The 72,089-nt window shown below is 41.4% G+C and overlaps 1 protein-coding gene across 2 annotated transcripts; it reads left to right on the plus strand.

Annotated features, from left to right (window-relative positions):
* Positions 1-3,612: 3,612 nt before the first annotated feature.
* LOC124615846 (ribonuclease H2 subunit A) lies at positions 3,613-59,131 on the plus strand. 2 transcript variants are annotated; one of them, XM_047144011.1, is made up of 6 exons: positions 3,613-3,916; positions 26,162-26,360; positions 39,378-39,504; positions 39,601-39,787; positions 40,270-40,393; positions 55,875-58,960. In XM_047144011.1, the coding sequence occupies exons 1-6, from the start codon at positions 3,745-3,747 to the stop codon at positions 56,005-56,007; spliced, it is 942 nt and encodes a 313-aa protein (XP_046999967.1). In that variant the 5' UTR covers positions 3,613-3,744; the 3' UTR covers positions 56,008-58,960. The 2 variants fall into 2 exon arrangements, with proteins under 2 accessions (XP_046999967.1, XP_046999958.1); XM_047144002.1 differs by lacking the exon at positions 55,875-58,960 and adding an exon at positions 58,974-59,131 and having other exon boundaries at positions 3,615-3,916.
* Positions 59,132-72,089: the final 12,958 nt, after the last annotated feature.

Consider the following 72,089-nt stretch of genomic DNA (forward strand, 5'->3'; position numbering starts at 1 on the left):
AGTAAAAACTCATTACTACAATTAAGTATTCATTTTCTTTGTACTACTAAAATTAAAAGGAGGTATTGAGGCAGAAACGTTGCTAATGTAGATTGGTGTACCTACACACCATGATCGGATACATAAGATAAATGCAAGCCTACTAAAATTAAAGACAAGCATCAAAGATTAATTGAAAAAGATGAAAGCTAGCTTTACTTACCTGAAGTGATGATGGGTCTATCGCGATTGAGTATGCAGCACATATACATGCGAAGGGCCATAACTTTACATCAGATAGTATTGTGAGTTTGCAGTAAAATGAAATATGGAACGTATTGGCTACATCTGGCACTCGTTTTGCTCAGCGCAACAAATGCGTCTGCTTATGCAGTCCTTACTACCGTTAACTGTTGGTTGCACATCAGAAAAGGAAACTCCATGTTTTTCAACATGGTACAAGGGCTTTTCAAAATAATTCTATCATAGTGATTTTTTCAAACAAGAATATAGACAAAACTCTAACGATAGTTGAATCAATGGATGTATGTCTATTATAATTGGATATGATACACAAGAGGCTTGATGGAATGCTCTTTTGGGGGTTTTACATGAAATTAAAGTTAAATTTTTCTTTCATATGAGCAGCTACATGGGCCAAAAATTAGCACCCTGTAGCCCACATATGGCCTGCAGGTTGGCCACCCCTGCTGTAAATATGGACATCCAGACTTTATTTCTACGATATATATATATTTTTTAATTCTTTATCCTGAACTGCGCCAAAGATCAAGCAACCCACACTAGACAAAATTTTTACCCAAGTTCTGTCACATATGTTTGGTCTCTGCTAAAGATCTACTAGCTATAAACAGAAAACCAGTGACCATCTGAGTATAGTCACTTACTGTGACTATTGAAACAATCATACTAACTGCAATCTACTGACTCCAACTTACTGAATATAACTCCAAACAAGTAGCAGCAACTGTAACCTAGAGAGATTCTTATAGCACTGCTGTCATAATTGACCAATAAGAAGAAAAACATGAGACTGAAGATTTGGGGAAATCAGGGGAGCAAAGAGGGAGAATTGTGGAAGGGGAGAAGGCAGAATAGTTTCAAACACACAGAAAGATGGGAAGAAAGAGAGCAGCTAAAGTATATACACAAAACTCTGAGAGAAAGACATAACATGTGGGGGGTTAGGGCTGAGTTTGAGAAGGGAGAGGTGTGATAAGGTGGTAAACTGGGTGGGAAGGGGTTGGTGGTTTGGGATAGTGGGGGTGGTAGGGAGCATTGGGAAACTGATATAAATAGGAACAAAAATGTTTTATAACAGCTAAATTCTTACAGCTGATAAGGAGCAGTAACCATGATAATTAGTTGCTACATGATTATACCAACATTCTGCGAACTATTGACAATAACAAACTAATTGTAGCTTATGGAGTGTAACCTACTGCTCATAACTGCAACAGAATGATCGTGGCACTCATTGTGTCTTACTAAGTAATTACATTCTACCCATGAAGGTTGACAGGTTCCTCTAACTAATTATGTATAATTGAGGAACTGACTGTATATCACCAACTGATAATAAAACACTTCAGCTGCAGTAGACCAAATTATGGAAAAAATGGTGAGAGGGAAAAAGGTGAAGGAGGATGTTTAAAGGTTTCACTACAGTAAAATTGTGCCCAAACTTCTCTTCCTCTATACCTACTTTCCGACACTTAATATTACTAGTGACAGAACTGTCTCCCACTTACTCAGGTTACAGTTTCCAGCACCATGATGTGCTTTGCACTTTGTTTTCGCTGACAAAATCTCTGCTAGCATTTTACTGACCTCACTACAGCAGTCTGGAAGTTAGTTCCCATATTTCCCATCCACAGCGCCGCTTTTCGTTGGTATTAACTTATTTTATATATCATTAGGTTTTTTATATTACTCATTATGCTGATTATATGCACTTACATTTTTCGTTCATGCTTTATGACAACTATAGTAGTGTAAGGTTCTGTTTTATTGTACTTTTATCCCCATTCTGTGACCAACCTATAAGATATGCATTTCATTATCTGATTCGCTCTCATTCTCGCATGATGTTTACAATTGTTGTTTGGCTTCTTTATACCATTTTTGTACAGGCACAGTAATAGGATGCTGACATTCGCAAATGATGAGACAGTCATAAATATATACCATTTTTTATCTTTAAATTTTTAATTTTTACTCCTTAATTTTAATATTGTCGTCTAACTTCTAATTATTTGTGGTATATCTTTCTGCACAGCCTCCTGAAGGAGGGCACTAAGTGCCTGAAGTTGGTTAAGGAAATACAAATTCGTTTATGCAGCTATTGGTTACTGATTATTTCTGTATATAATTACAGTTGCTAAAGATGGATAAAATGCTATAATACCATGTTTTTAGTGCCCTTGCACCAAATTTAACTCCAAAACACAGCACAAAATACCTTTAATATTTCATCTGATTCAACTGATGTGGAGTGCAAGAGAGAAAATGAAACTTCATGTCAGATTAAAACTGTGTGCTGAACCGAGACTCGAAATCGGGACCTTCACCTTTCAGAGGCAAGTGCTCTGCTAATTGAGCTACCCAAGCACAACTCACATCCTTCCTCACAGCTTTACTTCCACCAGTGCCTCATCTGCTTTGTGGTGCATTATACACCCTGCCCCTCTGTAACCCATTAAAGTAAGTGACTGATTTCGTACTGGGGTACATTAATTAAATCATGTACTGTCTGTTCATTCATGTATACCATTTTTTATCTTTAAATAAATAAAACAAATACAGTAGCGAATATATGCCAGAAATATAGCTGTCGTAAAAACAAATGTAGGCTGCACGAGGAAAAAATCTTAAACCCCATGCGTAGAAAGATGAAACCACTGTATTTTAGGTGTCCTATTTAAAACAAGGAATCCAGATGTGCAACAACCTACCTCAATGGTAAGGAATAGCCCCCACACTTGCATTATGCAATGAAAATTGGGAAGGACTACTGCTGAACATTAGAATTATTTTTTTGTATGCCAGATCTGTTAATTTTTATAACTTCACACATAGGGAAGACTGCTGTACCATGCATCACTTTTCATTAAATTTGTACAAATAGTATATACCGTGTATTATTGTTTTAACAAGGAAGAGGCCACATGCCTAGTATCGATGTATATTACCATAAAATATTTGCTACTTTCACATACCGACAAAAACAGTAATGCCATTCGGCAAGAAGAGTTATCTCGTGAATACGATGAAAAAGTAGTGGAAGGAAGCCAACTGCGTAAGTAAGTAGATCCAGGTTCAATTTTCATCTGTGCATGCGCCAATTGTGATGATGTGCGGTTCTGGGTGTTTACACACTGATCTTTATGTTCGTAAGTCAACGTGCGCCAACAATACGTGCCCGTATAAACCCCACTTAATTCTACGCATACACACACGGGTAATTCAAGTCCCGCACTTGTGTGCTATGTTATGAAAGGGTATTAATGAAATAACTTTTCTTAAAGAAGGTTTATGAGTATATTTTAAATCCGCATTAAGTTAAGTGTTAAGTTTAGGTGACTACAGTTTAGGTAGAGATCGCTGATGTTATGAATGCGTCAGAGACTACTATACTATAGCGCGCGAAAATTGAGTAGCTGGTAGAGTGTGTGCTCGTGTCATTTACTTTTAGAGTTTTAGGTTAGAGTCGTAGCTACTAGTGATTGAACTGTTTATCCAGTTATGATGAATGAAGAAGAGTTTCAGGAAATAACGTGTGCTGAAGATTTTGGGCAATCATTTTTGAACTCTGACAACAGCGAGAATTTGACCTTGTGTTCAAATGTTCCTGCTTTGTGCACAGAAGAACCATGTATTCTCGGCGTTGATGAAGCTGGCAGAGGACCTGTTCTTGGTACTTGCCCTTCCTTTGATTTACTTACTTAATATAAAGATTGGTGTGTGTGTGTGTGTGTGTGTGTGTGTGTGTGTGTGTGTGTGTCGCAATTTTGAGATTTGGGGGTATGGTGTGAAATCTGAACAAGCATCAATTTAATCAAGTAAAGTAAATGTATACCATGAAGTAAAAAGTAATGCCATAAAGTAAATTTGTACCATAACTGCAAAGAATGATGTTAAAATAGATGGAGTGTCATGTCCAATGCATATATTAGCAGTGGTAGTGCCATTCTTAGTAATAGGACACACGAAACAAATAAGAAGCTTAAAATAGTCAAAGCTATGAACAGCTTAGTGCAAGCGTCTGTCACTGAAACAAAAATGTACTGTGAAATTGCGTCCAAAATGTATGATAAATTAGAAATGGTATGAATTTTCAGGCACTGGAAATATTGCTAGTTTGATTGGATTGCCTGGTGGGCAATCGTTTATGTAACCCATCCATAAACAAACAGGATGAGTTTACGTGCCTTCTTACCTACTAATGTGAAATATTTCTGTTGCCTGATGTGGGATGGAAACAAGTTCACGTCTCAATATGATTCTTGACCTAAGCATAGGTTTTAGTAAGATCCCACAGAAAAATATACATGAACTACTTGCAACAGTCCCCAAAGTCTGTTGTTTACACCAGGATCCTTCAGATGATTGCTATGAACAAAAAGGTACAAAAATGTTTATTTTGTCCCTGTTTTGAAGCATTGTGAGCAGCTCCTGTCAAACAGCTTCTGTCAGGTGCAGGTTTGAATAAGGTTTGTGGATAGTTGATGCTATTGACAAGATGTGACATACATCTCAACAGGAAAAGGAAGGAGAAATTGCCTGGGCGGATGGTGGAATTGTTAAAGGGTGACACTGTCACATAATAATCGTATGTCTTTAGTCATTGATGGGAGGGCAGTACTTTTTTTACTTTTTTTTTTTTTTTTTTTTCTTTTTTTTTTTTTTTTTCTTTTTTTTTTTTTTTTTTTTTTCTTTTAAGGGGGTGGCGGGTAAACACAGATTTAAAGCCACCAGTATGAAAAGGAGTTTACTACAATAAATATGTGTCAGAATATTAGAGGATGAAGAAATAAAATCTGCAAACTTTTTATTTCTTCAGGTGATCTGCAGCCTGCAAATTGTGTAGATGTAATGTTTTTCAGAACGTCATCTGACAACACGAATATCAGTGCTGAAAATGGATGTATGTAACTTAGCAACCAGTTATTGCAGGTAAAGTAAGGAAGGTGGTGTTGCCACCTACATAAGAATACACACACACACACACACACACACACACTTCTGCAGCATAAGCTTCAAAATGATCACTTTCCAAGTTGATTTTCATAGAAAGTCATAATGGTTTCGAATTAAATATGATGATTCATTATTAAACTTCTTGACTTTCAGGCACAATGAGGTAATATTAAGTGGAGATTTTAATTTAAATTTGTTAGGGTATGGCTGTTCTAGATCTGTGCTAAAAGTCCCTTGCCATTTGATATAATCTGGCTCACTTGTACCATCAGGAACAAGTGTTATGGAAATCAGCAATGTGCTAATGACCACAGTGTTATGAATGTATTGAAAGTGCCAAGTCATAGTGTAATTTCCATAATTAATGGCCTCTCAGGCCATGATGATCAACAGCTGGCGGTCAGTATCAGAGTGCACGATATGAATAAAAATACTTGGGGTACTAGAAGGGCAATAAATGGAAATGGAATTGAGGACTTCAGCTTGAAAAATATACAAAACACACCTGCTGTAAATAACAGATGCAAGCCACTGCATTCTGTACCATAGTCAGAGGCTATTTTGAAAGCTGTTTGCTTGTGAAATTAACTGGTGGGAGCAGATAGAATCCATGGGATCAGAATATTGTAAATAACTGAAAGAAGGTTCTCCTTGGCATCAGGGACACAAGACAATGGCAGTGTTAAATCACATTTCTAACTATGCTGAAAAATTCTAAAGGGACATTGTCAAAGACATGACAGTGACTGTCGGCTGTGACAGGACACACTACTGCAACAAGGCTGCCTGGTCCTACATGCGCAGTTTGAGTTTGGGCTGTGACATGGCTGTTGTGACCGCAGCCACAGCACTGCACCAGTGAACAGCACCATGGTGGAAGCTGTGTGACAGAGGAATTCTGCGTAGTAGTGTGGCATGTCTAGCCAAAGAAAACTGCAATGACACACTCACAGGAAGTAATACTCTGAGCCAGTCTCTCACCAGTGTCTATGTGATTTAAAGAGTCATATGTTAAAGGGCATTTTGTTCCAGGACTGCCGTTATATCCAAAAATCCAGTAGTTGTACCACAATTTTTTTCTGTTGAAGGAATTGGTGAATAAATAGGTGGAAGTTGGTTGACAAATGTGAACAGTACTTCTTCCACAACTCTCCCCTGTGGGTCCGGGGGTTAGACTAGACCTGTCGTAAAATGCAAATAAAAGGAGTCTCTCGTGTTTTGCCTTTGTGATGGTACCCTGTAGGGTTTGACCTACAGTTTTCAAAATTTTCCCGAAGAGCGAGCCAGTTGGGCAAAGGCGCCTTACATGGTGCATCGTGTCCATCATGCACTGAGACCTATTGCATCCTTCATCAACATGGAAATGCACTTCTGCTCATTCTCTAATTGTTGGGCGAGGTCACCTCCTGAGTGCGTATTTTTCCATCAACTGTGCAGTATTGTTTTCTATGCTGACGATGATAATGCACTTGTTTGCTTGGTTGCACCTAATACCCAGCATGGTAGCCAGTCCGTTGTGGTGGGGCCACTATGTACCCTGTTCGTTGTAGCCCCCTGATGACACAGGGATCATTCTGCTGATGCCTGCGCCGTTAACTCGCCACGTATGCCAGCGGGTAGACACCCATCCCCCTGGGGCATCGGGGCTCCCGGCAATTGCCACCCTGCCAGGTGGCCTTTGCTGCAGCTGGGTGGCACCCGTGGGGAGGGCCCCTGGTCAAAGTAGGTGGCATCAGGTTGGATGACACACTATGAAGCATTGTACATTATCTCTTGCTGGTGGTCAAACACCAGCAGTCTCTAAGTGTTCACGGGCTCAATTCAATGCACAGAAGTACAATCCAAAATCATTTCCCTCCCTGGCCACACCATGGGAAGAATGTCAGGCTAAGGATGGCAGTGTGTCTTAATTGCCCTGGTACCTTGTATGTTAGAGAGCTGATGGGGAATCTTTCATGGTGATGAAGCCTCAGTTTTCTGTTGAACATTTAGAGGACATGTTTGGGGAGGTGGAGGGCTAATCCAAAATGAGATCCGAGTCAGTCTTGATCAAAACAGCATCCTCTGCCCAGTCATGAGCATTACTCACTGGTGAAAAGCTGGGGATGTTTCTGTAACCATCATGCCCCATAAGAGCTTAAATATGGTCCAGAGTATCACTTTTCATAGGGACCTTCTTTTGTAGTCTGACGCTAATTTAGAACGTCGAGGTGTACATTTCGTGTGGCATGTCCATCGGGGTTTGAGGGATAATCAGGTTGCCATAGGTACCTTCATCTTGGCCTTCAAGGGTGATACATTACCCGAGAAGGTCAAGGTGATGATCTATCGCTGTGATGTAAAACCCTATATCCCTCCCCCAATGTGGTGCCTTAAATGATGGAAGTTCGGTCATATGTCTTCCTGCTGTACTTCCAACGTGACATGTTGATTGCAGACGCCCATCTCATCCCAATACTCCATGTGCCCTGCCTCCCATCTGTGTCAACTGTGGAGAGCAGCATTCGCCTTGCTCACCAGACTCCAGGATTCTCCAGAAAGAAAGGAAAATCATGGGGTTACAAGACCCTGGACCGAGTGACTTACACTGATGATAAGAAGAAATTTGAACGCCTACATCCTGTACGCATGGCATTGTCTTACGCTGGCGCTACAACAGTTCTAGACCTATCAGCTCTGCCAACCCCAGTCACCTCTCAGAGCCAGAAGACTACACCTGCCCCCTAGATGGTGGGGGGCACTTCCCTCCCTGTTGCTGCTGCACCACCTACTTCAGGAGCAACACCCTGTGCCCCCCCCCCCCCCCCCAAACCATCAGGGATGTCCGTCCGCACTTCTAAGCCAGGGAAGTGTACAACTTCTTCAGCTGCTCTCACTAGGAAGGGGTCCCTTGGGTCACTCCCTTCCCAGGGTTCTGCTAGTGGGAAAGATGACACCCACCAGTCTCTGAAGAGCCCAAAAGCTTCTGGTCGCAGGGCTTCACACTCATCCTCAGTCCTGGAGACCGAATCAGTGAAGTTCTCCCAGCCAGGGAAACCCAAGGAACAGCGAGAGAAATCCAAAAAGAAGGTCCCCAAGACCAAAGGAATTGCGGTGGTACCAACACCACCGCTACCTCCAAGCTTTGCGTCTGTGTATGAGGCGGAGATCCTGGCGGCCACTGAGGACCTAGATCTTGCTGGACCCTCAGACAAAATGGATCTAGACTGCTCAAGAAAAAATTCGGTGGCAGGAGGTGACCCTGAGGCGTAAATTGCCTCATTGAATATTCCATGCCTTGCAAGTCTCATGACGACGTCATCCTCCAGTGGAATTACGGCAGTTTTTTCCACTGCCTGGCTGAACTACAGCAACTGTTAAACTTTACACCTGCTATCTGCATTGCCCTCCAGGAAACCTGATTCCCAGTAATGTGGACCCCTGCCCTCCGTGGCTGTAAGGGATACTACAGGAACCGTAGTGACTGTAATCGAGTGTCAGGTGGAGTTTGTGTTTATGTCCTAATCTCAGTCTGTAGTGAACCTGTGCCCCTTCAAACCCCTCTTGAAGTTGTGGCTGTCAGAATAAGGATGACGCAGGAAATAACTGTCTGCAGTGTATATCTTCCTCCAGATGGTGTAGTATCCCTGAATGTATTAACTGCACTGATTGATCAACTCCCTAAATCTTTCCTACTTTTGGGTGATTTTAACACCCATAACCCCTTGTGGGGAGGCACCGTGCTAACTGGCCGAGGCAGAGATGTTGAAATTTTACTGTCAGAACTAGACCTCTGCCTCTTAAATACTGGGGCCACCACATTGAAATATGTGGCTGAGGTAGTTACTCGGCCATTGATTTATCAATCTGCAGCCCAGGACTTCTCCCATCTATCTACTGAAGAGCACATGACGACCTGCGTGGTAGTGACCTCTTCCCCATCTTCCTGTCACTGCCCCAGCATCAAGCCCATGGACGCCTGCCCAGATGGGCTTCAAACAAGGCGGACTGGGAAAATTTCACCTCTGCTGTCACCATTGAATCTCCCCCACACTGGCACATTGATGTGATGGTTGATCAGAATCGTTTCTGTGGCAGAAGACACGATCTCCCGCTCTTTAGGGTGCCCCGGCGAAAGACAGTCCCTTGGTGGTCGCTGGAAGTTGCTGAGGCAATCAAGGAGTGTCGGCAAGATCTACAGCGGCATAAGTGGCACCTTGCCCTGGAGCACCTCATAGCCTTTAAATAGATCCATGCTAGCATTCACTAACTTGTCAAAAGAGGCAGGAGTGTTGGGAGAATATGTCTCGACCATTGGGTGCCATATGTCACTTTCCCAAGTCTGGGCAAATTTCAAATGTGTTTTCAGGTACCAGACGCCAACAGGTGTTCCTGGTGTTATCATAAATGGCGTGTTATCTTCGGACACAAACGCAATTGCTGAGCACTATGCTCGAGCCTCTGCATCACCCCCAGCCTTTCGCACTCTCAAACAGCGGATGGAAGGGAAAGTCCTCTCATTCACTACACACCACACTGAATCCTACAATGCCTCATTTACAGAGTGGGAGCTCCTAAGTGCCCTTGAACATTGCCCCGACACAGCTCCTGGACCATATCGTATCCACAGTCAGATGCTTAAATATTTCTCGTCTGACTACAAGCGACATCTCTTTGTGATCTTCAGTCAGATCTGGTGCAATGGTATCTTTACATCGCAATGGCAGGAGAGCACCATCATTCTGGTGCTCAAACCCGTTAAAAACCCACTTGATGTGGATAGCTATCGGCCCATCAGCCTCACCAATGTTCTTTGTAAGCTGCTAAAACTTAAGATGTGTTGATGGTTGGGTTGGGTCCTGGAGTCACATGGCCTACTGGCTCCATGTCAGGGTGGCTTCCACCTGGATGGCTCTACCACTGATAATCTTGTGTTCCTCGAGTCTGCCATCCAAACAGCCTTTTCCAACACCTGATCGCTGTTTTTTTTTTATTTTTTTTTTTTTTTTATTTACAAAAACCGTATGACATGACCTGGCGACATCATATCCTTGCCACATTATACGAATGGGGTCTCCAAGGCCCACTCCAGATTTTTATCCAGTATTTCCTGAGGCTTCATACTTTCTGTGTCCAAGTTGGTGCCTTCCATGGTTCCCCCCATATCCTGGAGAATGGGGTCATGCAGGCTCTGTATTGAGTCTCTCTCTATTTTTAGTGGCCATTAATGGTCTAGCAGCAGCCGTCCGTCTCACCTTCTCTGTATGCAGACAACTTCTGCATTTCGTACTGCTCCACCAGGACTGGTGTTAATGAGCAGTGCCTACAGGGAGCCGTCCACAAGGCACAGTCATGGATTCTAGCCCTTGGTTTCCAGTTTTCGGCCACAGAGTCGTGTGTTATGCACCTCTGTCAGCGTCGTACCATTGATCCGAAACCTGAACTTTATTCTAATTACAATCCACTCACTGTAGTGGAGACACATTGATTCTTAGGACTGGTTTTCGACGCCTGATTGACTTGGCTTCCTCACCTTTGTCAGCTTAAGCGGAAGTGCTGGCAGCACCTCAATACCCTCTGCTTCCTGAGCAACACCAACTGAGGTTCAGATCTCTCTATGCTGCTGCAGCTCTACAGAGCCCTTGTTCAATCCCACCTGGCATATAGGAGTCTGGTTTGTGGTTCGGCGGCACCCTCAGCGTTGCATTTACTTGACCCAGTGCACCACTGTGGCATTCGCCTAGCGACAGGAGCTTTTAGGACGAGTGCGGTGACCAGCATCCTTGTGGAAGTCGGAGTGTCTCCATTGCAGGTTAGGTGTGCACAGTTGCTGGCCAGTTACGTAGCACACATTCGTAGCTCTCCTGAGCATCCGAATCACCGTCTCCATTTCCTACCCACGGCGGCTCATCTCCCGCATCGGCAGCCTAGGTCAGGGCTTCTAATTGCAGTTCGTGTCCGATCCCTTCTTTCTGAACTGGAGCCCTTGCCTTTACCACCTATACACCTCCACGGTGTACATCTAGGCCACAGCTTCACCTGGACCTTTCACATAGCCCTAAGGAGTAGGTTAACCTCACAGCTCTCCACTGCCACTTCCTCTTGATTCTTGACAAGTACCCAGACCACAAAGTGGTTTACATCGATGTCTCGATGGCTGATGCTCATGTCAGCTTCTGGTATGTCCATGGAGGACATATTGAACAGCATTCCTTGCCTGATGGCTGCAGTATTTTCACTGCCAAGCTGGTGGCTATATCTCGTGCACTTGAGCACATCCGTTCATGCCCTGGGGAGATGTTTCTTCTGTGTGCTGACTCCTTGAGCAGCTTACAAGCTCTTGAGTAGTGCTATCCTCATCATCCTTTGATAGCGACCATCCAGGAGTCCATGCATGCCCTGTAACAGTCCGGTCGTTCAGTATCTTCTTCTTCCATGTTTTGAGGAGCCACAACTGTCATCCTCTTCTGCTTGTAGTAAACATCTAAATAAGTAGCTCCAAGTCAGATCCAATTAGACCATGCTTCTCTCTATTCATTGCCAGCTGTTTCTAGGGCTGTACCTTGGAAAACAGTGTAGTTGCAAACAGGTGGGGGTCACAATGCCATATACCCAGCGACAAAAATCGAGCAGGTGCAGCCTCAGTTGTAGGCAACAGCTGCACCTTGGACAATGCAGCTCAAGTAAAGTAATCAGAGCATTAAAAAAATAGACTCACCCAGCCACAAAATAAAAACTGTTTGGAACATAGTAAAAAGTGAGACTGGAAAATCAAAAGAAGAAAATGAAACAATTTTTTTTAAAGGTAGAGAATTAAATGATCAAAGTTAACAGTAAAATTGCAGAAACCTTTAATAACTCGCTTTTCTATAAGTAGTAGGCAATTTATGTTTGAACACTTTAACAGACGGCCTACAGTCCTAAGAAAAGCCTTTCAAAACAAGTTTGATAAAATTCAGCTTCATCCAGCATCTCCAAAAGGAGTTTTTGGTGTTCTCGCTCCTGAAAATAAATGTTAAGATGGTTATGATGAAATCTCTAACAAGATAATGAAATGTTGTGCAGCTGAGCTTAGTAATGTACTGACTTGCATAATGAATGTCTTTAATGCAGTACTTACCCAGAGAGACACAAAGGCCATTGTCAAGTCACTTAACAAAAAAAGAAAAAAAAGAGACAAAGCATTAGTAAAGAATTACTGACCCACGTAATTACTGCCAGAATTTTCAAAAATTTAATGTACTGTAGACCTTTGCTTGTTTACTACAGGGAAACATACAGTTGGATTTCAAAAAGAACAGGCTGTATTTACCGTGACAGATGATGTACCAGAATCAGTAAATCAGAAATTGTTACCACTGGGAATATTTTCAGACTTGACTAAGGCTTTTGGTTGTGTGAATAATGATCCCAATGCAAAAGTTAAAATATTAGACTCAGCAGGTTCCTGGTTCTTATGTTATTGGGATGACAGAAAGCAGCACATATGAGTTTGATGTCGATCACGTAACAAGAGACATTCAGAATTTGAAGCAATCGGACACGGTATACCACAGTGTTAGATTTTGAGTCTTCTGGTATTTTCTTGTATGTGTAAATGATCTTCCACTTGCAGTTTCAGAAGATGCAAATCTTTTATATTTTTATTCTAAAACATCAACAGATGGTTCAAGGCAAATTGATTATCATTGAATTTTGACAAGACACAGTAGGCCCTACCTAAAGTTCAGTATTTTTCACAGAAACCCACAAACTATAAAAATAAGCTTCTCAAACAGTGAAATATAAGAAGTAGAAAGTGTAAGGTTATTGGGATTACAAATAGATAATGCCTCCATTGCAAAACCCTCTGAATTAATGAAGTGCCGTGGCTTGGGTACATTTGCAGTAAGTGTGATTACTGCTATAGATGATTCAGAAATGAAGACTATTTCATTCTGCATATTTCCTTTCATTAATGAGTTGCGGAATCATTATCTGGGTAAATTCAAGTTACAGGAATATTATTTTCAGAATACAGAAGTGTTTTACAAGTATTATATCCAGTGTTAAATCAAGAATATCCTGCAGAGACCTCTTTAAAACAAACATATATTTTGACAAGTACTTCACAAAACATGTATTTATTAATGCCCTTTATCATTACGAATATGTCTCTTTTTCACAAAACAAATAGTGTAAAGCATGGGTACAACACTAGGACAAAAAGAACCTCTATGAAGGCGTCAAAGGGTTTAACATTAGTACAAAAAGGAGTCCGATACATAGGTGTGGACAACTCTTTCTTCTCCATTGAAGAAAATCTTCACAAAACACTTTAACTATAATATTTTAAGTTATATATGATTAGAATTAGCCCTGTAATACAGGAATGTTATGACATCTCATTACTTTTTACTTAAGTGTGCATCTTTGATATCTTTCCACATCCCAGAGACCACTCTCCTTGGAATATGACTAACATAATGTAAGAGCCATACTCTGAGCAGGGGTGTCTTCCGTATGCCATGTCTAAGAAGAAAGTAAATGTCAGTCACATTCCTCTGATGAGAATGGTGGTAACACTAAACAATTCATACACAATTAAAGGTATCTCTCACCACACATTGTGGCTGTCAAAATTAAATTTGGAAGTGAAAGATCTAGGGTCTTCTATTTGTATGCCCAGTAATTCCCAAGATAATGAGCAGTGCACAGGAACAATAGGGGATATGGTGTTTTATTCCAGATGGACATACCAGCTTCGTGACTGGCTTGTAGGTGCCCCAGCTTTGCCTTGTGGAGGGCATGGAGGGGTGTGATTAAGAGTCTTATTGGAGTACTTGAAATCAGTCTACTAGAGTCGCTGCAAGTGATTTTAGGTGCATTACAACAAGGGATCTTGCCTCACATTGGTCCAATACGGACTATCTGGAGAATATCCAGACGTTTACCAGTAAAGGGATTTGCAATAAAGTCCATTCAAAGCACTGATGGCGATATGTGATTAGTACTGCCCTTCTCCCTTGATATCTTGATTGTGGTGACAATGATTTGTAGTGAGACCATGGTCTAGCTTAGTTTGGTTGTGAGTTGGTAATGCCAGTAAATGTGAATTCAAAATAAAATTTGTTGCAACAGTCAGATACCTAAGCTTCCTCAATGTTAACACTTTATTTGTTATAAAAATGTAAATTCAGGATACTGTGTTAGATAACAAATTTCTGATTGTTTTTTCGTATTGTCTTCATGTATTGCAAAATAAACTACGAAAAATTCAAGATGGGAGGGGGAAGAACTATGTAATTCTTACGAACACTGGCAGCTAGGAAACTGGCTGAGTGATCTGGACAAGTCTGACCTAAGAGTCAATGGGTCTGCAAAATCTTTCCAAACATTCAGGAAAGGTTAAAGCTGCACCACCTCTCATTTGTGCACATCTTTATAGTAATATGGTTTAGCTATGGGTCTTAAAATTATCTCGTGCACTTCAGTGCATACAGGGCTGGAAAGTAGTCCGATGCGCACTGGGTGTATGCTGATGGTACCTTGGATTATACTTAGTGCAAACTGGAAAAATTCATCTGGATTATATTTCTCAGGTGAAGATTTTGAAGCATGAGTTTCACAGTTCAGTGAAGATGCAACAATGCCAAAAAGGAAACCTGGGGTGCATAAACCAACAACAATAACATAAGAAACAGCAAAAGGAACAAAACTTGCATGTTCTGATCACAGCTGCCCCAACAGAATGTGAAAAATTTAGTTTACGACATGTTTGGGAAAAGAACCTTCTGAAGATCAGACACAGCAGGGTACCTTACCACTTACAATATCTTCAAGGAGAGTTTCATTTCGCTTATTTCAGGAAGTTGTCAAAGTTACAAATTGGGAACATTGTTTCTTAAGTTATTTCAGTAAACAATTTTTTGAAAAAGCTGCAGTCTGTACTGACATTTCCTCAGTGTGCACATCTACTGTATGCAAGTGCAGTCTATTAATGGAAGGAACTGATGTGTGTGATCAGCAGATGAAGCCAAATTGTACACACACAAAAACTATGAAGTGGACACTGATGTTAAATTTACATCTTCTGTACATGGCATGTTTAGGAATCTTTGTAAAGCAAATAAAGTTCTGTTACAACCCACTAAGCTCAGTGGTTGTAGTATGTTAGAACAACCGAGAGGTATGGTTTGGGAGAGAGGGATGACTCATGCCAAAGCATGCACAGATACACAGGCAAGTGTCACTGACATTATTACATGAATTACCCTCTGTCGTGCACAACATGGTGGCTTGTCGATGGATGTATGTACACATTTTAATGTTTGGAGTAAGTTTGTTGTTGATTTTTAAATGAAAATTGTTTCAAATCTTTTATATATTCCACTTCCTTTAAAAGTATCTATGGAACAAACATTAATGTATCTTATTTTGCAAACATCTGTTGCCTTTTTCATTTTTGACATTCTACTTCCTTGGGGATCTGATCACTGTGGATCTATGATGTTTGGTACAAAATGTGTATCTATCTATTCAGTCATAGCATGTGTTCACCTGCTGATTGGACGTGGCTCTTACTGTCCACATCTTTTCAGAATCTAGGGTCAACGAGGAGCAGTAGAGAATGCAGAGGGATTGGTTCCCCAGATTTCATAGTAAATTCCCTGTCCAATATACATCAGATGACACAAGAATATATATAAATATCATAACATCACATTACAATAGTTTCACCTTTGTTTACATCACCCACATTACCATGGCCATCTCCTGGGGCCATTGTTATGGTCTGCTGAGGTGTCAACAGCCACAGTTGGTGTAGCAGATAGCATCTGATTGTTCACCTTAATGGTAAACAGTGGATTGCAGTGTAGTATATTTAATATTTTATTTCAGTTTTGAAACTAGCTACCAAATTAGAACTGACAGGCAGACTGGGCTTGAAATCAGAACCTTTGCCCAGGAAAACACTGTACCAACGGAGCTATCCAAGCAAGACTAAGAAGTTGCTCTCACAGCTTTACCTACATCTACATCTACATCTACATTGATACTCCGCAAGCCACCCAACGGTGTGTGGCGGAGGGCACTTTACGTGCCACTGTCATTACCTCCCTTTCCTGTTCCAGTCGCGTATGGTTCGCGGGAAGAACGACTGTCTGAAAGCCTCCGTGCGTGCTCTAATCTCTCTAATTTTACATTCGTGATCTCCTCGGGAAGTATAAGTAGGGGGAAGCAATATATTCGATACCTCATCCAGAAACGCACCCTCTCGAAACCTGGCGAGCAAGCTACACCGCGATGCAGAGCGCCTCTCTTGCAGAGTCTGCCACTTGAGTTTATTAAACATCTCCGTAACGCTATCACGGTTACCAAATAACCCAGTGACGAAACGCGCCGCTCTTCTTTGGATCTTCTCTATCTCCTCCGTCAACCCGACCTGGTACGGATCCCACACTGATGAGCAATACTCAAGTATAGGTCGAACGAGTGTTTTGTAAGCCACCTCCTTTGTTGATGGACTACATTTTCTAAGCACTCTCCCAATGAATCTCAACCTGGTACCCGCCTTACCAACAATTAGTTTTATATGATCATTCCACTTCAAATCGTTCCGTACGCATACTCCCAGATATTTTACAGAAGTAACTGCTACCAGTGTTTGTTCCGCTATCATATAATCATACAATAAAGGATCCTTCTTTCTATGTATTCGCAATACATTACATTTGTCTATGTTAAGGGTCAGTTGCCACTCCCTGCACTAAGTGCCTATCCGCTGCAGATCTTCCTGTATTTCGCTACAATTTTCTAATGCAGCAACCTCTCTGTATACTACAGCATCATCCGCGAAAAGTCGCATGGAACTTCCGACACTATCTACTAAGTCATTTATATATATTGTGAAAAGCAATGGTCCCATAACACTCCCCTGTGGCACGCCAGAGGTTACTTTAACGTCTGTAGACGTCTCTCCATTGATAACAACATGCTGTGTTCTGTTTGCTAAAAACTCTTCAATCCAGCCACACAGCTGGTCTGATATTCCGTAGGCTCTTACTTTGTTTATCAGGTGACAGTGCGGAACTGTATCGAACGCCTTCCGGAAGTCAAGAAAAATAGCATCTACCTGGGAGCCTGTATCTAATATTTTCTGGGTCTCATGAACAAATAAGGCGAGTTGGGTCTCACACGATCGCTGTTTCCGGAATCCATGTTGATTCCTACATAGTAGATTCTGGGTTTCCAGAAATGACATGATACGCGAGCAAAAAACATGTTCTAAAATTCTACAAGAGATCGACGTAAGAGATATAGGTCTATAGTTTTGCGCATCTGCTCGACGACCCTTCTTGAAGACTGGGACTATCTGTGCTCTTTTCCAACCTCTGCCATTACCTCTCATATTTTCCAAACTTTACAACTAATCTACCAGAACTTCTGTGAAATTTATAAAGTAAGAGGGGCACTGATGAAAGTTTAGCTGTGAAGGCAGATCATGTGTTGTGCCTGGAGAGCTTGCTCAGTAGAGCATGTTGTTGTTGTTGTTGTTGTTGTTGTTGTTGTTGTTGTGGTCTTCAGTCCTGAGACTGGTTTGATGCAGCTCTCCATGCTGCTCTATCCTGTGCAAGCTGCTTCATCTCCCAGTACCTACTGCAACCTACATCCATCTGAATCTGCTTAGTGTATTCATCTCTTGGTCTCCCCCTACGATTTTTACCCTCCACACTGTCCTCCAATACTAAATTGGTGATCCCTTGATGCCTCAGAACATGTCCTACCAACCGATCCCTTCCTCTGGTCAAGTTGTGCCACAAACTTCTCTTCTCCCCCATCCTATTCAATACTTCCTCATTAGTTATGTGATCTACCCATCTAATCTTCAGCATTCTTCTGTAGCACCACATTTCGAAAGCTTCTATTCTCTTCTTGTCCAAACTATTTACCGTCCATGTTTCACTTCCATACATGGCTACACTCCATACAAATACTTTCAGAAATGACTTCCTGACACTTAAATCTATACTCGATGTCAACAAATTTCTCTTCTTCAGAAACACTTTCCTTGCCATTGCCAGTCTACATTTTATATCCTCTCTACTTCGACCATCATCAGTTATTTTGCTCCCCAAATAGCGTAACACCTTTACTACTTTAAGTACTTGGGGGCTGTGTTTGGGTAGTGAAGTGATATTTCCAGTTGAGGTTCCGGGTGAATGAGAGGAGATCTTTAACCAGGGCAGCGTGGTTGAATTTAGGTGTGGGGCTAAAGGTTAAGCCTTTTGATAGAACAGATGTGTCTGGAGGAGAGAGGGATCTGGATGAGAGGTTTAGGACTGAATTGGGACTGGTGATATGTGGCATTTGACTGTGGTTATAGTTGAGATTTGGTCTGTGTGGGGTATGTGCTGGGATAGGGAGATTGAGTAGGGTGGCTAGGCTAGGTTTGTTGGCTATGAGGGGGGGTTTGTTGAAGGTTCTGTTGTGGTTGGTGTTTGTGAGGGATAGGGAGAGGGACCCCACTTCTTAGGTGTTGCACTAGCACTGTGGATAGTTTTTTCAGGTGGTGTGTGGCATGGAACTCAAGTTCGCAGCTGGCTTCTTGGATGATGTTCCTCAGTGTGTTCTCCAAGCAAGGGTTTGAGAGGTGGAGGACTTTGAAGAGAGATAGGAGCTGTTGGGAGTGGTGGTTACTTGAAGTAGTGTAGAGATTCAGGACAAGTTGGGTAAGGGCTAAGGATTGAAGGTTCTGGAAGTCCAGGAGAGACTGGTGGAAGGAGGAATTGCACCCGGAGATGGGAACTTTTAAGGTAAGCCCTTTAGGGGTAATTCCAAAGGTTAAGCAGGACTGGAGGAAAAGTTTGTGGGATTGCAGTTTGGCTACGGTGAATGCATGTTTCCGGAATGAATGTAAATAATGTGGTATAGGATTAGGGTACATAGTGGGTAACTGGTGGGTAGGGAAATTAAATAACTAAAGTTGAAATAGTAATCATAAGAAGGAGTAAAACACGGAGGGAAGGACGAGAAGGAAAGAAATTGTGTTGGTAATGTTCAATACCAAAGGAAGACCACTAAATAAGAAAAATACGGAAAAAGTTGACCAGACCAAGCAAGTATGTCCAGATCAGGGGAAAAAGAACACACGTAGCTCAAAAACAGAGATAGCGAGTGGCGAAAAAAGATCGCGCGTGCCGCAAAAAAGATCGCGGGTGGGGCAGAAATGTCCCAAAAAAATTTTCTTGTGGCAGAGAAAGATAGTCAATGGCACAAAAATATCGCCAGCAACAAGAAATCGACGGAAATGGATGATACTGGTAGGTGTGGAAGAGATTGTTGGCAGTGATTGTTGGCTGGGAAACAGCCAATAACGAACGTTAAAACTATGGAATGTTGAATAACTAAATCAATAAATAAAAAAGAGAAGAGGACTATAAACGGAACAAGATAATAGGAGGAAGATGAAACTAGCACAGTTGGTGACGAAAATATTTATTTATGTATATATAAAACACTGAAGAAGAGAAAATGTTAAGATGACAGACGTAAGTGATAGCTAACAAAAGGGACAAAACAATGAAGGATGTGGACCATATAGGTGATCTAAATGATTAATGGAAAATCTCATATAAGATGTGAAACAAATACTAACAAAGAGATAGAGGGGCTGGCCAGTACTTACCTCAGCTCAGTACAGCCGATAGATACACATAAAACAGAACTGAAAATTTACATTCCTAGCTTTCGGAACTTTGTTCCTTCATCAGGGAGGAGAGAGGGGAAAAAAGGGAAGAAGGGAAAGTGGATTCAGTTACTCACAACCCAGGTTATGAAGCAACAGGGAAAGGTAAACAGGAAGGGTAGCAAGGATGGAGGCATGGTTGTCAGAGGGAAGCCAAAGATATTCTACTGGAAGTACTGTGCCAGCTTCAAACCAAAGAGGATGCATACAGAAGTAAAGAGGTATGTAGTATAAAGATAAACACAACTATGTAGGATGAAAAGATGCGTGAATGGCTAAAGAGGAAAGGGAAAGAGGAGAAGACTGAAGAGTGAATGGGAGTGAGGTTGTTTAACGTAGGTTCAGTCCAGGGGGATGGCGGGATGAAAGGATGTGTTGGAGTGCAAGTTCCCATCTCCGCAGTTCAGAGGGACTGGTGTTGGGTGGGAGAAGCCAAATGGCACATACAGTGTAGCAGGTTCCTAGGTCCCTAGAATTATGCTGGAGGGCATGCTCCGCTACTGGGTATTGGGCATCTCCTAGGCGGACAGTTCGTCTGTGTCCGTTCATGCGCTCAGCCAGTTTGGTTGTTGTCATGCCGATGTAAAAGGCTGTGCAGTGCAGGCATGTCAGTTGATAAATGACATGTGTAGTTTCACACGTAGCCCTGCCTTGAATTGTGTATGTTTTACCAGTAGCGGGGCTGGAGTAGGTGGTTGTGGGGGGATGCATGGGGCAGGTTTTGCAGCGGGGTTGGTTACAGGGGTAGGAACCGCTGGGTAGAGAAGGTAGTCTGGGAATATTGTTGGGTTTAACAAGGATGTTACGGAGGTTAGGGGGGCGACGAAAGGCAACTCTGGGTGGTGTGGGGAGAATTTTGTCAAGGGATGATCTCATTTCAGGGGTTGACTTGAGAAAGTCATATCCCTGGCGGAGTAATTTGTTGATGTTTTCGAGGCCAGGATAATATTGGGTGACAAGGGGGATGCTTCTGTGTGGTCTGGGGGTAGGAACATTGTTGTTGGACGGGGAGGAATGTATTGCTCGGGAAATCTGTTTGTGGACAAGGTCTGCAGGATAGTTGCGGGAGAGGAAAGCACTGGTCAGGTTATTGGTGTAGTTGTTGAGGGATTCGTCACTGGAGCAGATACGTTTGCCACGAATACCTAGGCTGTAGGGAAGGGAGTGTTTGATATGGAAAGGATGGCAGCTATCAAAGTGAAGGTACTGTTGTTTGTTTGTGGGTTTGATATGGACAGAGGTGTGGATGTGAGCTTCAACAAGATGAAGGTCAACATCCAGGAAGGTGGCTTGGGTTTTGGAGAAGGACCAGGTGAAATTCAGATTCGAAAAGGAGTTGAGGTTATGGAGGAAATTAAGGAGTGTTTCTTCACCATGAGTCCAGACCACAAAGATGTCATCTATAAACCTATACCAGGCCAGGGGAAGCAGCTGTTGGGTCTTCAGGAAAGCCTCCTCCATGCGGCCCATGAAGAGGTTGGCATAGGAGGGAGCCATCCTGGTTCCCATGGCCGTTCCCCTGATTTGTTTGTAGGTCTGGCCTTCAAAAGTGAAGTAATTATGGGTGAGGATGAAGTTGGTAAGTGTGATAAGGAACGAGGTTTTTGGAAGATCTTCGGGTGGGCGTTGGGAGAGGTAGTGCTCAAGGGCAGAGAGACCATGGGTATGTGGGATGTTTGTGTAAAGGGATGTAGCATCTATGGTGACAAGAAAGGTTTCAGGTGGGAGAGGAGTGGGAATGGATTTGAGGCGTTCTAGGAAGTGGTTTGCGTCTTTGATGTAGGATGGGAGTCTGCGGGTGATAGGTTGTAGGTGCTGGTCTACCAGAGCTGAGATACGTTCGGTTGGGGATTTGAAGCCTGCTACAATGGGACAGCCAGGATGGTTCTCTTTGTGGATTTTGGGTAATAGGTAGAAGGTAGGGGTACGTGGCTCAGGTGGAGTGAGTAAGTCTATGGAAGCCGTTGTGAGGCCTTGTGAGGGACCTTGGATTTTTAGGATTTTTTGCAGCTCAGTCTGGATGGAGGGAATGGGATCCTGGGTTGTAGGTTGAGGTGTCAGAGAGTTGACGCTGTCCTTCTGCCACATACTCCACACGGTCAAGTACAACAGTTGTGGAGCCTTTATCCGCCGGGAGGATGACAATAGAGCGGTCTATTTTCAGCTCCTTAATGGCACGGGATTCAGCTGGGGTGATGTTGGGGGTTGTCGGGATGTTCTTCAAGAAGGACTGGGAGGCAACACTGGATGTGAGGAATTCCTGAAATGTCTGCAAGGGATGGTTTTGGGGGAGGGGAGGAGGATCCCTTTGAGAAGGCAGTCGGAACTGTTCTAGACAGGGTTCAACACTACGCTGCCCTGGTTAAAGATCTCCTCTCATTCACCCAGAACCTCAACTGGAAATATCACTTCACTACCCAAACACAGCCCCCAAGTACTAGACCCAGTGTTGAACCCTGTCTAGAACAGTTCTTACTACTTTAAGTGTCTCATTTCCTAATCTAATACCCTCAACATCACCCGACTTAATTCGACTACATTCCATTATCCTCGTTTCGCTTTTGTTGATGTTCATCTTATATCCTCCCTTCAAGGCACCATCCATTCTGTTCAACTGCTCTTCCAAGTCCTTTGCTGTCTCTGACAGAATTACAATGTCATCGGCGAACCTTAAAGTTTTTATTTCTTCTCCATGGATTTTAATACCTACTCCGAATTTTTCTTTTGTTTCCTTTACTGCTTGCTCAATATACAGATTGAATAACATCGGTGAGAGGCTACAACCCTGTCTTACTCCCTTCCCAACCGCTGCTTCCCTTTCATGCCCCTCGACTCTTATAACTGCCATCTGGTTTCTGTACAAACTGTAAATAGCCTTTCGCTCCCTGTATTTTATCCCTGCAACCTTTAGAATTTGAAAGAGAGTATTCCAGTCAACATTGTCAAAAGCTTTCTCTAAGTCTACAAATGCTAGAAACGTAGGTTTGCCTTTCCTTAATCTTTCTTCTAAGATAAGTCGTAAGGTCAGTATTGCCTCACGTTTTCCAGTATTTCTACGGAATCCAAACTGATCTTCCCCGAGATCGGCTTCTACTAATTTTTCCATTCGTCTGTAAAGAATTCGTGTTAGTATTTTGCAGCTGTGGCTTATTAAACTGATTGTTCGGTAATTTTCACATCTGTCAACACCTGCTTTCTTTGGGACTGGAATTATTATATTCTTCTTGAAGTCTGAGGGTATTTCACCTGTTTCATACATCTTGCTCACCAGATGGTAGAGTTTTGTCAGGACTGGCTCTCCCAAGGCCGTCAGTAGTTCCAATGGAATGTTGTCTACTCCGGGGGCCTTGTTTTGACTCAGATCTTTCAGTGCTCTGTCAAACTCTTCACGCAGTATCGTATCTCCCATTTCATCTTCATCTACATCCACTTCCATTTCAATAATATTGTCCTCAAGTACATCGCCCTTGTATAGACCCTACATATACTCCTTCCATCTTTCTGCTTTCCCTTCTTTGCTTAGAACTGGGTTTCCATCTGAGCTCTTGATGTTCATACAAGTGGTTCTCTTATCTCCAAAGGTCTCTTTAATTTTCCTGTAGGCAGTATCTATCTTACCGCTAGTGAGATAAGCCCCTACATCCTTACATTTGTCCTCTAGCCAACCCTGCTTAGCCATTTTGCACCTGTCGATCTCATTTTTGAGACGTTTGTATTCCTTTTTGCCTGCTTCATTTACTGCATTTTTATATTTTCTCCTTTCATCAATTAAATTCAATATTTCTTCTGTTACCCAAGGATTTCTACTAGCCCTCGTCTTTTTATCTACTTGATCCTCTGCTGCCTTCACTACGTCATCCCTCAAAGCTACCCATTCCTCTTCTACTGTATTTCTTTCCCCCATTCTTGTCAATTGTTCCCTTATGCTCTCCCTGAAACTCTGTACAACCTCTGGTTCTTTCAGTTTATCCAGTTCCCAATCTCCTTAAATTCCCACCTTTTTGCAGTTTCTTCAGTTTTAATCTACAGTTCATAACCAATAGACTGTGGTCAGTCCACATCTGCCCCTGGAAATGTCTTACAATTTAAAACCTGGTTCCTAAATCTCTGTCTTACCATTATATAATCTATCTGATACCTTTTAGTATCTCCAGGGTTCTTCCATGTATACAACCTTCTATCATGATTCTTAAACCAAGTGTTAGCTATGATTAAGTTGTGCTCTGTGCAAAATTCTACCAGGCGGCTTCCTCTTTCATTTCTTAGCCCCAATCCATGTTCACCTACTACGTTTCCTTCTCTCCCTTTTCCTACACTCGAATTCCAGTCACCCATGACTATTAAATTTTCGTCTTCCTTCACTATCTGAATAATTTCTTTTATTTCATCATACATTTCTTCAATTTCTTCGTCATCTGCAGAGCTAGTTGGCGTATAAACTTGTACTACTGTAGTAGGTGTGGGCTTCGTATCTATCTTGGCCACAATAATGCGTTCACTATGCTGTTTGTAGTAGCTTACCCGCATTCCTATTTTCCTATTCAATATTATACCTACTCCTGCATTACCCCTATTTGACTTTGTGTTTATAACCCTGTAGTCACCTGACCAGAAGTCTTGTTCCTCCTGCCACCGAACTTCACTAATTCCCGCTATATCTAACTTTAACCTATCCATTTCCCTTTTTAAATTTTCTAACCTACCTGCCCGATTAAGGGATCTGACATTCCATGCTCCAATCCGTAGAACGTGTTTTCTTTCTCCTGATAACGACATCCTCTTGAGTAGTCCCCGCCCGGAGATCCGAATGTGGGACTATTTTACCTCCGGAATATTTTACCCAAGAGGACGCCATCATCATTTAATCATACAGTAAAGCTGCATGCCCTCGGCAAAAATTACGGCCGTAGTTTCCCCTTGCTTTCAGCCGTTCGCAGTACCAGCACAGCAAGGCCGTTTTGGTTATTGTTACAAGGCCAGATCAGTCAATCATCCAGACTGTTGCCCTTGCAACTACTGAAAAGGCTGCTGCCCCTCTTCAGGAACCACACGTTTGTCTGGCCTCTCAACAGATACCCCTCCGTTGTGGTTGTACCTACGGTACGGCTATCTGTATCGTTGAGGCACGCAAGCCTCCCCACCAACGGCAAGGTCCATGGTTCATGGGGGGTCAGTAGAGCATATGCTCACAAAAGGCAATGATTTTGGGCAGCCTTCCAGCACACAGTTCTAATCTACTAGAAAACTTCAAATCAGCTCGCACTCCAACGCAAGTTGAATATTCATTATGGCTTTGTCTATTTAGAACTTCTAGTTTGCTGTAGAAATCACATGGAAATTCCTCCAATTTGGTGAATATATTGGTATATAGACCTAGATCATATGAATAATAGACATAGTTACAGCTGCTGACACTAGAAATGAACCCTTGCTGGTTTGCCAGCAGTCCTGGAGTTTTGTTCAGGACACTCACAGGACCAGTAGACTTGGGGTGAGATCCAACAGCTTATGTTCTACTTTCTTTTCCTTTTCGTAGGTTAGTTGATTTTGTTACCTATTTTGATTTTTAGATTTTGTCATTTCTTGCTATTTCAAGCTTTTGAAGTATTGTAAGTAGTAAAGTGTTTAAAACTATGAAATGGTTTTCATGACGTCAACGTATCAAACATGCTGTGTACAATACGATCTAGTTTGGGCATAAGAGGTAGTGGGTTTAGTAAATGTGGTAATAAGTATATGAAATCTGTTGATTAATAAAGACTTATAACTTTTCCATTATTATTCTGCAACAGACAGTGCCAGTATAGATGTGCAAAGAAAGCTGTGAAGGCTCTTTATCTAAAATCCTTTGTACTTCTTTCTTGCTTTTTAAAGTACTATAAGAATGTGATTTTCAAATCAGACTCTGCTGAAGTGTGGTAGAAACATTTGAAATTATTGAAAAACGTGACGGGTGGCATCATTATTTTAAATAACTGTTGTGTTTAATTATATTGTGAAACCGACAAAAACACAACATTTGACGGAGGAGGTATGGGTTAAGAATGAAACACATTAAACTCAAACCTTAGGTATATTACTGTTTTGTCAAGAATCAGATTGCAATTCTTTCTGTTCCTAGTATAAAGATGTATGATAGTGTTAGCTTTTTACTTGCATAATAATGTTCTGCATACCCACAAACAAGATGTCTTGGTTATGTTGTTATTTCATCTGATACAGCATAACTTCTTGTCTCAAATAACATCATTGCAGGTCCCATGGTATATGGTGTCAGCTATTGCCCAAAGAGCAAACAAGACGTTTTGAATGATCTAGGATGTGCTGACTCCAAAAGTCTTACAGAAGAAAAAAGAGAAGATATTTTTAAAAAAATTTGCAGTGAACGCGATACAATTGGCTGGATCGTTGAAGCTATATCACCAAAAACTATCTGCAATAATATGCTTAAGAGGTAACTTTCCGCTATTCATAGTTCCAACTCCAATGCGCACTGTTATTGATGAATGATTTTGCTGCTCTTGCTGCTGTTCAATTTTTTGTGTATCGTGTGGTAACTCATACAATAAAAAAATTTATACAAGATTGTGTATGGAGACTAACAAGGTGACTTTATGGAATGGCTCTCTCAGATTTTATTAATACTTACATGGTTTGAAGGTCAGTGCCCTCTCACTTTTACTATTATGAATCGCCCAGCCATAAGGCATTCTTTATTTGGTAACTGTCTTTGCTCTTGGCAGGGATCAGATGAAGGAGGGGTTTCTCTTACCACATATTAGTCCTGAGAGACCACTCAACTACTCTGATTTATAGGCCAGCACAACACAAATGCTTTTAGTCTCCTTAAATTATTTCTCAGCTCTGGCACCAATATTGCTTCCAGTGCCTTGGTTTTACCACTCCTACTTATGTTTACAGTTAGGCCAAATTTCTGATTGACGTCACTAACTGCATGTGAACTCTTTCTTGGGTAAGAGTCTGATGACCGGGCTGTTTAATCCCTAAACCGGCAACCAACTACATGCGTGCATTTGAAAGATCAGGGAGTGAGAGTGCACAATAACCAGAAAATAACAAATTCAGTCTTAAACAGGATGCATTCAGATGCTTTTTTCTTGGATGAAATTTTATTACTATCTAAACTGGTCTTTTAAGAGCACCAGATTCTCCTGCTCCATGTCACAAGCTTGATATTTAAGATATTATTTCAACGGCAGGAACCTATGAGAATGGGAAAATGTCCTAGGAAGCCAGTGGCATGGAAATAAGCTATTTTTGCCTTCTTAGGAATGGAAAGTAGCCTATAATTTGTCAAGTAGGGAAACCTCCTGTTTAGCTGCTTCCAGCAGAGTTAGGTTGCCAGGGGTGGAGGTTGCCAGTGATGGAGGATGTCACAGACAGAGTGATAATTTTTTGTCTGTAGTGAAAACAATGAATATAGTATTGGAATTCTCGACACTAACCTATGCATTGGTAGATGTGACACAAAGTACACAACTGTACTCTCAAGAGGTGTAGTTAAAATCCACATCCTGTGAACCTTGCCAGGGTGAGGTAGCTTGCATGCTTCAGTGACATAAACAGATGTACCTTAGGTGGAACCACAACAAGGTATCTTCACAGAAGGTAGACAAACAAATTGTTCCTGAAATGGGGCAATAGTATTTTCAGTAGTTCCAGGGGCAACACCATCAATGATTGACTGACGTGCCCTTCTAAAAATTGTCAACATGGCCATGCTGTGCTAGTATTGCAGACAACTGAAAGCATTGGGAAAACTACAGCCATTGTATTTCGCAAGGGTGTGCATCTCTAATGTGTGAATAAATTATGACATAATTTTGGGTAAAATAATTTGGAGGAAAATTAGCTCCTCATTTAGATCTTTGGACAGGTTCTACCCATGAGGACATTGTCAGGGAAAAGAACTGCAATTCGAAGATTCAGAGAATGGAATGGAATGGGATGGAATGGTAGGCTACAAAATTTAAAATGGGAAATGGAGAGGTTGAAGTTGGAAATGGTGGGAATTATTAAAGTTCAGTGACAAGAACAACTGAACTTCCGGCCGGATGAGAACAGGGCTACAAATACAGAATTGGAGAGGGTAATGCAGGAATAGGTCTAATAATGTCTAAGAAAATAGGAATGCAGGTAATGTTGTATAAACAGCATAGTGAACACATTACCATAGTCAAGATAGTGTGGTGTGACATGTTGTTCATTGAGAATAAAATTTTACCCTTCTTCCTCTCAAGTCAAGGTGTCTGCCTGAAAACATTGTTTACATATTATTTAAGGAGAAAACTTCCCACTGTGCACATATTTGTTTGATATCTGTGTGTGTGCGTGCGTGTATGCATGTGCACGCACGCGCATGCAGATGTGAGCGAAGGGTGGGTACAGGACATGTCCAAAGTGCAATGGTGATTGACCATCTCCAGCTGCTTTGGTGGTGGAGAGGAAGAAGCATTGCCGATAATGACAATGATCAGAAACAGCTAAAGAAAGTTTAATATGTTGACAAAAAAATAGCTAATGTAGAGTAATGAAATTTCGGAAATACATTTGTCTTGGTAGCATATTTAACAGATTAACACTGCAAGAGCACGGGTTAATGTAAATGCTAGAGATAAGCCATTGAAAGTGTGAAGCTGGAGTTGTCATCTAATGATGTCCCATATGTGCTCAATTGGAGACACATTTGGTGATTGAGAAGGTCAGGATAACATGTAGACACTGTAGAGCATGTTGGATTACAACAGTGGTATGTGGGCAAATGTTGTCCTTTTGGAAAACTCCCTGTAATGCTGTTCATGAATGGCAGCACAACAGGTCGAATCAGTAGATTGACATACAGATTTGCAGTAAGGGTGCATGGGATAACCATGAGTAAGCTCCTGCTATCATGAAATCGCAACCCACACCTTAACTCCAGGTGTCTAGCATGCAGGCAGGTTGGTTGCAGGCCCTCAGTTAGCCTCATTCTGACACACACAGCTATCACTGGCACTGAGGCAGAATCAGCTTTCATCTGAAAACACAACAGACCTCCACCCTACCCTCCAGTGATCTAACAACACCACTGAAGTCACAACTCGCAGTGGTTTTGAGGTCAGTGGAATGCATGCTGCAGTGCATCTGGCTCTGGCTTGAAGCTGTCCTTGAAGTAACCAATTTGTAACAGTTCATTACCGCTGTGGTGCCAACAGCTGCTCAAATTGCTACTATAGATGCAGTATGGTGCACCAGAGCCGTATGCTGAATACAATGGTCTTCCCTCTCGGTAGTGCCACTTGGCAATTCGGAGCTTGGTCTTCTTACGACTGTACAGTCTCGTGACCTCCACTGCCAGCAATTGTGTACAGTTCCAAGTCCTTCTGCAATATCACAGAAGGAACATCCAGCTTCTTATAGCCCTGTTACATGACCTTATTCAAACTCGGCGAGATGTAGATAATGGCGTCTGTCACACATTAAAGGCATTCTTAACTAACATCAACTCACCACGCCCTCTCTCAAAGATAACTAATGCTTGCAAACCTGATTTGCATTGTCAGATTAGTGCTACTAGTGCCACTCTTATGCAGCTGGCACAGAATTTGAATAGACATCATATTTCAGACGTAGAAACACGCCTATCAACTTTCATTTATGCCTCACAATTCCTTTTTGGTTTTGCAATTGTATTTTTGCTCTCAGTATAGAAACCTCATTGTGTTCTGAGATTCGGTTCTGTTCTGTTGTAAGACTCTTTGGAGATGTTCTTATTCATGAATTAATAAGAGATCTGTTAACTTAACATTGTAATGGTTACATCAGAGCAGCAAAATACAGAAGAGTTATTTAAATAGTTCTGTCTTTTCATAGCTTGGATAGTTCGAAGCTCTTTTCCAGCCCTTGACCCTCTGCAGACTGTGAATAAGTTGCACAGCAAGCTTTTGTGGCACTGCATAGCAGGTCCACTACATTAAGAAACTTCAAGGCGGCACAGTATAAGCAAATAATTAAGGTAAGAAGTATTAGGGTTAACATCAAGGTGACAGATCGAAAGAGGTAACACATCTTCTTGGCTCAGTCTAGCTACAGAATAGTGATGTTACATTCCATTTTGGTGATCATGAGAGAAGCAAAAAGCAACCTGAGTAAACAGGCAAGAAGATATAGGCGAGTTTTAGTGGTGTCAGATATAATCAAAATATTTCAGGAATAATCCTTTTTATCTGGTAAAAACTGAAGACATTTGGGTTGTTATAAGGAATAAAATACAAGGGTATAGTTGACTGTAGCAACATGGTCAGATGTATACATGCATGTGAATAAAAAGTTTTGGCATGTGACTCAAGAAGCAGTACACAGACAACAAGGAAGAATTCAGAGTGCTAATTTAGAGGCTATGAGTTCAGCAACAGCAGCTTCCAATGATATCTTAGCAGTGGCCAGTCTACAAGACTACATTGCAGCTTTGATTTGCAGTGCAATGGTTGGTCAGCTGGCCACACCACTATTGCATAGCAGCTTATCTCTGTAACAGAACCCGTGCAAAACACATAAGCAGTGCAGTTCAGTTTGCTATGTGCCCGATTAGGTGAGCTGTAAACAGCCACATTCTAACAGTTTTTTTTTATATATAATGTCAGTCACCACACACAAGGTGGAAGAACAATGATCCTTCTGAAAGAGCAAGCAGAATAGCCAAAAGTTAGAGCTAGTTGATTAATACCCTTGGACAAGCATCAGAGAAGGTATGTACAAAAGTAGATAAAATTTCTAAAATAGAAGAAACTAACAAATTTGCCAAAGAAGATACAGTCTAAACAAAATAAACAGAGTAACCTTGTAAGAAATAAAATGAACAGTTTAAAGGGGTACACGATGAAACTAAGATGTTAAATACTCAAATCTCTGGTATGTGAGGTCGGTAAACACGTTAGAACAAAGTTAAGACTTTTTTTTACCAGTTTGGAGGAGCACCTACAGGAACTGATTGAACTGAAAGTACAAAGGATGTCTAATCTGTTAACGCTACACCCAATTCCTTAGGTGATGCTCTAGAAAACAAAATATATTTCTGCATCATAACAGATATATTAGAGTATGAGAGTATCATAAACCCACATATGAATATGTCAATGAGCAACTGATTTTTGATTTCACTAAATGTTTAGAATGAAGACTTACTAGTAATGATATTCATGTGTGTATCAGATTTAAGCTGTGTGGTAATAGGAGTGTAAATGCCAATGAGCATCTAAATGAAGCTTTAAGATATGGACATAGTTCTTAAATAAACTAATATCGGGTGAGAGAAATATGCTTCTTAGAAACTAGATGTTCCTTGCCAAGCATTGCTGTGGCTCAGTATGGTTAAATGGAAAAGAAAGAAAATAGAAAGAACACATTTCTAATATGTCTATCTTCGTCCTCCTCCCCCCTCCCCCTTCCTATGTTCATCTCCACTTGCCCCCTCTCTCTGTCCATTTCCTACTTTCTGCTTTCTATATCCATCTCCTCTTCCCCCTCTCTCTGACCTTGAGCTGTCTTTATTGTTATTGCAAGTTCATATTCTGAAGTAGTACTGTGATCATAAACCAGTAAGCCATAAATACAACTTTCCTACTTCGTAACATTTCACTGTTATATATTTCATATACGTGTTATTAGGGGCATAAGTGTGGACGTTGTGGTCATTGGTACCTTAATATGTACCCACTTCAGTGTGTTACTCACTCCCCTCAGCATCTAACAGTCTTCCCACAATCGTGTCACATAATTGTTTTCTGCGCAGTTGTAACTGCACTACTAACTGGACTACACCTGTCAGTATAGACATCCTTGTGTCCACACTTAAATGCCGGAGTTGCTGCCAGGGGAAAATAAGAATTAATGGCTCACACTTGCCACATGTTTTTGGAGATACTAACCAACCTAAAAACATACTACTGCTAATAGCTATAACTGTTAGTCTGCAAATCAAGTAGATGCTGAAGTAATGTTCAGTACACTGTCCTCAGTCACTAATAAAGATATCTGCACTTCTATTTATACACTGATCATCCAGAGCATAACAACTACCTACCTAATAGCTGGTATGTCCACCTGCTGCTGGCTCTTGACACTCTTCGCCATGTTGGATCTGTCACTGCCCTTTACATTATTACTGATCATTTTCAGACACGTTTATGAATTGTTCTGGTGATCCATCTGCTCTAACCCACCACCATGTACACATTTTCTCTTCTTCTGGACTTTTCTTTATAGGGTGACACTGAAATATGAGATCATGATGACTACTTTGAACTCTTTAAGTTTCACTTCTCCACATTTTAAGTTCTTCGTCTCTCATGACGACAGATCTCCTTAATTACAACTCAAAATAGTCTAAACCTTCAACACAGTATGACACGTGTGAGCCATGAACCATATATCAAAAAGTGATTCATTTATTTTGGGTCCCCATTGACATCGTTGGTGGCCCTCTTACTCCCAGCTGTCCATGACACTGCCAACTCAAGAGTGTCAAAGCATATCTATATCCTTGGGTAGTAAGTGAGTGGTGCTGATGACTTGCTGCTGCTCTTGTTCTTACTGCTCACACACACACACTCTGTACAAACTCAGACTGGGGCACATAGCCTCTGCTCCTTTTATCTACACTACTTGACATATATCAGCAACCACAATCATCTTTAGCTGGTATTGGATATTTGATAAAATACCCTGTTACACTGCAACCTTTCCTGCGTGCACGCAATAATTCGGTTGGCAAGGATATCTCAGCTACTGTAACTGGTCCTTGATATCCAGGATACTGACACAGATGTGAATTATGGCATGGGGATCTTGCTGGCCAGTAGCTCAAAATGACGTATACAGTTCAGAGATACATGCCATCTGTGAATGACCATTGACCTATTGATAAATGGCACCACAGTACTGTCACACAAGGATACCACAGATGACAAATGATGTCTGTTACTATTGTGTCATTGGAGTTTCCTCTGTCACTACAAGCTGTGTCATGAAGTCATACCCGATGGCTCCCCACACCAAGATGCAGGACAGTGCCACTCCAAAACATTAGTAGAATGGGACCTCTCCCTAGGTTTCTGCTATACTTGCCAACAATGGTGATCTGAGATAGAGCAGAGCATGGACTCATTGATGAATGAGGGAATCCATTACTCATTCTTGAATGGCAAGTATAGACGTGAAGGGGTTAAGACGTGCTTGGTGCACAATACTATGATTATCTCTTGTAGTGGTTGAATGAAAGATTGACAAGTATGCCTGCCTTCACATATGTGTGCAACCGAGCATCGGGCCACTGTCACATCAGAATGCCACACCAATCTGGATACTGCCAGCTGACCATAAGGACACCCACAGTGAGCCCGTTTCAGACTCTGAAGTTGCTGATAACGCTGTCTTGGACAAGTAGGCAGCATTTCTGTGCCCTTCAGTGGTCATTCAGCATCTGACACTGTTTGCCGCGTATGCATCATACCAGGCCTGGCAACAACACAAAATGTACTGTAGTAACTGTTCTACCTCTTATAGAGAATTGCAGATCTATTCATTTACTTGCCAATGGTAGCTACCTTTAGGTAGTTACATTGACGTGACCATGTCTTCTGGATGCTTCATTTGTTTTGTCAGGCAGTGTTGATTAGATAATGGTGACAGATTTCGAAACCAGATTTTAAACTGTTTCCAGGGGCAGATATGAACTGACCCTAATTGCTACTGTGTTGTGCTGAACACAGTACAACAAAGAAATACAAAGTGGATAAATAATGATCACACACTTTTACTTTTCCTCTGAGTGGAGGATGTTGGGACTGGAAGCTTGCAATTGGCTCTTAGGATGTTGGTTGGTGAGACAAGCCCCACCTGCAGAGCTAGATTTTTTAGTCCATTTATTGCTTTTGCTACTTCATCTGGAGTATACTTATTTTATATTTGTTGGACTGGGTTTTCTCATTTATGTTTGATTTTATCATATTATCTGCAACACTAGTGAAAAAATTGTTAAACATGTTATCTACTTCTAAGGGATTTGTTACTTTTTCATTTTCTTGTGATAGCATTATATTTTTATGATGCTCTGTTTTCACAAGTTTTTTGTTTTGTGATATTCCAGTTAGTTTTATTTGTTGAATTATATTTGTGCTTCTCATTTACATTTTAACTTCTTATTACTTTTCTTAGTATTTTGAAATATTTTTATAGCATATGTAATTTAGGTGAGGCATTATTTAAGTTGCACATTTTATGCGGTAGTCTCTTCATCTGGCATGAAACCTGTTTTCTGCTTGTGATCCAACTGTTTATTATAGAACTGCACCTAATGATTATAGTTTCTTGTGGAAACATGATTTGAAACTATTAGGTTAAAATATCAATGAAGGTGTTAATTTTTCCTTTTTATCGTTAAGTTTATGAACTTGTGACCATTTTTCTTTGGTTAATTAGGTGTTGAAGTACTCTGCTATCCTGACTGTAGCATTTGACAGCTTTAGAAAGCTATTCTGCGAAGTACCACATAATATAGGACACAGAGAATATTAATAGCTGATTGAATAGTGAAAGCAGTGTGTTGTAGAATACACTCTCATAGAAGCAGAGGTGGGGAAAAATCAGAGTGACTGGCTGGAACTGAGCAACAGCAAACTACATTCAGAGACATAAACAGCCAGTTAGTATTGTACATTCTCCCATCCCCTGAGTTTGCATACAGGGATGGTAGAGAAGCCTAAACTGGGTGTTTTGGATAGAGAACCAATAGTTGGAAACATATATTTCAGGTATTACTAGGTTTTCAGTGAGTAGCACATCTATAGCCCATCAAAAAACTGCTTATATTTCAGAATATCACTTTCACATTGGTGGAATTATTTTGAAAAATAATGTGCGGTTAACTGTGAAATGGCCATGGCTTAGCTTACTGTCATTAACTGATCATTAATGGTTTTCAAACATAAAATATTATTCATTACAGGAACACACACATGTATTTAGTGTTCAGGACAGGATGTAATGCCCATAAAGCTGATTGAATATACAGAGGAAAATTTCAATACGGGAGTCATTGTGAAAGTAAGAAATATATCACCTCAGTTAGAGATTTACTTGAAACTGAGTTCTTCAACCCTCAGAAATCTGCCCAAGGTTCTTGATAAAGGTTTAGCATGTGGGGGACTGTGCCTATTTGTCATCAGCAGTATCATCCAAATTAATGGGTAAGTGAAGGACCTGGTCAGAAATGAGTGACAGAAGTGGGAGCTCCATGTTATAAAATATTTACAAAAAATAGCATTTTTGGCAGGGGCTCAGATGAGTCATGAGCCATTTCTGGTAGGTAGCAGTTGGTACAGCAGACAGAATACAGAGTGGTAATCAGGGTTGTGGGGTCGAGTCGCTGTCTGGAAACATTTTTATTTTCAGTTTTTGTGTTACAATATAAATATAAATGAATAGGCAAAGAAAAATTTGGGATTGCACATAACTTTGCAAGAATGGATTGTAAGTAATTTGTATAAGACTTTGTATTCCTTTAGCTTCATTTTGACTTTCAGGCAACCCTTGACAACTGCATGAGAACAATAGGTTCTCAGTGTAGGTGAAATAGGCCCATTGGCATTGGGGACAATACTAGCTGTGGCCACAGAGCTCATTAGCTTGCTAGCTCTTGACTGAGTAACGTGATAGAATATTGTTTTTTAACAGAAAATTTAGAATAACTATGTAATTGTAAAAATGCCGTATTTATTTTACAATGAAAATCACACCAGCATGTAAATTGCCATCAGACCAACTAGCATAGTAAGGACTGGAGATGAACAATTGGTGAAGGTGGTAAGTGTCAGGTACTTGGAAAGTGTAATAGAGAAAAATGGAAGAAATGAAAAAAAGATCAGTGAATGTAGCAGACATGCAGAAGCATTCCTATGAAGTGTTAAGAGCCTGGTTTTGAATAAAGATGCCCCAGAAAAAAGCAATGGAGTGGTGTTTAGGCATTACTACATCACAGTTCTGACCTGTGCGTCTGAAACATGGGCAATGAAGAAAATAGATGTAAGCAGATTATAGGCATTTGAAATGAAGTTCCTCAGAAGTAGAACAGAAGGAACAAGGAGAGATAGGTTGAGGAATGAAAGGTTAAGGGAATTAGTGAAAGAGGAACCCCTACAGAATGGGATAGAAACATCAAGGTTTAGATGGTATGGGCACTTAAAGAAAATGGAAAAAAGAGGATTCCCAACAAGATACATGAAATGAAGAGGTAAGGAAATGATAAAGAGGAAGACCAAGGGATGCAGGGCTGAAAAGTGTGGAGCAGTTGGATGGGAATGCTTATGTTCCAGAAAGATCCAGCTTGTTCCTGGGAACTGTTAAAGATGATGATGGTGATGATGTGTAAATTGTCAACTGTAAAATAATGTGTTTAATGTTATAGACAAAGATCTCATGTATGCCTTACACTCCCTTTTTGAAATCTGCTTTTAGTCCCAGATTTTCATTTGCCTTCCTGTTTCATGCTTTTTATAAAATATTAATAAATAAAATATACTGAGCGTTAGTTCAACTTGTTTACCATGAAAATAATGTAGAAGTTGGAAAAAGAAAATGTTTTCACTTAAGAACTTGGCCCCACATTCCTCAGTTTACCGTTATGTATTCTTTTGGCTGCAACAACCCCTCCTGTAAACTTTGCCAACATGAACGTCTTGTGTGTTGCCCAACTTGCACTAAAAATGCAATTGTTCCTTAATGCTTGGTCATCTGGAGTCTTGCTTCTGTCACTTTCATTTCTGGCCAAGCCCCACATAAAACATAAAATTTGATGAAATTGATGATTTGAGGATATTCATTAATGAGCACCCACCAACCACTCCATGAAACACACACTTCGAACAGTAACGTGAAATGTGTTGGTGGAGCAGCACTTGATACCCATAGAATGATCACTATATTAAAGCAATGAGGGTAACCTGGATTTCAGTTCTGTCAATGGATTGTAATGTAATGCAGCCAGTGAGACATGCAGTCGTCTGTCACTTTAAACAGTTGTTGTAGACCCTGGACTTGTTATAATGTTTCAGCTGTTCATGTCAATAAAAACTAAACAGGTCTAACATTTCTGACCATTTGTTCCTTATCTCAAGGTATTTGATTTAGGATCCTCTTTTGCAAGTCAAATTTTTACCCAACAGGCATATGTGTATGTGTTGTTATACCCACACATGATTATTTTCTACATTGACAATACTGATTAGTTTGCTACATTTGTAGTGTACTAATATCAGTGGGACACACATTAATACATTGTAGTTTGTATTCTGACAAGAGAAATTCTTGTGCTGTCATAATTTATATGATAGGCTCAAGGATGCAACAGTTTTGTTATGTAAACACTCTTATCGCTTAGCGTTGGCAGCACGCCAGCGGGGACGCGCACACCTGGTATGGCTAGTGTGCCCGGCCGGGATAACGTCCCGCTGGCCACTGCGAAAACTCTGAGTCCTTATCTAAGGTCAAAGTTTTCTCACACTATATAAGCAAGCGCGCTCTCGCGCTATGCTCACTCTGCGTCTCGCTGCTGCACAGGCAACTGCAATGAATACCGCCAACATGCCCTACAGGAGGTATCGTCGTACCCGCACAACAGTCTACAAAACCATAGAAAACATTGAACTTACAACAACATCAGGAGACAAGAAAAATCGCATTGTCGATGGACCTTGTGTATTTCTTGGATGTTCTCTTAATTTTAGCTTGGATATAAATGACACTTTCTCACGTGGAAATGGATGGTTCACTGTTGCCATAGTAAGAGGTGGTAGCGGAGTTCCTAGTGTACTTGGTCTTGCTGCTGCACAGGCAACTGCATGGTGAGTAGTATTAGGGCTCTTCCCCAGACTGACAGTGCATGAATTCAGTGTTATGGTTTTTTTAGGTGGTTAATTCTGTATATCACCTGACATCATTTGTCAAACACGTGTGCGTTTATTAGTATTTTGACCCCCTATATTATTCTTCTGATATGTAATGAATTTGTGCTGTTAGGTGTGTGAGAATGTGAAAGTTAGTGTACCATTTCAGTAACATTTCTGCTTGATAATCTGATATATTTTAAAAGTCTTAGGTAGACTCTTCCTATTTAATTGTTATATACTTAGGAGCCAAAGAAACTGGTACACCTGCTTAATACCAGTAGGGCCCCTGCGAGCAAACAGAAGTGCCGCAACACTGTGGCATGGACTTGACTAATGTCTGAAGTAATGCTGGAGGGAATTGACACCATGAATCCTGCAGGGCTGTCCATAAATCTGTAAGACTAAAAGGGGGTGGAGATCTCTTCTGAACAGTATGTTGCAAGGCATCCCAGATATGCTCAATAATGTTCATTTCTGGGAGTTTGGTGGCCAGCGGAAGTGTTAAAACTCGGAAGAGTGTACCTGGAGCCACTCTGTACAATTCTCGATGTGTAAGGTGCATTGCATTGTCCGGCTGGAATTGCCCAAGTCTGTCGAAATGTACAATGCACGTGAATTAATGCAGGTGATCAGACGGGATACTTACATACATGTCACCTGCCAGAGTCGTATCCAGACATTTCAGGTGTCCCGTATCACTCCAGCTGCACACACCATTACAGAGCCTCAGTCAGCTTGAACAGTGGTTTTGACTTGACAGAGTGGCCCATTCCCTTGTTAGCAGTACAGGAGAGCAGAAGAGCACTTTAACTCTTATTTCATTCTGTAATCACTGCCTTGGCGACTGATGAGTGAAATTGCTGAAGCTCCCAATAATTATTATCTTGACTTAGACTTTGACCAGTGTTCACGGCCCAGAGTCTCACAACCTGCAGCTGGATTAAGCCATCACCCTTTCCAGGCCTTCTTACTACATCTAGTTGTTTCATGTTGCTTGTCTAGCTTTTTCTCTATTGGAGACAATATTTTATCCATTTAATCTGATCAGCATTTCATTTTAATCTCTATTATACGAATTTCCACCTGTAATATTTGCGTTTTTATTTTCTTAGCTATTCAAGGTAATGTAAATAATGACACACAATTAAATCTTGGTTGGTGATACCTAGTGTACAATCTCTTCCCAAAACTGCTTATTTTCTGGTGCTGGGCCAATAAAGTCTCATCTGTAGAACAGTTCAAAAAGGGATATATAGGGAAATTAAGATTATTTCAAAGATCATAAGCCATATTTCAAACAAAGTTCAAGAAAATAAGCTGCAGTGAATGATTCCTCTGCTTCCTCAGAGCAACAAACATACATCAGTTTTATAATGTCCTTTGGTGTTAGGTATTTTCATGTGAAAAGACATTTTAATTTAACATTTGACATTACATATGTTTTCATTATTTAAAATTTATTAGAATTAATGTAGGAGTCCATGTAAAGTCTTTTAATACTGTTTTGATTTTTTTTTAAACAATTCCAGGCAAAAGTATTCTTTAAATCAGATTGCTCAAGATTCAACAGTGCATCTCATAAACAGTGCATGTTCAAAAGGTGTTAGAATTGCAGAAGTGTATGTTGACACAGTTGGAATGCCAGAAAAGTACCAGGTAAGCTTCTTTAAGTTTATGCTCAACCAAATGCTCTCATCAGTTAGAAGTTTGGATTTTGGAAATAATGATTTCTATCCATTTTCTCAATTTCAGGCAAAGCTTTCTGCTATATTTCCTGAACTTAAGATCACTGTGGCAAAGAAGGCTGACGCTACATATCCTATTGTTAGTGCCGCTAGCATATGTGCTAAAGTTTCTAGAGACCGGGCACTTTCAGTATGGAAATTCACAGAAGGGTTGGAACTAACAGCTAAAGAATTTGGAAGTGGATACCCCAATGGTATAAATTGTGTGACATTACCTTTTATTCTAATCACATTAAATGCTTGCATGACCTTGTATGCTGACGGTCAGAGCAGTGCACAGAGATAAGCAATGTGGTTATTTACTAATCACTTGATATTATATATTGCAATTGATCTACTCTCACAAACTTTAGTGAATCAAACAGTGGAAAATCCAGGACGGAATAATGACAATATTGTGAAAAGGATAGTTACTGCTCACCATCATCATGTTTGACAGTCTTTTTGTTGTGCCTATCTGCAAATCAGCACCTCCACTACATGGTAAGCAGCAACTATCCTTCTCATAATATTGCCAGTCTTCAGTGACTTGGTTATTTGGTACAGGATTTGCATTTACCACTCCATTTTAAGCAATTCCAGTTTCTACTAGCTTGCATTCTGAATATTTAATAGTATTTGCAATAGCTCATTAATTGTATACAACTTTGTGTATAAACATTCTTTTTAATTCCAGACCCAGTAACTAAAAAGTTTTTAGTAGAGAACATTGACCCGGTATTTGGATTTCCACAACTTGTTAGATTTAGCTGGTCGACTGCAGATAAAATATTGCAAGAAAATGCTGTGCAAGTTGAGTGGTACGTAAACAAATATTTATTATCATAATACTGTCAAAGCTTTGACTGACAGAAGTCTACTCTGACATATTAGCCATGTAATTCATTCTGTCTCATTCATTGATCACAAGGTGATTTAAATAAACATTTGAGAGATACCATGTTGGCCTCTTCGTGACCAAGGTTATGATTGACGTCTGTGTGTCCTTAAAGTACAGGGTTATTCTAAATGATAGACCCATTTTCAAAACTTCATATTTATTCTACAAATCCAAAGTGAACAAGCTTTATACTGATGAAAAGAGGAAGTTTCAAAGTCTTTTTTCATAATGTTTGAAATAAGTTTAATAAATTGTTATTAATTAGTTTTTAATAGTTATTTAATAATTAGAAATGTGATAAATGTTTAATATGACCACTATTGGCTGCATGCCAAACATCGACACAGTAGCCAAACTAGTCCCATCCATGCGAAAGTGTATCTGCTGTTAGTGAGTGCATGGCAGCAGTGTTCTGTTTCTGCAGATCGTTCAGAGTGGTTGGTAGGGGCAGGGTGTAAACAGCTTCCTTCACATAACTCCATAAGAAATAGTCACAGGGTGAGAGATCAGGGGATGGCCAGAAGTGCAGAGCCAGATCCTCAAGTCTCCTGCGACCGATCCAGCACTGAGAAAGGGAGTCATTCTAAAAGCCTCATACAATACAGTGCCAATGACACTGAGCTCCATCCCATTGAAAAATGAAGCCCTGGGAATCTTCCAGTCTATTGTTCCAATGTGTCCAGATACATGATTCCTGTTACAGTTATTTCCTGAAAGAAAAATTGTCCGTAAACCTTTGTACGGGATACGGCACAGAACACGTTGATCTTTGGTGAGTCTTTGGTATTGCAATGGTGACTGTGGATTTTCCAAACCCCATATCCGAACATTGTGTCTGTTGACTTTACCACTAAGGTGGAATATTAGTTCTACACTAAAAATTACACGCTATAGAAATGCGTCATCCTCCACCTTTGCTAGCACATAACAACAAAATGCGAGACGCTTCCCTTTGTCATTGGGATTGAGAGCCTGAACAAGTTGTAATCAGTAGGCCTTGTACAGCAAACACAGTCTCAGAGATTTTCATACAGTTGGTTGGGGTATTCAAAGTTCTCGACTGGCTCGATTAGTAGACTTACTGGGACTGCGCACAAAACATTCTCGAATCTGTCAGACATCATCCTCTGACACACGCGGTCAGCCTGTGCTTTTTCCCTTGCGCACACTCCCAGTCTGTTTAAATTACTTAAACCAACAGCTAATGCTTTTGCAACCTGGTGGTTGAATACCAAAATTAGTACGAAATGCCCCCTACACTGCAGTTTGCAACTCACTTTTCGTGAACTCAAGAACAAAGGAAACCTTGTGCTCCATCGTCACCATCTCACTCGCAACTGACAGTGAAACAGAATGACAGCCCTACTGCCGCGCAAACTCTACCGGCCACTTTTGAAGCCATCACCACCCATCTTCTGCTGCCCACCAAAAACTTTGAAGCTTCCTCCTTTCATTGGTATAAAGCTTGTTCATTTTGGATTTGTACTTCAATACTTACAAATTTTGGAAAATGGGTCCATGATTTAGAATAACCCTGTATAATGTTAAATTCAGAAAGAGAAACCTGGGTTGGGCGGTACTAAACTTCAGTAGAGACAGTTGCCAATAAAGCTGAGAGAAACACACACAAATAAAGAACAACACTCCTACATTTTGGCATCTTCAGAGAAGAAAAAGAATGTGGGGAATCCAGAAAATCCATTTGATAGTAGGTGCTCAGGTCTCTTTAGTCAGGCTGTTCACTGAGTATTAAAACTCAGCCGTGGTCTTAAAGTGTTTTATTATTCCCAGCTATAGTGCCGCGTTCCTCTCTGTCTGTGTCACCGGGTCCCACAATGCCGAAGACGCCACTTCGCTGTCTGCAAAGCAGCTTGGTGCGGAACGCAGTGCCCCGTGCAGCATACTGTGGCGTGCCAGCCATGTACAGCCGTGGTGTTTTGATGACCTCAGGCTGCGCCGGCAGCAGAGTCAGCGCCCTTCGTCCCCGTTGCCTCAGAGCTGCTCACTGGGATCCGCAGGGCGGCCCGCTGCATGCTTCTTCGCCATCGTGGTTAAGATCACAGGGAACAACAAGCACCTGCAATCTGCGGCCCTCGCCTCGGGATGCCTCCAGCGTATGTTGGGAGCCACCTAGACTGCCCGCAGTAGTGAGCCATCGAATGGCCTGCCGCTGTCTGGCTGCGGACCCCAGTAGGCCTCAGAGGGTCGAACCAGCGACCCGCCATGGACTGGAACACAGGTGCCCCATCTGCTGCTGCGTGTAGCTGGTGTTGTGACACGCCCCGCTGTCCAGGAGAGCTGCCACACTTGAATACCCCTCGTTAGAAAAACAGCACCTATTTATAAGCAGCTGTGGACCTCTGTTTTGCTAATGTGCCACTCCGAATCATGTACTCATAACACCTAGGTAGGCCAGTGGGCCCCTTCTGCCTGTAACTTGCACCATGCCAACCACTGTGTTTACTCTTTTCAGAGGGTGTACGGCCCCGCGGCCTCCATTCTACTTCACAACCGCTGGTAAGTGTAACTTACTGTCAACAGGCTCGCACCTGGCTGTAACTTCTGAGCTCAGAAATATTGCACCAAATCTTAACTTGTTCCTATCTTAAACAGTGGTGCCGCTACATTATTCCCCCTTCAGAAAGACCTGGTCCCCGGATCGACCTCTAACTACTCTTAAAACCCGTTTGAGTCGGTGCGTATTTGACATATTTACTACTACTATTAGTAAACTTAGACATGGTCTATTCCTCTTAAAACACATGATATGAGACAAAGCGTAAAAATTCCGTACTGGATAACCACTCTACTTATTGCTCGATCAACCCCTTACCTACCCGTCTTACGCCCTCGGTATCCAACCCACTGGGATTTGGACTACTGTCGGTTCCCTCTTGGAATTGGCTCTCCGCCTGATGAGAGTGAAAACAGCACACAACAAAGTTAAGGCTGCGATGGCACCTGGCACAGAGGTGCTCCAAACAATCGCTGCTTGTCGTTGCCTTTCCCTACATTGAGCGACAAGCTGCACAAGCTCTTCGGATGATAAGCACTCTCTTGCTCTGAAATGAACTGGTTTACGGATCTCAACAGACCTGACTCCAGAGTTTGATTTATCAAGGTCAGATTCTGCCTTGGTAAAACTTGTAAAGTTGCTTCTCGCCAGTACAGCTGGCTGTGTGACATTCAATTGCATGACTCCTGAAATTGACACTGGCAGATGGAAGGTTGGTCCTACTATGTTACACACACAGTTCCAAAGACTTTTTGAAACCCCCCCCCCCCCGCGCGTTCAGCCACGCTCGTTCCGTCTTACCCATGGCACCACTTCCTGCTTCCGTAGCATCTCATGAGCCTCATGCAATTTCTTATACTCCTCAAATACTCCCTTCAGCATTCCCTTTCCCTCTGCACAGTGCTTAAGCTCTTCAGACACTTCCTCAAGTCGAGCAAAGGGCATAATTTTGAGGGTGTTACCAGCGCATATGGCACAGAAAGTGCGTGAAGGGAGTCCAAAAGTATTTTATTCAGCCATTCGGCTGGCAATCCAATGTGAGGAAATAGAGGTGGCAACGGGGATTCGTGATAGACAAACAGTGTTTACAGCAGGTGTGAAATGTTATGAGTGTGATCATACGGGACATGTGCAGAGACAATGCACCCAATCACCGAGGAATGGAGGAAGGGGTGGAAATCAGCAGCGGGGAGGATGGAGAAGTGGAGTTAGTAGAGGTGGACAATTGTTAAACGACAGAGGGGGCCCAAGACCCAGCTAAGGAAGCTCTGGTACACCAAACTTCAAAGTCCAGTTGTTTATTAACAACTGCGTGACCGTTGCTGCCTGTTGATTTGGCATAGCCACCATCTCCACATACCTCAAAAAATGGTCTATTATTGTCAGAACGAATCTGTTCCCCAATGGTGTTCAACTCAAAGGTCCTAAGACATCAGTTCCCAACATGGAAAATGTACATGTTGCTTCCGGCAATTGTTGTAGCTGTATCCGTTTCCGACTCAGATCTGCTCTCTGCTCTTGACATATTGATCCACATCTACTTTCTTATCTCTCCACCACTCTCTTATTTTTCGCTCTAGCCCCACCATGATCACATAACATGTGATCACGTGCTTCTTTTAAAACCTCATCTCTCAGCTTCGCTGGCACTACTACCCTTGGCCCTAACTTTGTTTTCCTGTGCAGAAGACCGTCCTGTTGGAAAGCATTTGACAAACTGAAAGAAGTGTTAACATCAAGTCCAGTTCTTGTGTTTCCAGTTTTGAAAAGGTATTTGTTCTAGCATATGATGCATCAAATTAAGCATTATGGTGTGTTCTTAGTCAGGAAATTGATTGGAAAGAACATCATGTAGCCTATGCGTCTAGGCAGTTGAATGAAGCAGAGAGGAATTATTCAACAAGAGAGAGGGAGATGCTTCACGTGCTCTATGTAATCACATATTTTAAAAGTTATTTACATGGGTGAAGATTTCGGGTAGTGACAGATCATGCTGCATTGAAGTGGTTGTTAGGGTTGAAGGATTCGTCCACTAGACTCACTAGGTGGGCTGTGAGGCTTAGTGAATTCAACTGTGCACAAGCCTGGGAAGAAGCACGGTAATGCGGATGCACTCAGTAGAAAGGTGGCAATAGTAGAAATCGTAGGTTGTGACCTTGCAGTATGGCAAGAATTACAGGACGCTGTCAGCGATTGTAAGTTTTATCAGACACAGCCACAATTTAATATGTACGACGGTCTGCCAACTAGGACGATAGTACACATTGGGTGATTGCTGCCATTTAAGGGTTGTCCCTATGTGATTCCAGGCATGTAACAGGAAGGAAGAGAGAGTGCAGAGGGATGTTATGAGCAGGGAAAACCAGGAAGATAGAGTACAGCATGATGTGCCATATGCTTTGCGATCCAGAAAGTAGTAGAGTATTTGTAGTTTTTTGTTTTCTTGTTTTATATCATTGGGCTTGCATAGATTAATTAAGTGTTATACTTTCGTACATTGTATGTGTTTTTGAGTATTGTGAGCCTGCTTGGGACAGCAGTCTTTTTGAAGAAGGAGGAAGGGTCATGTGATCCCTGTCCTCAGGTCACTGAATAGGGGGTGTTGGCGGTAATTCACCTCTTCATCATTGGGGTGGACGCCTTGCGGGTGTAGCGCCTGGATGGAGGTGTTCTGTACTCGAGGCAGGAAGATGTGGTGGTGTCAAGATGATGTGGTCACCAGTGGGCATCAAGGTTGTTATGGAATGTATACACTACGTCATATGGAGACAAACTGGTATCAGTATGGACTTTTGCATTGTATGTGCATACAATATGTTTCAAATACTCGTCCCTCTGACGGTGATGAGAATCCACATAAAAACTGAGCATCTTCCTGACTGTTCTGTGTACTCATTCTGTCCTTCCGTTTGCCTGTGGATGCAATGCGCTCGTCCTCAACTTCTTAACGTTCAACAATTTACACAGTTCCTTCATTAAATCTGACATGAAGTTGGTCCCTTGGTCAGTAATTGTTTTCTCCGGTACATATGGAATGTAAGGGAAATGCAGAATGAAGTAAGGAGGCTTCCTGCAACAGAACGATAATTATTCAATAATATTTGCTTACACACAGAACACCAGTCGCCTCATCGCTCTGACCCAACTTGTAAGTATACTCGCTGATTTCTCTTATTCTGTCTGCAACTTTCTCTAACATCTGCCCCTGTCTCTTTGTCATTGCACTCAACCTCTCCATAAAGTGCAAGCACTATTCTGTTTCTTTTACCCCTGCATACACCCCTCTTTCAACTGCTTAAACTGTCCTGCCTTCCTTAAGGCCTGAGAACACCTTACATATGTCTTCACTTCACCCGTTAATCCAATCTTGGCTACATATAACAACTGTTCATCAGACCAGCCATTCGTCACAGCTGAAGTTTCCAAGCCTTCCACAAACAAACGCACATCCTCTGATGTCTTGCCAGAAAATGGAATAATCAAACTCGAGGCAGGTGGATCAATCTCCTGCTGCGGCACCGTAGGCAACAACAACTGATCAGATGTGGTTTCCCATTCACTCCTACATATTAATGCACTTCTCATCTGTGCATTGTTCGCTGTCAATTGTGCTACCTTTTCCAACAAAATCCATACCGCTTCTGGTTCCGACACACCTTCCTTCCCTGACTCTGACGCTGTGTTGCTTTCGTTCCCAGTAAGTCCCATTTCACTTTCGTTCCCAGTTAGTCCCATTTCAATCTATAAAATCCCAGACAAAAAAAAAAAAAAAAAAAAAAAAAAAACATTTAACTACAAAAATCAACTGACTTCCTACAGTTCAGTATCTCATCTTACGTTTTGTGCGATGATGTAATAGGAGGAGGTAAATAAAACATCATACTCAACCCAATACAAAAGTAATTAAATGCCACAAAAAAATCTTACTGCCCCAAACACACTAACATTTACTCTTACAATGCAAAGAAGGAAAATTTCCAGCACTCAAAAAGAAAAATGGGTCAACACTCACCACATTTTGTGACTGTAATGCAGGCGGTGGGCTCGAGTATCATACTGTACAGACAATGCCCGCTATTCTGACACCAAATTTAGCTGTCACTGCCAAATGTAGATGTTGGCGTGCAGTGGAGGACTGTTGGACATGGATGGAAACTGTCAGGATGCGCAGCATCGAAACTCGGCCGTGATCGTCAAGCGTTTTATTATTCCCAGCTACAATGTGGCATTCCTCTCTGTCTGTGTCACCGGGTCCCGCGATGCCGAGGATGCCACTTCGTGTCGGCAAAGCAGCTTGGCGCAGAAGGGCTACCTCAGCGACCCGTGCAACATACTGCCGGCCGTATACAGCCATGATGTTTTGACGATATCAGGATGCGTTGGCAGCCAACTCAGTGGCCCACGTCCCCATTGCCTCAGTGCTGCTTGCTGGGAGACGCACGGCATCCCGGTGCATGCTTCTTTGCCGTCGTGGTTAAGATCACAGGGCCAACAAGCACCTGCAATCTGACAGCCAAATCTGCGGCCCTTGCCTTGGGATGCCTCTGGCGTGTGTTGAGAACCAACAAGACTGCCCGCAGTAGCGTGCCACTGAGTGGCCCGCTGCTAGCTGGCTATGGGCCCTGCACTGGCCTCAGAGGGTCAAACTAGCGACGCGCCGTGGACTGGAACACTGGCGTCCCATTTGTTGCTATGTGTAGCTGGTAGTGTGACACACCCCGCTGTCCAGGAGAGCTGTCACACTTGAATCCCCCTGGTTAGAAAACCGGCACCTATTTATACACGGCTGTGCGCCTCTGTTTTGATAACGCGCCACTACGAGTCATGTACTCATAACCCCTAGGCTGGGCCAGTGGGCCCCTTCTGCCTGTAACTTTCACCATGCAAACCACTGCATTTAATCTTTTCAGTGGATCTATGACCCTATGGCCTATATTATACTTCGCAACCACTGGTAAGCGTAACTTACTGTCAACAGGCCTGCGCCTGGCTGTAAGTTGTGTGTTCAGAAATCTTGCACTGAATCTAAACCTTTTCCTATATTAAACGATGGTACCGCTACGATCACAACAACTCGCTGGCCCACACCACCCCCTCTGTAAAACCATTTTGATGAAAAACGGCATGTCACCGTTTGTCCACCCCTGCTACTAACCGGATCTAGCTCCCTGTGGTTTCTTTCTGTTTCTCAGACTCAAAAGGGATGCGAAAGGAAAGTGTTTTGCCCCTGTGTTGGAGGTAAAACAAAAATTGCTGAAAGGCATAAGTGAATTTAACAACTGTTTGAACAATGGAAGGATCATTTGAAGTAGTGCATTGTGGTCAATGGAGAATACTTTGAAGGTGATCAAAATGTGGTGTAAAAATATTAAGAAATTAAAGGTGTTATGACGAATTTCCCATATTTTTTGGGTACCCCCCTGTATATTCATCTTATTTCATCATGGATATCATGGTGCTGTCATCATTTATATTGATGACTCTACAAACCTGGCTAAGATGGAATGGGCTTCTACATCTCCCACCAGTCATGAAACAACAATTTTGCTGGGGACATATAATGTTCCTATGGTGAAACTCGTAGCCATTAGCAGAGCCCTACATTTTAATAAACAGACCTTCCTCAACCACATTTCAATTTGTAGTGGCTTAATGAGACTTCTCTAGGCTATTCATCGATGTTGTTGTCTCCATGCAGTATCTGCTGTTCATGATCTTCTGACTGTCGTACTACCTGCTCAGTTTTCTTTCTCAGGCTATCTAGTCATAAGGGTATCCTGGGGAACGAGGGTCAACTGTTTGGTTAGAAAGGTGACTACTCTAGCATTTGCTTTGATGTTCCCAGGTGCTGGTAAGACCTCTACTCACATGGTGATGGAACGTCATCTGATGGGCTCTTACCCCATTCGAAAACTTCATGCTGTCAAGGACCCGACAGCTCTACAGCATTCGTCCTCTGGTTCCTACCGGATGAAATCCACTTTATTATGTAACATCTACTTTCGTCATACCAGATGAACCCATAGTTATTTAATGAGCCAGACTCGCATTGTGATGCAGAGCTTTGGACAGTAGCTCACTTCCTGGTGAAGTGAATTTCCTTTTGTCCGCTCACGGCAAGCATAGTCTTGCAGATTCTGTCTCTAATGTTGGTAGATGGTGTATGGTCAGTTAAGCAGTTTTTCATATCTAATGTTTTAGACTGCTATGCTGTTGGTTAGGAGAGGGGGAGGTTGGGGTTTTTCTCATGCAGCATGTTGGCCCAGTTGTTGCTCAACCCTGCCTCCACACACACACACACACACACACACACACACACACACACACACACACACACAGAGAGAGAGAGAGAGAGAGAGAGAGAGAGAGAGAGAGAGAGAGAGAGAGAGAGAGAGGGGGGGGGGGGGGGGGGGGAGGTTTATTCCCATCTTAAACATTTCAACTATATCAGATATGGGTTCAGGCTGTTGTGGGAGGGATGCCTCCCACGAATGTTGAACCCTAGGGGACTCTAGACTACGTCCACACACCTACCCATCTGATTACTTCTCTTGCCTTGTTTTTACTATTGTCAGTGCCGCCAGTGTTCATTAGGTTTTTAGCCTCTTCACTTTCACAATTACAGATCTCTCCATCTGCTAGAAGGAATTGTTTACCCTTTACTGACTTACTTCTGTGTTGGACCCATAGGGGTTCAGGTTTGGGAAAGCTATCTCTCACCACAGATGATCCCTTGATTAATCGTTATCTCCCTTCTGGATGACAGCCCGGCCTGGCCCATATACCATCATTGCTGTGCAGTTATTTCTTACCTCTGGTACTAGTATTGCTTTCAGTGTCTCTGTTTTCTCTCTTCTAAATCCTATCACGATAGTTCAGATTTTCTGCCTGATGTGACTGTGTCCAGATAAACCACAAAATGAACAAGGGACTGATAACCTTGCTCTTTGGTCCCTTAACCAAAAAAACAATTCAGTTTTTTTTTTAACTTGGGACCCATAAAAACAAAATTTTTGGTCCATGTTACCACTTAAACACTCTATAGGCATTCAATCCCTATTTGATGCTGATTTATTCTAAGGTGGGGGATAATTGATCTGAGTGTTGTAGAAGAGGAATTTCACTGTTGGGAGTGAGGATAAAGGTAACTGGTCAGGTGATTTGTTTTCAGACAGTGTTGTTGGGATGTGTTGCAGAAGTTAGTGGTGGTTGTGTGGGATTTGTTGTCAGGGCCATATTATTTTCCTGTGGGGAATTTAATGTTTGATTTAGAAAGGTTGTCAGGAATTTCTTTACAGTTTGAGTTCGTGGTGAATAAACTTGAGGTCGGTTAAGCAGGTGCACCAGTCTGAAAAAGTGAACACTAATAACTCTCTTTACATGAGTGCCTCATGACAGAATGGGCAGATAATGGCAGAAATTTAGTCATTTGTGTATCAAAACAATAGTCCTCTCATTTTACAGTGTTTACAGTTTGTTATGCAGTTGTTTTTTGAGAGTCAATGTAACTTTGCTATTATGCATTCATGTTTTGTGTGCTGTTCTAACCTCTAACAGAAACATAGGTCGATAGCACATAATGAGAAACATCAGGTCTGAGAGACATGAATTTGCCTCCATCATATTTTTTCCTAGGTTTCATTTTAAAAATTTGTTTGTGTGTTTAAGGTAATATTTTTGTTAATTTTCCTATGAAACATCGGACTGAGTATTATTTAAGTTCTGCTCATTCAAAATTAACTATGGTTTTTATAAACAGTTGCAATATTAGTCTTCAGTAACAATGAAGCACAATATTTGTATAGTAACCAACAAAAATTTCTGGTGTAGATTTATGAGCACATGCTGAAGCATTATTCATGACGCATCTTCTAAAATATACCACAAAAAAAGCAGTTATATAAAATTACATGTAATACGAAACATACAGTCTAACAGACTGAGCCATTTCATTCCTAATATGAAACACTCAGTCAGATAGATCTGTGCGTTTCGTAAAATTACATACATACCTGACATAGCGGCACCACTGCTTAAGATGGGAAAAGGTTAGGTTTGGTGCAATATTTCTGACCGCCCAAGTTACAGACAGGCACTGGTCTGTTGACAGTAAGTTACACTACCATCAGTTGCAAAGTGGAATGGAGGCCTGCTGAAAAGAGTAAACACAGCGGTTTGCATGGCGCAAGTTACAGGCGGAAGGTGGCCAACTGGCCTACCTAGGTGTTATGAGTACATGACTCGGAGCGGCGTGTTAGCAAAACAGAGGCACACAGCTGCGTATAAATAGGCGCATTCACTAACAAGGCATTCAAGTTTGACAGCACTCCTGGACAGCGAGGCGTGTCACACCACCAGCTACATCCAGCAGCAGATGCTGAGGCCAACGCGGGGTCCACAGCTAGCCAGCAGTGGGTCATTCCATGGCTCGCTACTGCGAGCAGTCTTGTTGTCTCCCAACACACGCCAGAGGCATCCTGAGGCAAGGGCCACAGATTGAGACGCTGGATCGTGGGTGCTTGTTGTTGCGTGGTTCTTAGCCACACCGGCGACGAAGCACGCCGGGGGCTGCATTGCAGCACTGAAGCAACAGGGGCGAAGAGCACCGAGTTGATTGCAGACGCCTCCTGACGTCATCACAACTCCGCGCCCATACAAGACCGACACACAGCAGTGCGCTGCATAGGTTGCTGAAGCAGCCATTCCGCGCCTAGCAGTTTCGCAGACAACAAAGTGGTGTCCTCAGCATTGCGGGAGCTGGTGTCGCAAACTGAGAGGAACCGTGGCACTGTAGCTGGAAATAATAAATCACTTGGGAAACTTGGACGAGTTTTAATACCGTGCATCCTGACAGTTTCCTCCTCGTCCAACATCCCCTCTACATTTGGTGTCAGAATAGCAGGCGTCGTCTGTACAGTACAACGTTTGAGCCCACCACCTGCATTACAGTCACAATATATGGTGAGTATTGACCAATTTTTCTTTTTGAGTGTTGAGTGTTACGACATTTTCTTTCTTTGCGTTGTCAGAGTAAGTGTTAGTGTGTTTGGGGCAGTAAGATTTTTTTGTGGCATTTAATTACGTTTGTGTATGATGTTTTATTTATCTCCTCCTATTACATCATCGCACAAAATGTAAGATGAGATGCTGAGCTGTAGGAAGTCAGTTGATTTTTGTAGTTAAATGTTTTGTTTCTCTGGGATTTTATAGATTGAAATGGGACTAACTGGGAACGAAAGCAACACAGTGTCAGAGTCAGGGAAGGAAGGTGTGTCGGAACCAGAAGCGGTATGGATTTTGTTGGAAAAGGTAGCACAATTGACAGCAAACAATGCACAGATGAGAAGTGAATTAATACGTAGGAGTGAATGGGAAACCACATCTGATCAGTCGTTGTTGCCTAGGGTGCCGCAGCAGGAGATTGATCCACCTGCCTCGAGTTTGATTATTCCATTTTCTGGCAAGGCATCTGAGGATGTGTGTTTGTTTGTTGAGGACTTGGAAACTTCAGCTGTGATGAATGGTTGGTCTGATGAACAGTTGTTACTTGTAGCTAAGATTAGATTAACGGGTGAAGTGAAGACATATGTAAGGTGTTCTCAGGCCTTAAGGAAGGCAGGACAGTTTAAGCAGTTGAAGGAGGGGCGTTTACAGATACAAGAAACAGAATAGCACTCAGTACTTCAGGGAGAGGTTGAGTACGACGACGAAGAGGTAGGGGGAGATAGTAGAGAAATTTGCGGACAAGATAAGAGAAATTAACAAGTATACTTACAAGTTGGGTCAGAGCGATGAGGCGAATGGTGTTACGTTGCAAGAGACCGAGCAAAGGGCACTTGATTTATTTTTGAGGGGGTTACCAGCGCATATGTCACAGAAAGTGCGTGAAGGCACTCCAAAAGATTTGTATTCAGCCATTCAGCTGGCAATCCAATATGAGGAAATAGACGTGGCAGTGGGGGTTCGTGATAACCAGTGTTTACAGTAGGTGTGAAATGTTATGAGTGTAGTCGTACGGGACATGTCAAGGTCAATGTACCCAGTTGCCGAGGAATAAAGGAAGGAGTGGAAATCAGCAGTGTGGAGGATGGAGATGTGGAATAATGTAGAGATGGAGAATTGTTAAACGGCAGAGGGGGCCCAAGAAACACCTAAGGTAGCTCCTGTTTAATTTCAATGCTACAAATACATATGCAGAGGTTTAATGTTCAATGGTAGGATCCATAGGAACTAAAAAGTTTAATATTTTGTAGGACACAGGGGCACAAGTGTCTGTGGCTACTAAGAGTTTAATGGGTCAAAGGAAGTTAGACCCATCACGTTATAGGTTGCACCTTTGGGGTCAGTGTCAGTTGACTTTCATTTAGGGAAAGTCCGATTTGATGCATGCTTGGAGGTAGTACCATGGGTAAGCGAGGGCTAGGACATGATCCTAGTAGTAGATTTCTTGCATCAACATCATTCCAAAATTGACCATTCACAACAAACTGTGGAACTTGGTGGAATGTTATTTCTGCTATGGGAAACTATTGTCAGTGCAGAGCTGTCGCGAAGGGTGTTCAGCGTAATGAGCAAACCAATTGAACCACATACATTAGCATTAAGGCTTAAATTGCACGAGTGTTTGTCTAGTGGCACTGGGAAGTCGCTTTGGGTAAGTGTGGAGTCAAATCTACCTGTGGGTACGGTATGTGTTATTGAACCATTGGAGGATAATGAATTTTTGGATCCATTATGTTCTTTTGTGGAACATAGTACTGTACACATACAAGAGGGAAACGACGGGCGAGTAGTCCCCATGAACATGGATAATTGAAGTGCTGTAGATGTGAATTTGAGAAAATTTGGATTTACCAGATGACGAAGACTGGTGTTCGAGAGGTAGGCGTAGCGATCAACCATTAACTGCTGATAGAACTGCATTGCGTAACAAAGTTAAGCATTTGAAACCAGGAGAAAAAGAGCATATGGAAGAATTGTGGGAATTTAAGGATTTGTTTTTTCTGCGAGGGCCGTTACCAGCAACTACATTAGTTCAACATAGAATGCCAACAGGAAACAAGGCACCTGTTTACCGTAAACCATACAGCATAGCGAGGTACTTTCAGCCGATTGTGGAGGATTTCGTTGATCAGCAGCTTGCGGACAGTATTATAGAGCATAGAAATAGTTGCTGGGGAGCGGCCATTGTCGTTGTGCCTAAAAAATCTATGGATGGAACTAAGAAATACAGGTTCTGTTGTGACTACCAATACGTCAATAATAAGACAGTAATGAATGCATAACCCATTCCATACATATTGGAGACTTTGGATCACTTAGGACAGTGCCAGTACTTTTGTACGAAGGATTTGACAAGTGGTGGTCATCAGTTAGATATGGCTCCAGAGGATCGTCCAAAAACTGCTTTCTCTACTCCTGAAGGCCATTACCAGTACATCAGAATGCTATTTGGTTTGAAAAATGCTCCAGCAACATTTCAGAGGTTGCTAGACAGTGTGTTGAGGGGTTTGCAACCATGGCAGTGTCTTGTCTATATGGATAACATTATAGCGATTAAGAGCAGCTCGTTTGACGTTGAGCCTGGAGAAGTGAAATATTTAGGTCATATCATCAGTAAGGATGGAGTGCGAACAGATCTGAGGTTGGTACAGGCTGTAATGGATTTTTGGGAGCCGAAAACAGTTAAGGAAGTGCAATCATTCATCGGAATTTGCAATTTCTATCGAAAGTTTGTGAAGGGTTTTGCAGATTAAGCACAGCCATCGACCCGATTGTTACGGAAGGGTGTGAAATTTGAGTGGACAGAAGAGTGTTGGAAAGCATTTGACAAACTGAAAGAAGTGTTAACATCAAGTCCAGTTCTTGTGTTTCCACTTTTGAAAAGGTATTTATTCTAGCATGTGATGCATCAAATTAAGCATTACGGTGTGTTCTTAGTCAGGAAATTGATGGGAAAGTACATCATGTAGCCTATGCGTCTAGGCAGTTGAATGCAGCAGAGAGGAATTCCTCAACAACAGAGAGGGAGATGCTTAGCGTAATCTACGGTATGGAATCACATATTGTAAATGTTATTTATATGGGTGAAGATTTCGGGTAGTGACAGATCATGCTGCATTGAAGTGGTTGTTAGGGTTGAAGGACCCGTCCACTAGACAAGCTAGGTGGGCAGTGAGACTTAGTGAATTCGACTACGAGGAGGTGCAGAAGCCTGGGAAGAAGCACGGTAATGCAGATGCACTGAGTAGAAAGGTGGCAATAGTAGAAGTCATAGGTTGTGACCTAGCAGTATGGCAAGAATTACAGGATGCCGATAACGGTTGTAAAGTGTATCGGACACAGTCACAATTTAATATGTACGACGGTCTTCTGCACAGGGAAACAAAGTCAGGGCCAAGGGTAATAGTGCCAGCGAAGCTGAGAAATAAGGTTTTAAAAGAAGTACATTATCACGTGGCATGTGGTCATGGTGGGAGTAGAGCGACGAATAGGAGAGTTGGGGAAAGGTATTGGTGGAGAGACAGGAAAGATGTGGATCAGTGTGTCAAGACTTGTATACCATGTGTGCAGAGAGCAGATTTGAGTCAGAAACAGGTGCTGCTGCAATGATTGCGAGAAGCAACATCTAATTTTTCTATGTTGGGAATTGATGTCTTAGGACCTTTGTCGAACACCATCAGGGAACAGATTGGTTCAGCACAGGGAAAACTAAGAAGATACAGTACAGCATGATGTACCGTATGCTTTGTGATCCAGAAAGTAGTAGAGTATTTGTAGTTTTTTGTTTTCATGTTTTGTATCATTGGGTTTGTGTAGATTAATTAGAAATTGTATTTTCATATGTTGTATGTGTTTTTGAGTATTCTGAGCCTGCTGGGGACAGCTGTCTTTTTGAGGGAGTGTTGGCGGTAATTCATCTCTTCATCATCGGGGTGGACGCCTTGCGGGTTCAGCACCCGGATGGAGGTATGCTGTACTCGAGGCAGGAAGATGTGGTGGTGTCAAGTCACCAGTGAGCATTAAGGTTGGTATGGAATGTATGGGAAATGCGGAATGAAGTAAGGAGGCTTGAGGAAGTGTTTGAAGAGCTTAGGCAATGTGCAGAGGGCAAGGGAATGCTGAAGGAAGTAGCCAGGGAGTATAAGAAATTGCATGAGGCTTATGAGACACTACGGAAGCAGGTAGGGTGGATGGAGGAAGCGGTGCCACGGGTAAGATGGAAACAAGGGTGGCTGAACGCAGGGGGGAAAATATTGAAAACAGTCTTCGGAATCACGGACAAAAGTGATATAAAGGAGATGAACAACATGGTGGAAACAGTGACGCAACTTGAAGAGGGGAATAGAGCAGCGGAAGCATGGCACGCAACCCGGATTGGGAAATTGGAGGGGGAAGTCCTGAATAACACACGATTGCTCCGTTCATTAGCAGGGCAGGTAGTGGAATATGTTAAGGCGTCAGAAGATGTAATAAATTGTAACCTGGGAACCTTACAGGTGTGTCTGGAAGCCCTAGATTTCCAGGTGGTGTTAACTAGACTTCTGCAGGGGGTTGCTGACAGTGTGTGGGATGTAAAGGGTATGATAACAAATCTGCAAGAAGCACTGCATCACACTTTGCGAGGCCAGATAAGTACTGATTTGTCACCGCCAGACCAATATTTATGCGGGTTGCGCAAGGCACAGAGGGAACTACCGTCAGGGTTTATATTTTGATTCAATTCCCAGTTATGGAGTAAAATGCAAGGTTTCAATGTCACACGGTCCACCCGTGTCCAGTGAAGTGGGGAGTGTTGAGCAAGTTTGTAGAAGTAAAAACTGAGGATGTATTGCTGATCTCGGTAGTTAACAGCCAGTACGCCAAGATGACAAGGGAGGAATTGTGGAGCTGCCACAGAGGGAAGGTAATGTATGTCCAGCCAGGGTGATAAGCACCAATCCAGAGACATGCACGGTGCAGTTATTTTTAGCCAGGAGGGAAGAAATAGACTGTCCAAGGGACATCATGGAGCTAAAATTGAGCTTGCAATGGGTCGGGATGCATAGGATCTTCTCCACCTACAAAAAATTAATAGTAGTAGCAAGTTGTTTTGAGCAGGGAGAATTTGCTGAAGCGAAATGTATAGAGCTCGAGGGGAGCGGAATTTTAATCAATGGAACTAAGTGTAACATAATAGGATCAACCTTCCATCTGCCAGCGTCAATTTCAGGAGTCACGCAATTGAATGTTACACAGCCACAGCTGTACTGGCCACAAGCAACTTTACGAGTTTAGCCAAGGCAGAATCTGACCTTGTTAAATCAAACCCTAGAGTCAGGTCTGTTGAGATCCATGAACCAGTTCATTTCAGAGCAAGAGGAGTGCATATCAGCCAAACAGCTTGTGCAACATGTCGCTCAATATAGATAAAGGCAACGACAAGTAGCGATCATTTTGAGCACCTCTTTGCCAAGTGCCATCACAGCCTTAATTCTGTTGAGTGTGTTTTTCATTCTAATCGGGAGGAGACCCAATTCTAAGAGGGAACCGACGGTAGTCCAAATCCCAGTGGATTGGATACTGAGGGCGTAAGATGGGTAGGTAAGAGGTTGATCGAGCATTAAGTAGAGTGGTTATCCAGTAAGGAATTTTTACGTTTTGTCTCATGTCATGTGCTTCAAGAGGACTAGACTACATCTAAGTCTTGTAATAGTAGTAGTAAATATAAGTTCGTGCCAACTCAAACAAGTTTAAGACTAGTTAGAGGTCGACATGGGGACCATGTCTTTCCGAAGGGGGGAATAATGTAGCGGCACCACTGTTTAAGATAGGAAAGAGTTTAGACTTGGTGCAATATTTCTGAGCTCACAAGTTACAGCCAGGTGCGAGCCTGTTGGCAGTAAGTTACGCTTACCAGTGGTTGTGAAGTAAAATGGAAGCCACAGGGGCCGTAGACCCTCTGAAAAGAGTAAACCCAATGGTTTGCATGGTGCAAGTTACAGGCAGAAGGGGCCCACTGGCCTACCTAGGTGTTGAGTACATGACTTGGAGCAGCGCGTTATCGAAACAGAGGTGCACAGCCGCGTATAAATAGGTGCCGGTTCACTAACAAGGCTTTCAAGTGTGACAGCTCTCCTGGACGGTGGGGCGTGTCACACCACCGGCTACACACAGCAGCAGATGAGGTACCAGCATTCCAGTCCACGGCAGGTCGCTGGTTCAACCATCTGAGGCCAACACGGGGTCCGCATCCAGCCAGTGGCAGGCCATGCCACGGCTCACTACTGTGGGCAGTGTTATTGGCTCCCGACAAATGCTGGAGGCATCCCGAGGCGAGAGCCGCAGATTCAGATGCTGGATCTCAGGCGCTTGTTGTCACCGTGATCTTAGCCACACCGGCAAGGAAGCACGCCGGGGCCGCATTGCAGCTCCTAACAGGCAGAGCTGAAGCTACTGCGGCGAAGACCACCGAGTCGACTGCAGACGCCTCCTGACGTTGTCACAACTCCGTGGCTGTACAAGGCCGACACATAGCAGTGCGCTGCACGGGTCGCTGAGGCAGCCATTGCATGCCAAACCATTTCGCAGACAGCGAAGTGGTGTCCTCAGCATTGCGGGAGCCGGTGACGCAGACCGAGAGGAATGGGGGCACTGTAGCTATAAAAAATAAATCACTTGGTAAACTCGAATGAGTTTTAATACCACACACCCTGACAGTTTCTATCCTCGTCCAACATACATGTACACTGACGATGAGAAGCCACAAACTGAACTGCAATGCTTTTGCTACGTTCTGCCAATGAGAGGAAAGCATGGAGGGGGTAGCAGCAAACAGAACAGTATTGCCAATGACATATTAAGAACCCTAAAGGTCTCTCAGACCGATAATTTGGTTCAGGGTTTAATGCTGCATCAAATTTTATTTGTCATCAGAATGTACTATGTTTTACTTCCAGTGTATTCTTTGACATTGCAAATAACTGAGAATAAATTTTAATTATAGGGAAGAAGAAGATGACGATGCTGAAGCAGACAAATCAAATACAAGCATTACTTCATTTTTCCAAGTTGAGAAGAAAAAGAAGAGATCTAAACATCCATTTTTTGTACATAGAAAACTCTCAAATCTTGAAACGATGTGATTAAAAGTGTATCACACAAGTATCTTGTTTCTCCTTGATTCCCAAAACTGTATGTGTGAAGGTGGAGACAGCTGCTAACAGGGAGGAAACTTTCTCTGAAAAATTAGGCACTGACACAGGGAACTAAATCTGGATTATGTACACTCAAGAGCCAAAACATTATGACCACTGCCCACTGCAAGATAGAATGACACCTGACAGCATAACAAACATGTGACTCATTAAGGATAGTGTATAAGTAGAGGAGATATGACTGTGAAATCATTCTACAATGGAACTTTGATTGTACACAATAAACTCGTATCTCTTGTGAAAAACCTCTAAGATCAATGCTAAAAATTCCTCAATTTGATGTGTCTTCCTATTAAGGTTTACCTCAGCTGTAGTTTCTTACTCAATGTCTCACTTTACTGTATACAGTTTTCTTCCTAATGACATTTGATGTGACTGAACGAGGTGTAAGTGGCACAAAAGACAGACAGTTTGACCGCAAGTGGTAGCAGAGTCAAGGGAATATTTTTGGCTGTTGCTGTGAGGGGAGACATGAGAGAAAATGCTGATGTAGTTGACCAACATACCCAATACAACTTGCAATGTTTAGCTTCACTGCACAATTATGATAAAATTGCTGCTAGGTCATGGCAGCAATTGAATAACAATTTTAGCCAGTACGTGACAATGGGGCCTTTTCCATGAGCCACATTGTCAACATTTTAAATTCAAACACTGAGTCTTGAAGAATGTGTTTGGTCAGAATCAAGTAAACGTGACCATTTCTGGTTAGTGAGCTCTCATTGGTTGGCGACGTGTTAGGTCACCCAAAAGCCAGCACAGTAATCACACCACACAAATCCAGTTTAAACGAGCAGCTAACTAGTCAAAATCGACTACTTGAAGTGTGTGCACCTTTCATACGTACATGTAAACCAGTGAGCAACCACGACTCGAGTGTGTCTGACATCAATGATCTATAGATTGTGCCAAGTTTGGTGCAAGCTGCACTTGCACAGAGACAATGGACTATGGCAGCATCTGCTAACATTGGAAGTCACAATCTATTCTGGTAGAGTTCACTCATATTATAGAAATAGATTTTGTGATATTGTCTTCGTAATCTGTATTGTGTTGTTAGCTTTGTTTCCATGGCACACTGAAATACAAGAGACTAAATATCTGAAAGCAAAAAGTATGTATGTTCTACAGAGAAAGAACCTACATTGCATATAGATAAGAATGTAAATAGGGAAATCGACACTTTTGAAGTATATATTTTCTTGAGCGAATAAATGTATACGTTGTGAAATGTTTGGATGACACTTTAGCTATTCTTTCAGTTCTCAGGACACAAACAACTTACCTCAAGAGCTTTGACAAGAACTTCCACTATGGATTCTGCTTCGGTCATTAATAAACTCTGTTGACACTGCTTTTTCCTACATTTTGTTGCTATATTTAGATTTTTCCTTAAAAAGGATAATTCTTTGTAACCTCACTTTCGCCGTTCAGATGGGAAACTTCACAGCAGACAGCTGTCACATCCACAATTCTGGTTCTGACACATAAACAAAAATGACCACTCAAAACAGACTTGACTTGATACAGAAATAAAACAGCAGAGGCACTGCAGTACATGCACTTGTTTCAAGTAGTCAAATGAGACAAGAAAGACTATTGTATAAAAGGGGATTTTAACACATACAAAATGATCTTGCCTGCTGCTACCCTAAACTTTACTGTGTTTGCATCACTAGAGTATGCTGCACTGCCATTTCCAACAGAAGGAAACCACACACTCCCACATGTTGAATTCCAATGCCTTTCACCATAGTTCAGTTTAATTAATCATTTTCATCAATGTTTGCTTTTTTTTCTGGGTGAGCACAAGGGAAAGGTCTCTCAAAGACATGTGTTTTTATGCATGATTTGCAGTCGTAGTATGTCAAAAATAGCTAGATTACCTTCTACACAGATACCAACTTCAATTTTTTAACACATCTGTGATTTTATAACAATGAAAATAATCCATTATCATAATATAATGTAAATTGATAGATAAAAAAAATCTACTCGCCAAATGATGGCAGGGTTTAACTTTTACGAGATTTTGGAGCCAGTGGCTCCTTCTGGCCGAAGAATTGAAGCTTTAAGCTCTCAGGTTTTCAAATCTTGTCTGGTGCAGTCCCCTACAATCACCCCGTCTGGTAAATCTCCCTTGACCTGAGGTTCTAGGTGACTTTTCTGAACTGTACCCCTTTCTCTAAACCTCTCCAGTGCTTTTCCTTCACTCCTTCCTTCCCCTTCAACTCTTTTGCCAGCAGAAGGAGCCACTGGCTATGAAAGCTTGTAAAAGTTAGACCCTTTGGTGTGCGTGTTCCCCTGCCACTGCGTGGTGAGTGGATTTTTTATCTAGCCATTTAAATCACATCTGTGGTTTTGTTTTTTAAGAATTGATGAAATTTATTTACCACAAATTATTGCATAAACATTGTGTCCTACATTTAATTTCCTTCACTTTTACAGATTTTATGCAATGTAATGGAGAGGATTGTGATTTTTAATCATGTATGCCAATTACATATGTTTTTGCTCATATTTTGGGGATTTTAACATTTTCCTAGATTGTGCATTTTCCTCAGTTTCGCATATTTTAAGTCTGGCTGCACGAAGACGTAAAATAGTGGTTTCACTGCAGTGACAGTTTGTGCCGCAAATGGGGAAAAATCCACTGACACTCATATATGCAGTAAGTGCAGATTGTTATGGCCAAGCACCTGGGAAAGAGCATCTCCGAAATTGCAAAGCTGGTCAGCTCCTCCCATGGTGCTGTCATGAGCATTGACGGAAAGTTGCTGAAGGACAATGTAACCATAACTGTGTGAGAAGGTGTTGACATCCACATGTCATCACACAATGTGGAGGTCACAGGATTACCTGTCCATAAAGCAGAATACACAGTGATTTGTGGAAGGTCTGATGACAGAGTAAAAATGTGGTGCAGGCAAAATTGTTTCAGGGCACACCATTCTGCACACATTGTTGAACATAGGCCATCACAGCAGATGACCTCTGTGTGTTCCCGTGCTGATCCAGGTATATTTGCAGTAGGCATGGGATCATAGAGATCAGACCATGGATGAATGGAAATGGGATGCCAGGTTGGATGAATTGTTTTTCTTATTACATGTCATTCATGATCATGTCTGTATATGCTGTCATCCAGACGAACAGCTGCTCAAAACACACCACTTCCATGGACTCAAGCTAGTGGAGGCAGTATTATTATGCTTTGGGCTTCATTTACGTGGTCTTCCATGGGACTTGTAATAACTAAAGGCATATTGTCATCTGTGGAATACATGAACGTTCTGTGGACTGCTTTCATCCCTTCATGCTTGATGCCTTTCCCAACGGTGATAGTCTCTTCCACCAGGATACTGTCACTGGGCAAGAATCATGCTACAATGGTTTGAGGAGAATGAGAACTCACATTGATGTCTTGGCCATCAAATTCACCCAAATTGATCCTGATGGAACACAACTGGATGCTATCAGACACCAGCTCTTTGCCTGCAAATCACTGGCGTGTAATTACAGGAATTGCAAGATATGTGCATAAGCATCTGGTGCCACATACCTCGGAAATCTGACAAGCAGTTGTCAAGTCTATGCCTCACAGTATGGCTGCTGTGTTGTGTTTCAGTTAAGTTAATAATCAGTTGGTCATAACGTTTTATCTCATCATTGTATGAGAAAAAGCTACTGCTCCTCGACTGACACTATTTAACTACTGTTTTAAATCACTTTAAAAAGCATTTACATAATATTACAGAGAACACTATCAGCTGTCTACACACTGCCCAAGTAAAAACTTTTGTGATACAGTGTTAAATAGAACTTACATTCATGAGTATCAGTATTCTGATAAATCCTAGAATAAGTAGCTAATTAGGTAATATTTTACGTAGTCTTTGATGCTCCAGGATTTTTCAATTTCCTTGCAGTCTATTCTAGATTGTTTCACCAGAGTATAAAACTCCATTCTGAACCCCAAAAAGGGATGCATAGTCAGTAAGGAAAATCATAAAAGTTTTGTGGTTTTGAATTGCACAGCTAATGTTAAATCCACTCTTTTTATCAACCCCAACACCATCAAGGAATATATGTATTTGCATGTAGATGTAAGAATCCCTAGGTCCCTGAAGTTAATGCAATATGTTCAATTATCCACTCAAATGAGTCTCTAGAATATATATTGTTTTAACTTTAGCTGCTCTGTCTGAGGTTTCTGCCACAAGATGGTGCTGAAGAATGGGATCTTAGCAATTCTGTCAACATAAGTTGTTGAAGTTTAGAGAACATATCTTCACTGAGGAGTCAAGCCGCATATTGCTCCCTCCTATGTATATCTCGCGAACAGACCATGAGGATAAAATCAGAGAGATTAGAGCCCACACACAGGCATACCGACAATCCTTTCCACGAACAATACGAGACTGGAATAGAAGGGAGAACCGATAGTTACTCAAGGTACCCTCCGCCACACACCGTCAGGTGGCTTGCGGAGTATGGATGTAGATGTAGAATGAGGGGGTTTTGTGAATGCAAAGCAGGCAGAAGTATTCTTATATGTTTACTTATCCATGTGTGGTGCTACTTCAGTTTATTATCCAACAAGATATCTAAGAACCACAAACATGCAGCCCCACCCAGTGTGTACCTGCTGATGTGTATTTCTGCTACATATCAGTCATTTTGATCACTTTGGAAGTGTGTGATAAGAGTCTTTGTAAGATTAAGTATAAGCTTGCCCATTATTCTCTTGGTTGTGAAATAGAGGCTAGTAGTAATCAGACGGTTAAAAAGACTAAGATCATTCTGTTAGGAAGTAGTTGAGGGAGCGGAATGTCTGAAACAGTACAGAACTACCTTTTTACAAAATATCATGTGTAAGTAGCATTTTTAAGCCAAGTGCTGACATAAGCAATGCCATCTGTAATTCTGGCTGTCTGGGGAAGCTCTGGGCAAAGAAAAAAATCAGTGGTTATTGCAAGTAGTAGTTTGGATTATAAACTCAACTGAGTGTTTCAGGATGACATCAGGCACATCATAAGCAATGCTCCACATACTATCGTAAGAATTTTATCACATACCACCAACTGAATTAAAAAATAACTGGTAGAAGTATTCTGCTGAACATTTATATGGAGTCTCAGGAGTTAACTCTACAGAGTACAACAATCACACACACCCATCATACAGTCCCACCATATGACATGGTCTACGTCTGAATGTTTCTGAGCAGAGGTTGTTTGCATGATTAATTTCCAAAGGCATCAGGCATCCTGTTTAACCAGATCACTGCGTCCAAGCTTTGATATTTTATACCTTTTTACTAGCATTTTTTTAATTTTTAGAATACACACAGTCATTGGAAAAGGAATGGACAAGGTACAGGGACACAGTACTAGAAGTGGCTAAAGAATGTCTTGGAACAGTAGTGTGTAAAAGTAGGATGAAGCAAACAGCTTGGTGGAATGATACAGTCAAGGCAGCCTGTAAAAGGAAAAAGAAGGCGTATCAAAAATGGCTACAAACCAGAACCCAGGTAGACAGAGAAAATTATGTTGAAGAAAGAAACAAAGCCAAACAGATAATTGCAGCATCCAAGAAGAAATCGTGGGAAGACTTTGGAAACAGGTTGGAGACTATGGGTCAAGCTGCTGGAAAACCATTCTGGAGTGTAATTAGCAGTCTTCGAAAGGGAGGTAAGAAGGAAATGACAAGTATTTTGGACAGGTCAGGAAAACTGCTGGTGAATCCTGTGGATGCCTTAGGCAGATGGAGGGAATATTTTGAAGAGTTGCTCAATGTAGGTGAAAATGCGATCAGTAATGTTTCAGATTTCGAGGCAGAATGGGATAGGAATGATGATGGAAATAGGATCACATTTGAGGAAGTGGAAAAAATGGTCAATAGATTGCAGTGCAATAAAGCAGCTGGGGTGGATGAAATTAAGTCAGAACTCGTCAAATACAGTGGAATGTCAGGTCTTAAATGGCTAGACAGGATAATTGAAATGGCCTGGGAGTCGGGACAGGTTCCATCAGACTGGACAAAAGCAGTAATCACATCAATCTTTAAACATGGAAACAGAAAAGATTGTAGCAACTATAGAGGTATCTCTTTAATCAGCGTTGTGGGTAAAATCTTCTCAGGTATTGTTGAAAGGAAAGTGCGAGTATTAGTTGAGGACCAATTGGATGAAAATCAGTGTGGGTTTAGGCCTCTTAGAGGTTGTCAGGACCAGATCTTTAGCTTACGGCAAATAATGGAGAAGTGTTACGAGTGGAACAGGGAATTGTATCTATGCTTTATAGATCTAGAAAAAGCATATGACCGGGTTCCTAGGAGGAAGTTATTGTCTGTTCTACAATATTATGGAATAGGAGGCAAACTTTTGCAAGCAATTAAAGGTCTTTACATGGATAGTCAGGCAGCAGTTAGAGTTGATGGTAAATTGAGTTCATGGTTCAGAGTAGTTTCAGGGGTAAGACAAGGCTGCAACCTGTCTCCACTGTTGTTCATATTATTTATGGATCATATGTTGAAAACAATAGACTGGCTGGGTGAGATTAAGATATGTGAACACAAAATAAGCAGTCTTGCATATGCGGATGACTTAGTTGTGATGGCAGATTCGATTGAAAGTTTGCAAAGTAATATTTCAGAGCTAGATCAGAAATGTAAGGACTATGGTATGAAGATTAGCATCTCCAAAACGAAAGTAATGTCAGTGGGAAAGAAATATAAACGGATTGAGTGCTAAATAGGAGGAACAAAGTTAGAACAGGTGGACGGTTTCAAGTACTTATGCATATTCTCACAGGATGGCAACATAGTGAAAGAACTGGAAGCGAGGTGTAGCAAAGCTAATGCAGTGAGCGCTCAGCTACGATCTACTCTCTTCTACAAGAAGGAAGTCAGTACCAAGACTAAGTTATCTGTGCACCGTTCAATCTTTCGACCAACTTTGTTGCACGGGAGCGAAAGCTGGGTGGATTCAGGTTACCTTATCAACAAGGTTGAGGTTACGGATATGAAAGTAGCTAGGATGATTGCAGGTACTAGTAGATGGGAACAATGGCAGGAGGGTGTCTACAATGAGGAAATCAAAGAAAACCTGGGAATGAACTCTATAGATGTAGCAGTCAGGGCGAACAGGCTTAGATGGTGGGGTCATGTTTCACGCATGGGAAAAGCAAGGTTACCCAAGAGACTCATGGATTCAGCAGTAGAGGGTAGGAGGAGTCGGGGCAGACCGAGGAGAAGGTACCTGGATTCGGTTAAGAATGATTTTGAAGTAATAGTTTTAGCATCAGAAGAGGCACCAATGTTAGCACTGAGTAGGGGATTATGGAGGAATTTTATAAGGGGGGCTATGCTCCAGACTGAACGCTGAAAGGCATAATCAGTCTTAAATGATGATGATGATGATGATACACACTTCTGAAAAACAAATATAAGGAACAACTATGGACACAGTTGCAACAATCAATAAAGGAAAAAAAACACCCCTTTCAATGGCAGAAAGGCTAACAAAAGTATTACATGTGGACTTTTCCATTTGAACGTCAGAAGATAGATAAATAAGAAAGATTAGATTCTTATACAAATATATGTGATTTTACTAAGATGTCTGTGCTGTTGTTTTAATCAGAGTATTAAAATCTCGTGCTAGCATTTTAGTGCCCACCTTGAGTTAACTTTCTGATTATCTGATGGATCAAGTTTATTCTTGAAAGAGTGAAACAAATGGTAGTAATACCTATTTTTAAAATTGGAGATACACAATTATACAGTTGCAGAGCTGCCTTCCTCCTCCTCATGGCCTCAATTTTTGATAAAGTAGTTTACAACAGAATATTGAATCATGTGTCTGAAGATAACTTTATCACTTCATCTTGATTCCCTTAAAGGCTTTTCTACAGAGGAAAAAATACCATACACTGCCAGTCTTTGTGTAGAAAGTAAATAAGAGAATTCTAATAGAGGAACTAAAATTAATTGGTGTCTACATTCGGGGCTTGATCCACTGCTGTTCATGACCTGTGTAAATGATTTGCCTGTAACATCAGAGGACTCTTCGAAAATTGTGATGCTTGCTGATTCCTAGTAAGCTGATAAAGTGCCCAGTGGCTGATGAAGTGTGGAGGGTTATGGGTGGAGTAGGAGGGGGTTACAGTGGGATAGTCTGATTAAATAAGTAGAGAAAAGGGATGGAATGTGGACGGGGCAGGAGGGCAGGACACCACACCACACAATCTATATTGCAATATGACTGAAGCATGTCTTTAAGGTAAAAGGTAAGCCTCTTCCTGTAAGAAGGTAACAAATGGGGTAAATGTACTGAAGACAAACGCGAAGTGATGGGGCAATTCATTTACAAATAATAGTAATGTAGTACAAAACACAAGTTCTATTGTTTTAGACAACTAGGCTAAAAGACTGGGTTTGTGACTAAGCAAGCTGGGATCTTTTTACTTCCTCTCTTGTTTTGCCATCTGCCTCCTTAAATTCATTTTATTTTCATTTTTGCCTAATTACCTTTAACATACATGAGTATAATCTGCATTTTCATAAAACAGAAAGTTTGGCCCTCACTCTTAAGAAATATAGCACCAGATATAATTTTGTGCTTAGTTTTGCGTATGTAATAAATTTCCTAATTTATTTTGACTATTTCTAGTTAATATCTTTTGTTATAGGGTGAAATCAGTAATTTTTTGTGATTTAGATTCTATCATTGACTTATAAACACACACAAATTCTATACTAATTATAAACATTTGGAAGAAGAACTACTAGGATTCTTTAAGCATTTATTTAGCTTTATTTGAAAACATGATAGCAAAGCCAGCCCTTATTTAATACCAAAAGTCTAACTGTTCAGGAGTTGGGCCACACATTTACCACCACAGAGACATAATATGTAAAGCATAATATAATAAATTTCAATTCTTAATAACTTTTCCTACAGATGGTCTGTTTAAGTTGACTTTGTTAGTTGCTCCAGTAGTCAGGTTCAGAACCTGTCTAGGCGAGCAGATAAGTCTGGTGACAGTGGACCATGGTTGCAAGTATAATGCAGCAAAATGATTTGCATTACACTAGAACATATGAATTTGACTTCACTAAAGAAATTTAGACTGCAAGGGGTTCAAAATTTCTGTTCCACGCAAATCAGCAAATAAATCGTGTCACCAAATTGATCACTTTCCAACATAGTTAGCACTGAGACAACAAAAAAGCAAATTATGCTGAATTTGTAAAGAATATTAATATTTTTATAAATAAAACATTAATTAAGAAATGCTTCATGGTTATTATTTCAAATATGGTAGAAGCAAATAACATGAGGTGCTTACAGTATGCTAGACAAAGAGAGAGAAGGCGAATCATGCAACAAATATTTTCAAAATAAACATTGAAGTTCACCAGAGATCTCAGATAGTCTTCAGATTTATTCCTTCACTGCACAATACACCTGATGAGCTTTTCCAGTTCGTCCAACCTGTCTGCACTCTACAGGCTGCTATCACATCTGAGCTGCCATCACTAGACCGTGTTGATGCTGAGTAGTTAAAATTATTAACATTCCTCAAGTTTAAGAGAAGTGTTTACTTTAGTATGTTAGCAACTAATAGATCAAAGTGCTTATTTCTCAACTCCATCTCATTACACTTGTAGGCAGTAGAGGGCTACATTTCTCATTCAGATACTACCTAATTGTACAACCCACACATTCTGTTAAGAACATGGTGGCAACCAGATAATCGTCCACTGTCTGTATGGGTTCTACACCCCAATTAGTTTGTTTCACAACACCCTAATGGAGAAATTAAAGATACTGTTAATCACTTCTCACTACTCCGCAACAGTCTTCACACTTATCTATCATATTTACAAACAATACTCTGAGAAGGGGAGCTGCTACTCACTATATAGCAGAGATGCTCAGTCGCAGATAGGGACAACAGAAAGACTCTCACAACATCCTGAATTTTCCATTGTTTGATATTTACAAACAATAGAGTTTTTACTTAGTTACCTAAATATGTTTATAAATACTTTGAAGATCTCACTTGTGCTCTAGGTGAGTTTTTAACTAGTAATAAAAACTACCTGGGGTAACCATTTCAGATCAGTTGAATTTAGGGTAATATTAGCAGCAGCAAAGAGTAGTATCATGGCACTAGGTTTCGTTAAGAGTAGGAAGGTAAGGGCAGAGATTGAATTATTGTCAGCAATTCACGAGAATCAATGGGAAAGCAGCACCAACAAGAATAGTTGAAAGTACACATGGTGAAGTCACAAGTAGAAAATGAAAAGGTAAAGAAAATATATGAGAATAATGAATGTGTAATTCAGTATATTGAGATTAAAATCTAATGATAGTGGGGGGACTAGAACACAGTAGTAGCAGGAATCAAAGCCACTTACGGAGAAAGTGGGATAGGTAGCAGGAATGAGGGGGGAGAAAGTGAGTTGTGCAGTAAATTTCAGTTAATAATAGTGGAAACTCTCTTTGAAAATTGCACATAAGTGCTTGGAAAAGGCCAGGAGACACAGGAAGATACCAGCTGATGTTACATCACAGTGAAGCAAGAGACTCCAAAATCAGATACTGGATTGTAAGGTGTTCCCAGGAGTATATGTAGACTCAGACCACAATTTAGTAATGATAAAGAGTAGGCTGATGCATCAGATAGTTGTATGGAAGGCTCAGTATGGAAAAAAATTGGGATATTGAACAACTGCAGAATGTAACATTACAAATATGTAGAAGAGTTATTCATCCACCTGGGGCTGACACTGAGGAGAGCTGTATTTGTTTGGCTGAGTACAAGTCACCGGGACAGGGATGTCACGTGGCCACTTCTGGCAAGCTCAGGTGCACAGACAAGGAGTGCAGGATCGGAAATGGGGTAATTCCCACTTCAGGGAATTTTGACGGCTATTGCTCACAAGGTCTTTGTGCAGATGCACCAAAAATGGAGACACAGACAAGCTGGAGATTTTATAATAATTCACAGTAGAGTATTAAAAGCAAATCTGAATACCTCTGTGATCTCTCAAAAATGAGGAGCATCCAATGACAATATTTCAATATCTTTGAAACAACAGAAGTTAATATTTCACAGCAAATAAACATTTTCACAATGAACTTCTCAATTATTTAAACACTTTCAACAAGCAATATCCCTGAAAGCCACTCACCTGTATCTGTTTTATTTATTAACTTACTGCATCTTTAATATCTTTTTTATTATGCAAATGTTTGTCAGAACAGTATATTATCCACAGTTACACAGCAAATGAATACAGCAAGAATACATCACATATTTGACATATATGTATAGTTATTTCATGATCATATTACTTTTGCCAGTAACTTACTTAAATGTTGATTGCATGTGCTGTTAAAAAAAACTGTGCTAATTTTAAAGTGGTCAATCATACTTGTTAGTGGACAACACCATTGAAAAGACAACCAAAAGACCCTTCTGTCAAGAGGGAATAAAAATTTTTTAATAATATTTGCTGACAATCCATTGTCATTAACGCGAGTGCCCTTGCGCATGAATACTAGCTTATTTGTGAACAAACTTTTCTGTGCTATTATTGTGAAGGGCCTGAGTGTGAATAACTATAACATTTCTTTACTTAAATATTGTTGTAACAGTTTAGTCCAGGAAGTTGTAGAGTCAAATCAAATGCCTGAAGAATGATGTACTTTTGATGGGGACAGCTGTCAGCCAGTAGAAACGCAGACAGCAGCCAAACATTACGGGAGTCAAGTGGAGGTTGGAACTTTTCAAGTGAAAAGATCAAGAGAGCGATGCTTGGGCACTTTTACGCAAGTTTTAACTTTTATATCTCTACCACGTGGCACAGATAAAAGCAACCCATGTAAGTGTGAAAGAAATGCAGTGAAATTATAGAAATTAGGATCTGAAATGGACTTGCCATTTATTTCACAAAAAGTGAAAAATACACGTTGAAAGTGTCCGATACATCATGCGTAAAGTTCGGATATTGATGGCGGCAATTTCACAGTGTAGCACATCCAGTATTGTGATGGATTTGTTTCACAGACCTTGCTCTTCAAGTGCCCCGCAGGAAAAATGTTGGATCTGGTGAATGTGGTAGCCATAAATGTTTGATCACAGTTCATTCCTCAGTGAAGACATCATGGACTTGTTCCTGGGATACTTAGACATTTGTCATGTTGCCCCATCTTGCTAGAAAAAGCAGTATTGTCTTTCATATTTGGTGAGTTTAGCACAAAATGTATCAAAAATATCCAAACATGCAACCATGTTCATCAGGGTAGTGTCAAACATCGGTCCAATGATGTATATTCCCGTTACACAACATCAAATGCCAATTTTTTCATTGTGGAGTAGTTGCCAACACACAATGTTGGGGTTCTCCATCAGCCAGTAACTCATGGTCTTTGAATTAACATGACCGGAAAAACCATCAATGTTATTCAAAAGCCATGTGCAGTACCTACATGTTTCTGTCATCCTCCAGTAAATCTGCAAACTAACACAATATGGCTTCAAATTACAACTTTTTCAATATCTGCTACCAACTATACTATTTACAAGCACCTGTTGGGCTTCTTTGGCTTCTGGATAATTCTTTAGCAAATGTCTGCAATAACTTCTGGTGTGTGAGTGCAAGGAATCCTTTGTTATCTTACATTTTGCACAGGGTAGCTGCAACAATTTTTATACACAGACTGTATTGCTCTTTCTGCTCATAGCCCTCTATCCAGATTCTTGACCCTGAAAATTTCACGAAGTTTCTTTAACTTAATCTCTTTTCACATATGCTTCAACAATTTCAATACTTCCTTCTATTGAGAAAGTCAATTTTGCATACCACAAAGAGAAATGTCTAACTTCTCT

Source organism: Schistocerca americana, chromosome 1, assembly GCF_021461395.2.
Source record: "Schistocerca americana isolate TAMUIC-IGC-003095 chromosome 1, iqSchAmer2.1, whole genome shotgun sequence".
Taxonomy (NCBI): domain Eukaryota; kingdom Metazoa; phylum Arthropoda; class Insecta; order Orthoptera; family Acrididae; genus Schistocerca; species Schistocerca americana.

Coding starts and splice junctions, on each gene's coding strand:
- LOC124615846 (XM_047144002.1), top strand. CDS start 3,745: ATGATGAATGAAGAAGAGTTTCAGGAAATAACGTGTGCTGAAGATTTT. Junction 26,361..39,377: donor TGCAATAATATGCTTAAGAG/GTAACTTTCCGC, acceptor AAACAATTCCAG/GCAAAAGTATTCTTTAAATC. Junction 40,394..58,973: donor AATGCTGTGCAAGTTGAGTG/GTACGTAAACAA, acceptor TTTTAATTATAG/GGAAGAAGAAGATGACGATG.